The sequence below is a fragment of the Dreissena polymorpha genome, chromosome 1, assembly GCF_020536995.1.
Source record: "Dreissena polymorpha isolate Duluth1 chromosome 1, UMN_Dpol_1.0, whole genome shotgun sequence".
In the NCBI taxonomy this organism is placed as follows: Eukaryota; Metazoa; Mollusca; class Bivalvia; order Myida; family Dreissenidae; genus Dreissena; species Dreissena polymorpha.
This window is the reverse complement of record NC_068355.1, coordinates 144,103,642-144,175,730: the sequence shown is the minus strand read 5'-3', so window position 1 is coordinate 144,175,730 and position 72,089 is coordinate 144,103,642. Positions and strand designations below refer to the sequence as shown.

At 33.5% G+C, this 72,089-nt stretch overlaps 1 protein-coding gene and 1 non-coding gene across 2 annotated transcripts; both read left to right on the top strand.

Moving 5' to 3' along the window:
• Positions 1-42,363: 42,363 nt before the first annotated feature.
• LOC127853790 (uncharacterized) lies at positions 42,364-59,573 on the top strand. Its single transcript, XM_052388564.1, has 2 exons — positions 42,364-42,581; positions 58,026-59,573. Exons 1-2 carry the CDS (start codon positions 42,491-42,493, stop codon positions 59,267-59,269), a joined length of 1,335 nt encoding a protein of 444 aa, XP_052244524.1. The 5' UTR covers positions 42,364-42,490; the 3' UTR covers positions 59,270-59,573.
• A 5,469-nt stretch (positions 59,574-65,042) lies between these two features.
• On the top strand, positions 65,043-65,132 carry Trnaf-gaa (transfer RNA phenylalanine (anticodon GAA)). The gene is given in 2 exon segments: positions 65,043-65,079; positions 65,097-65,132. It is a non-coding gene; the product is annotated as a tRNA-Phe (tRNA).
• Positions 65,133-72,089: the final 6,957 nt, after the last annotated feature.

Here is a 72,089-nt window from a genome sequence, read left to right as displayed (position 1 = left end):
TTAAGCTGCAATCCGATCATTTGCTACTCCGGACAATAAACTCCTTTATCCGAATATTCGCCATCATACATATTCGATTATACTGTTTGCTTTAGTTTGGATGTAATTTTCTGGGCATTGCAGAAACGTGGTTTATGGATCGCATTCGACAGTGTCACGATGATTTGCCGAATTTTTATTATTCGACTACCACTGGGAAAACGACACGCTACAGCTGCATACAGCCTCGACTCTGGAAAGCAGGAAGAGCATTATAAGAAGTTCTGCGGGTCCAAATTAATCTGGTGTCGATTGTTCTGGCGGAAATTTTTATCGGGTGCCATCGGCCTGGTCGACAAATTTACGAGGTGTCCATTGTCCTTGCCTGCAAAAACTAGCAGATGCGCGGATTGACCGGATACCATCGTTTACACGTCTTATCTAAGCCACTAATGCTCACACAGCTGATGAGCTCGTGGGTATTTTATTGATAGTTGGCTGAATGCAGACAATATACGGATCAGAGTCTTTTAGCGCCTGGACATTTTCAGGCGTAGCGGCGGCATGATCGGAAAAACAAGTGCCGCGGCGAAATAAATTTTGATGTCCAGGCACCGCGGGGCAGCTGTGTTAAAACCGCCTGGGGAAATGCTTTATTATATATGCATATTCAGAAGGAAAAACTAAACTGGCAAGAACGTTTGCTTATTCAAAAAAGGAATAAGGTTGTTTTTCTGTTGCATATGAAACACAATAATATGCCCTATTATATCTACACGTACGTACTCATATGAATTCTTCTTATATGGCAACTTTAAAAAAGAGAAGAGGTTAAAATATATAACTATATGACTATAACTATATCACATGATGACTTGATTTTCAGACATCAATATAATTGTACATACATGAAAGACATCGTCGATTTCATTATTTCGTGTTGTGTTAAATAAAAACATGTATGCAAAAAATGATATTACATGAAAAGAGTCAAACGCTTCTGTGTGAAAAACAGGTTTAGAACATGCTTATTTAAGTAAATTTGAAAATAAGGAAGGTGCTGTTCAAATTGTTGATTACGCCGTTCAAGGTCTCCTTGATTTAATTGAATAGTTTACGACTCGGGAAATTCATTACTTGACTGTTATAGGACCGGATATTGAAACTTCTGCGTGTTTACAATCTCATAAATAGACTGATTTGCAGATTATAATCGATGCTTAAGATCGAAATTATGTCCCGATATTTTTATTGTCTAATATTGTTTAATTAATAACTAAAATAGGATATTGAACAGACCGCCATTTACGCTGATTTAAATGAAAGTGTTCACAGTTTGTTATATATTAAAAACAAGGAAGCACTGAATATATATTCTAACAACCCGGTACTATTTTGACACATTCGTCTTAATAATTACAATAACAAGGTTAAGTGAAAACCGCTGAATGACCTTTGTATCGAACGTCTCCCCTCCAGAATCAAGTCCAATTCGAAAACAATATACCACGTGACCTTTGTATCTAACATTACACCTCCAGAATCAAGTCCAATTTGCTACCACTACACCACGTGACCTTTGTATCAAACCTCTCACCTCCTGAATCATGTCGAATTCGCTATTAATACACCACGTGACCTTTTCTAAATTTCAATAGGTCAAATTGTAAACAAGTCCCTTTAACAACAGGTGCAGTACGTTAAGTGATTGAAAACTGCAATTTTATCGATCAATTGTTCAAATTATGTGTCTGTTTGTTTATATTACACTCATTTAATTTGTTTTATTTGTAAAATTATTCATATGATCAAAATGTACATACGCTTAGCAAGTCTTCAAAGTTAAACGGTTTGTGTTCAGTTTACATGTACCATGTGGTGCATTGGAATTTAAGTGTTAATATATACTTTTGTTTTTAAGTTAAACTGAGCAAAGCGTTCTCATTTGAGCTTTATTTATCTCCTTAGTCCGTTATTCATCATTCGTTTTGCGTCGTGTGACGTCAGCCGTCAACATTTATCTTATGTATCATATATGTGTGTCGTCAACATATATCTTGTGATCACTCTGGAGGAAAATTTTATTTGCCAAACCTTCATGAAACTTGGTCAGGAAATTTGTCCAAATCGAAGTGTGACGCAGTCTTCAAGTCACAAGGGGCTAAACTAGATCATCAGGGCAAACACAAACTGCGTGTAAACTGTGTAAATCATGAAACTCTGAAACAAGTGATGATACCATTTAAGTTGTCGATTGTTTGTTTGACATAATTGTAACAATTATCTCCCTTGTTCACGTTGTTTATGTTACTCACGTGATCACAAACCATATACCATTACTCATCGGAACTTCAAATTCATTAATATACTGTTAAGTAAATTATTTCCAAACACATTAACAATTATGTGCGCACGTTGACAAGCTCGTCGCTTTACCATCGAATTATGTTTGTTGCACCTAAAACTGTAGCTACAGCGACAGTTAAATTGGAAAGGTTACGCAGCGGTACATGGGGCTTATATTGTCTCCAACCGTTTTATGAACTCATAAGGACATGTAAACTAAGTAAAGCGGCATAATTGACATACGATTTTATATAGTAATTCCACATTTTGATTGCAAGTGTATTATCAAACATGAAAAGCAAAGCAGCTAGGTCATTTTGGTTCTATGGTGATATACTAGAAATGCACTAATCCATGCTTGTACGTTAATTGCATATATTCGAGTTTAAGGAAGTAAATAAATTAATGTATATCGACACTTCGAGTGCTCACAAATACTCAAAAAATCTGTATAATGGAAATGTTGGTAATTATGGTCTTAAAGACGATTACTTGGCTAGCATAAACGCAATTAACGTTTTCTAACAGCATATTGTCTAAAAGAATAAATAAAACAAACTATTGCCCTCCTCGTGGGCGGGCGGACAGTTACACGTACCGCATTCAAGAAATATTCCGACTCCATAAACCATTATTTAGGTAAGTGTTTTGAGTTTGAGGTTTAATTATTCAAACAATCCCCTTAATAAGCTTGAGTGTTTGCTGGAGGACTCCTGTGTATTTGACCAAACGTTATTAAGATTTACTTTCATGCAGTCTAAAATATGGAAATATGAAACTTGCATATTTGACAATTAACACTTTAATGACCAATCATCTTAACTATTGAAAGGATTTGGGCCAAAATCCAAAATTTAGTGTTCATAATCATTTTATTCGAATCAAAAGCAATTGAGTCACCGGAACACTGAACGAATCCATGCAGCTCTATATAGGTGGCTTGACCATATAAATAGCATTCAGAGGCGTGCATGCTTAAAGTCGTTTCTTTACACTGAACAAGTTTACCAATCATCGCACTGATTGAAAATACATGAATACTTAACAGTTAAACGTGTGTGGTTTCCTATAAAGACAGATACAAAGGTAGTTTTTGTTCTCGAAAATAAAATAGGTATTGCAACAAGGATAATCAAACATCAAAATCTCTTAACACAAAGCAAAAAAAAAAGCTTTAGAGTGAGAAACTTTAAAGAAAATAGCTATCCGCCGACACAGAGACCAAGCATGTAATAACCTTAGTTGCGTTTGCAATAAAATATGTCCATAAACAAATTATTAACAATCTAATTACTCAAAAAAATTGATTTTTTATCAACGAATTATTATAGCACGATCATCAATCATTTATCGAACTTTGTTTCAGAGATTGAGATAAGTCTAGAGTTTCTAATTTAGAAGATTGTAATAGTTCGATGCATTGATCAATTATACCACTTCTACATTAAGATCCTACATGATACGTGTAACTATTTGTGGCAAAAATGTCAAATGTATACAATTTAAAACTTACGTATCGGTAATTATGATGCACATAGTTCATTATTATTTTGTATTATATTGTTTATTTTCGATTCCTTAAAATATGTTTATATAAAAGATTTACCACCAATAGACAAAACGTTTCGTGTTACGAAAAGTTGCGGAATGATTGTTTCATATACAATTCTAAACAGTTATTGCAAAATATCCATATCTCTATGTCAGCAAATCGAATTTGTATTAGTCTTTAAAATAGCAAAGATAAAAAGATAAATCCGGTTTAGGACAATTTGATTACCTACAATTAAACGTACAATTAAAATCACCGAGTATTTCTGTTTTAGACAGATTCATATTCGGTTTATTTTAATTTATAAATGGTATATGAATATTACGTCTGTATATTATTTTTGGCATACATATGTTATACAATACGATGAATATGGTGTGAATGTACATTTTCAAAGTCGTTTTAAGCTATTATGTATGGCACGACGAAGTCCATCAGCATTTGTGTTAAACGCCAACGTGCGTTCGATTTTTGGTGTTAGCTATATTTACTCAAGAGTATATTGCAGTAGTAAATAATCATGACCTGACACTTGATCAAGTAAAACCAAAGTGCGAACCCTTGCAAGATTTCATATAGGTTAACCCCGTATCAAGTTTCACTTCAAGTTGAAGATTTTAAGCTTATGCCGTTGTTATTTTTGCAACGAACTAGTAGCATTAACGTAAACACAATCTCAACAAAAAAAACGGAACACATGTATCGGAGATCATCGGGTTCAATGATATATTTATGTTGCAAGTAATACCTAATGTATTTTACCTAAGGCGAACATATAATTGGTTTCGTAGATCACTGGACTGGTTTTATTATATTCTGTATCAGTGGGACACAGAGCAATGGCATAATATATCAGGAAAAACAATATCTATGATTTGCGGGGAGCAGGTTTGTACAATCCTCTAACCATAAACACGCGAAGAGTGTCTGACAACGAAATCACAAAAAGTATTCATGTACATTGTTAAAAGTCGTAAAAATATAACTGAATACTGCATGTTGAATAAGTAAAGTTTAATTAGTAAAATTGGAAATAACCTAACAACATCAAAACGGTGAATATGTCTCACCCTCATCGTATTTACGTAAATTTTAAAATTTGATGCTTAATTAACAACAAATTATGTGTTAAATGACACTTGCATTATGACAATTGCCATTATTCATGGACACACTTAATTGGGGAAGCGATATAAACATATGATAGAAATTGTAGCGTTCATTGATATAAAATTTGATACACTTATTGAACCACTGATGAAAAAAATGTGTTTAATTCGTGTTCATGTAAAGTAAAATAAAATTACTATATGTGTATATACTCATGTACATTCGTTCAAAGTTGTATTATAATTATTTATTTTATTTTTATGATACGATACAAAATAATAATAATAATAATAATAATAATAATAATAATAATAATAATAATAAAAGTAATAATAAAAATAAAAAGTTTAATAATAATAAGTTTAATAATAATAATAATAAGTATTATACTAATAATAATAATAATAATAATAATAATAATAATAATAATAATAATAATAATAATAATAATAGTTATTATTATTAAACCATTTTAAAATACTGTCAAACATAGGCATTTAGCACTCATATGTTTATAATTATATGCAAAATATACATATTCAATTATTGTATCGTCAAAGATTTTTACCCCTTCTCTGTCTGGCGTTGATGATATAATAATTAAATTTAACGAAACGGACATATATTTTTTTTTACCCCTTCTCTGTCTGGCGTTAATAATATCATAATTTAATTTAACGAAACGGACATATTTTACATGTCAGTTTATTAAATAGTTGAACTATTGGAAATTATCTGAATTACCTTTTACATAAAGCTGCGCTAGTAGTTGAAAGGAACAATTCATACATAATATACATTAATGCAGCAACTAACTCGCCTGGGTGGGCGAGCAAACGTTTCAGGAAATATGAACTGGCAGATCGTGGGTAATATTTGTAGGTGTTTACCATGTTTTCCAAAATAAACTAATAGTTTAATAAATCATCAAATCAGTGAGAAAATATAAGCAGATGAATGGGACAAGAATGCAATATGAACGGTTTCTTTTTGAACTAATAAGTTTAAAGCAAAACTCACAAAGTATCATTTGTTCTTGCTGCTAAAATGTATGCACACAATTTATTAAAACATAACTTAGACAAAATTACACTCTAATTTTTCTTGTAATGTTAATATCCTTAAAGGTGGGTTCCCACTGCCGATCCGATCAACTCGATCATCCCGATCACCGACATTGGCCGACCAAACCCGACCAAGCTCAACTAAAAAGGGTATAAACGACTTCTTCTCGACCTCTTGTCGATAACACACGACCCCCACACGACTCATTCACGACGTCCACTCAACCATCTTTCCGATTTCCGCTCGATCATCTCGACCTGTACGCGAGCCCTTTACGATCTCAGCTCGACCAAGTGGAACTTAGCCCTATCGCCAACAGATCGTCACACGACCAGATCGTGATGGTCGTACTACAGTCGTACAAAGCGATCTAAAATAACTCGGGTAGAGGTCGAGCGGATCGGGTACAGAGCTCGTGTATTGTCGAATAGCAATCGGGAAGTTATCATGTACGGTCGAGTAGCTGTCGGGTAGCAGTCTAGTAAATCTGTACATCAAATCGAATAGAGGTCGAGTGGATCGTGTTGCGATCTAAAATAACTCGGGTAGAGGTCGAGCGAATCGGGTACAGATCGTGTAAAAGATTTCAATCCGATCGCCACACTATTGCTTCACGATCAACTCGATCTTCTACTCGACTAATATACGACCACTTCCCGAGCGCTTATCGATCCATTTCCGTAGTTTTTCGTCAATGGGACGCCGCCATGATGACAATGCATCTCAAAATTATCTGCATATCTGTACAAGGATATTCTCAGTTTAAATGAATTATGCTATAACTAAGCATGATTTATTGGTATCACTAGACACATAATTCGTACATCCTCGCACCTGTGTGCGACGCGACACACATGTCCCCAAAAGTTCTATCACGTCTTAACTTTGGGTTAACGGACTAGTGCACAGTTAATTAACATATTGTTTATAGACCATTTATAATTGTATCAGTTCATTTAATCAATTATATTATATGCAACCGATTTTTTTTTGGCAGTTTCTATGCCATGCTGCATACAGAACAAATCCGCTTTTTTACAACGATTAAGTTTTGTTTATTGGTGTGACGAGAGAAAATATCAAAAGCTAAGGGACATATTACGATAATAATTTCAATAACACATGTAATTATTTTCGGATGTTTTATTTACGCAACCCGCAAACATATACTTTTAATAGCAGTCTTCCTAATTGTAATTGCGGCGAGACAAAAATTAAATAAGCAAACACGAAATAAAACAACAACAACAATATGATATCAACCGATTGCGTGCTTCTTATAATAACGTCTGGGTCAATATTATCTTAAATCTATATTTAATAAGCTAAGCACGCTTTCTACATTTTCAAGCGATTAATTGAACTTATTCGACATACTAGAGAGCGCTTGTGCGTAGTGGATGAACGACAAATCTTGTTGGCCACATAATACAAGTGACATTGCTCGCAAAACGACATGCGTCGTACTGGAAAGGTCAGTTTAGTATTTCTGCGATTAAGGTGCGCGACCCATGCTACCATAACAATTTACATAAGGTGTTAACAACAAGATTGTTGTTTGATAATACAAAACAATTGTGCTCTGGCGACAGCATAATGTAAAAAAAATGCCCATAAAAATATTTCGAAAACGCATGGTTGAACTTGGTTCATTTGCGAACGTAAATTAACAAAAATTTGAATTTATATTGTATATAAAAATGCATGGCATATGAATAGTGGACACAAACAAGTCTTTATTATAAAGATATCGTTGACTAGTTCGAGAATGGATCACGAAGGGTAAAAATGTATATTGTCATTATGCTATTTGTTTATTTAATATCTCAATAATTGCATCTAATACTTACATCATTAATTTATGAGCCGGTGTGTGGGGAAACTTGGTATAACGTACATGTATGTGCATAAAGTGTCGTTCCAGATTAGTATAAAAAAGACTTCATTAAACGAAAAACTTCTCAAAAGCGGACAGTGTCGCCTCGGCGGACTGCACAATCGGTGACGAAACTTTACCATCATGCAATTTTTTCGTGTTTTTTTTATTAATACTGTGCTCACAAAAACACATTTAAATGGGTTTTATAAGCTTTTATTACACTTTTATAATAGTGTTTCAATCTTTGATTATTGATAACCGACATAGTTATAGAGTCTACAGAGGTGTGTTTTATTTAACCAACAATAATTTGGGATGTTTCTCTAACAGTCTACAACACTTACACAATAACTCCAGAAAATATAACATTTTAGTCAAGTTAACCACGTCTTTTGAAAGATTATCAGAGTGAATCGTTTTGACACATGGATGTTTAAAGGGTAATGTATGGAGTTTCGAGTGTGACATTTGTATGTGATGCCCAAGTGGTTACTCCACAAACAAAAATGTAGCTGTAGCTGTATTGTATGGAACGCCTCGTCTGTCTCCTGTTGACTCTTGATATATCGGAGGCTTCATTGAAATGATGTGGGTTTAAATCATATGATATGAGTTTATAACAGTCTGATGTGTGCTTGCCATAGTATGCTGTGTGTTTGTGATGGTATGCTGTGTGTTTGTGATGGTATGCTGTGTGTTTGTGATGATATGCTGTGTATTTGTGATGATATGCTGTGTGTTTGTCATAGTCTGCTGTGTGTCTGCTATTGTTTGTTGTGTGTTCTTCATGGTATGCTATGTGTTCGTGATGGTACGCTGTGTGTTTGTGATGGTATGCTGTGAGTTTCATTGACATGATGTGGGTTTAAATAAATTGATATGTGCTTATAATAGTATGATTCGTGCTTGCCGTACTATGGTGTGTGTATGTGAGTGTATGCTGTGTGTTTGTCATGGTATGCTAGTTGTTTGTCATGGTATGCTGTTTGTTTGTCATTTATGCTGTGTGATTGTCATGGTATGCTGCGTGTTTGTCATGGAATGCTGTGTTTTTATCATGGTATGCTGTATGTTTGTCATGGTATGCTGTGTGTTTGTCATGATATGCTGTGTGTTTGGTGTATTATCCTGCGGGTTTATCTAACATGATGTCCTTCATTCGCTATGATGTAAGTTGGCGTTATTTTCATTCGGAACACTCGGTTATTGTCAAAGATCTAATGGTTACGTCATATGAATGTCCGTCGGTCCGTATGTCCGTATTTCCGTCCATCCGTGCGTCTGTCTGTATGTCTGTGTGTCTGTCTGTTTTCTGTCTATCTGTTTGTGTGTCCGTCAGTTCGTCGGCCCGTCCGTCCGTCCATTTGTCCGTCCGTCTGTCTGTCTGTCTGTTTGTATGTTTGTGTGTCCGTCCGTTCGTCGGTCCGTCTGTCCGTCCGTCTGTCTGTCTGTCTGTTTGTTCGTGTGTCCGTCCGTTCGTTAGTCCGTCTGTCCGTCCGTCCGTCTGTCCGTCCGTCCGTCTGTCCGTCCTTCCGTCCGTACGTCCGTATGTCTGTCTGTCTGTCTGTCTGTCTGTCTGTCTGTCCGCCCGTCCTTCCGTCCCTCCTTCAGTCCATGGGTCCTGATTGCCGTATGTCAGTCCTAATGTCCGTATATCCGACAAACGGACAGACGGTAAGAAAGACAGACGGATATACGGACGCAGGGACGAACGGACGGACATGCAGATGGAAAGACAGATGCACGGACAGTCGGAAATAAGGACACACGGACGGACACACGAACAAATGGGCATACGGACATAATGACAGACAGAAAAACATACAAAAAACAGACAGACAGACAAACAGACGAGACTCACGGACAGACGGACAAAAGGAAATAAGGACACAAGGACGGACCGACACACGGGCGGTAATGCGGACGGACGGAGGAACAGAGAGAAAGACAGACACACCGACAAACAGACACACAGACAGATAAACAGAAAGAAAAACAGACAAAGAGAGAGGCGCACGGACATACGGAAATACGGACGCACGGACCGCTGGACATACGTATGACGAAACCATTAGATCTTTGATAAAAACCGAGTGTTCCGAATGAAAATAATATCAACTTACATCATAGCGAATGAAAAGGACATCATGTTAGATAAACCCGCAGGATAGTACAACAAACACACATCATACCATGATAAACACAGAGCATACCATGATAAACACACAGCATTCCATGACCAACACACAACATACCATGACGAAAATACAGCATACCATTACAAACACCTAGCATACCATGACAAAAGAAAGCATACCATGACAAACACCTAGCATACCATGACAAACACACAGCATACAATCACATACACACACCATATTACGGCAAGCATGCATCATACTATTATAAGCAAATATCATTTTATTTAAACCCACATCATGTCAATGAAACTCACAGAATACCATCACAAACACACAGCGTACCATCACAACACACATAGCATGCCATGACAAACACACAACATACCATGACAGACACACAGCAGACTATGACAAACACACAGCATATCATCACACACACACACAGCATATCATCACAAACCCACATAATACCATCACAAACACACAGCATACGATGGCAAGCACACAGCATACTATTATAAACACATACCATTTCAATGAAACCTCCAATATATCAATAGTCAACAGGAGACAGACGAGGCGTTCCATAGTACTGCAGTGTTCGGGATGTAGCACTAAAAATTAATTAATTAAAATATTTACTATTGTTTTATGAAGAAGGAAATATCATAATGAGCATGATCTGTTAGCATGTATGAAATTTCTAGGCCACTGTCATCACTCCACAGACAACAAAAAATCGTAAAATGTATGATCTTATATTTAAAATCGATTTTTGTAATTAAAACCACACACCTTATTTGGCATAGTAAATTTAAGTATAAATTAGAAACATATTTTATCTATGTCAATGCGAATATATCTGGTGGCTACAAGGTAGAAATCCGTCTGTTTTGCTCTTAAAAATCTAAAAATACTCGCATTTGTCGAAATGAATGGACGTGTACGTCTAGAAATCCTACTTTCGGTTTTAAAAGCGGTACCGTTTGAAAAATAATAATTTAGTTGCTAACTTGGCTATAGATTTAATTTTATATATGCCAATTAGAATATATCTAGTGGTTACAAGGTAGATATCCGTCTTTTTGCTCTTTAAAACTAAAAAACTATCACGTTTGTCGAAATTAATGGACGTAAACGTGTAAAAATCCTACTTTTGGTTTTAAAAGCGGTACCGGTTGAAAAATAATAAATTACTTGCTATTTAGGCTATATATTTAATGACAATGTTGCACACTTTCAAATTGTATATATATATATGCATTGATTAACATGTATTTCATTTCAAAGTCAGAGGCAAGGCGAGTGGCTTTAACATTCTACTCCTTTTTACTTGATAGACAATAAGATTTCGTGTTCATTTTTTAATGGAAAGTTTTCGAATTTAATATTTGAATATATTAACAATAACAATGTGTATCTACGTTTACAATGTTAAGTGTGTATGCTTCGTTTTTGTTTATATTATTTCGTCACATTTCTTGTTGATTATTCAAACGATAAAATATTTTTATTTTTCTATCCGTAGATAATGCCAGAATGTTTTTTATTGAATAAGTCATTTATATCTATGCAAGTAATGACGTAAAGATGGTACACTGTAACGTATGATATTTATAAATTATACTCAAACCTGAATGTGTATATCTAGTGCAATGTGTTCGATAAAGAACTATTTTAGTTCCTCCTATTTTTGAAAAGTCAATTGTTCACATTTTATTTAGTACACATCACATCACGTTAAGCCTGTAAAGCTGATAAACGTTTATCAGTGCCACATTGGGGTTTTAACGTGGGAATTATAACATGTGTGCATTAATTACGCCTTTATATAAAAATAGCGTTATTAAGTTTTTAAGCACCCGTGGAGATGATAATTGTGGATGACGTAAATGTGTGTGGATGAGATATTGAAACAGTCCCAACTGCAAATACCATTGCATTTGTTTTAAAATATTGATGTATAAAATTGATATGTAAACAAAGGTCTCATTCAGAGGTTTATAAAATGCATGCAATAAATCACACTGGTAGAAATACGATATTCAACAAGCAGTGCGTGTTGGCTTAACAAAATTATTTTGATAGTTTATGAAATTAGATCCTTCTTAAAATAATTTTGAAACGACACAAACTGACATATGAGTTGAAGTGTGAAGTTTGTGTTTGCTTTATATAAATATGGTAAAATTACCGATTAAACCAGATATGACATATCAATACAGGACCTGTCGCATATTATTGTTTGCGAGAAGTGGTAGTGTGGATAGTTAATATACATTAAACAGGGGTCGGGCTTTAAATCAATGTAAACATGATCCGAGCTTACAATCAATTAACGGGACTCCCTCCCTTTTTCCGGTCAATACATGGGCATATATAAAAGGAAAAAAGTAGGTAAATAAACCGATGTTTTCTTGCCCCGCTTGCTCACTGACCTATAATAATACATAGCATACACTTGTACTTCATTTCATAATAACGTATATAAATTAACATAATTTAATCATAGAGCTAGTCTAGCAAGAGAAAAACAACGCATCCGGCTCGTGAAGTACGCATTGATTTCATTGCAAACTTGTTTCACTTGTATACAAATGAAGGGAGTTGAACTCTTCTTTATTACATACTATAAAAACAAAATATAATCATTAAAAGAGGAACATGTTTAAATTTAGAAAAGAAAATACGAAACCAGCTTTTCTTACGGCACTTCAATTTGATTTTCTCACAAAAAATGCTAAATCCCGAAATATCTATGGTTGCATTTTTATTGCACACCGTACACGATTTTTTTCTACATCGTCGCATTGTCATGAAGTTTCGATTGATGATGTAAGAATGTCTTTAAATGGCGAAGAAATCTATGTCGATACTTCGTCGTACAAAAAAAACATGCCGATGCATATATGTGTGTAATGGAGGTCAGTACCACATATATGACAACTGCTTACTAGCGTGTCTACCACAAAGGTTCCTCGTACGCATCTCATTTCTACTACGACTTCACGCCACGGTCATATGAATACTGCTTAACGATCTGGATGGTTTGAGTCGATGGTTTTCAATTGAGTTCAGACGTTACAAATACATTATACCAGTAAAACATTGACATGTGAAAAATAAACTCTCTTGTGCGAGAAAACGATCCATTAAATATGAACTGGCAGTTTATAGACACTTGTTTAAACGTGTTTTTCATATTGTTTGAAAGTTTTTTACATCATACAATTAATGACAACATAGACGGAGATGGATGGACAATTAGATTTAATATAACGTCAAAAAAGGGTTTCGCTTTTAAAACTATATCAAAAGAGCAGAACCTTACATCCTAATTGTCATTGGTGTTTGCAGTTTAAAATGTGTAAGCTAACTTTGATGAAACATATTTCTTACGTGTGTATAATTTTACACTTATGTTTCAAGTATTTTAAATGACTATTATGTATATGTTTATCTTAATTTACTCAAAAAGACTAAATGTGTGTTTAAATTCATTAAACAGTTTGAACAATACAAAACCTGAATAACGCCTCCATCCGCACATGTGATAGTATTGGCAGAAAATACGCTCTCGTCATAAAATCTTAATCTCAGGAACTAATAGGCCTTAGTGATTCTCGAGGGCGAGCAAACGTTTTGTGAAATATGACTTTGCAACTCGTAGGCGACGGTTTAATAGTGTTTGGCGTATTTTCTCTAAATTGTAATGGTATAAATTCTCCTAAAATCAATTCCAATGTATTGGAAGATAAATGGAACAATAGAAATTATATCATGTCATACAAAAGTGTTTCCTTTATAAACTAAAAATGAATATTAAATCCTTACTAGCAAATCAGTATGGACTTTTGCTTCTATAAACATAACGTTTGTAATATTAAAACATTTTTATATTAGTTTCGCTTATATCCAACATGAATATTTCGTAAAGTTCATGGTGCATTAAGTCACTAGCATTTGACCGCAGTGTGAGATATGTAGATTTCTCTCCATTTGATTCCGCCTTATTTACAATGCATCTCAGATTTATGCGCTCATCTTGACACGGACAGAATATGTTCAATTGAGTAATGTTATGGACACGCGTGATATATTGGTACCACGAGAAATATATATGCTTTAATCGGGGACGATTCGATACGATACATGCGCCTCCAACCGTTTTTATTTCTTCTCTAATCAAGGCTCATGTTTCGAAACTATTAATTATTCAGCTTCAAAGATGTCAAAATAAGACCCCACAAAATAACGAAATGCGTTCTCTGAGAAAAAGGCGTGAACTGAGAAGAAGACGAGAAAAAGAACAATCAAAGCTGGGAGTTGGGTTCACAAAAATATGTTATCAAATAGCACGAGTCATTTGAGAATCAAAATGTATCACACAATACATGCTTTTTGCATGTTACACAAGAAATGATTTACATTAGCTAAACAATTTAAAACCAATGTGAACCAAGCACAATCCCAACGATAAAAATCAATAATGACACTCTTCTTTTCAAAAGTCTGGGTAAATTCTTACAAAATACTAACGAAAACATTATAATCGGGGGTGACTTAAATACTGTTTTAGACACAATTTAGACATAGCCGAACCGATATATACAAACATTGTCGTTATAAAATATATACAATTATAGACGAAAATAATTTAATCGATGTTTGGAGAATGCATAACCCTAATAAATGTCAATTTACGTGGCACTACAACGGTAAACCGCCAATTTTAGCAGACTTGACTTTTGTCATATCACATATACATCATGTAATATAACAAAAAGCTGTCATATTCAAACAGGATGTAAAACAGATCAATCAAGTGTTATATTAAAAATGAATTTCATATAACAGAAACGGGGACCTGGTTACATTAAAATAAACAACGGCCTTTTGTTTAAAACAGAATATAAATCGATGATTAAAAAACATCGCAAGAAGTTTAAAACATCAGTAAGCATTCAAACGCAAATACTTAATGGGAATTGGGAAAAAGAAATATTAGAATTGTAACTATAAAATTTGCTAGTCAAAAGAAAAAGGAGATAATCAACAAGAAAAAGAACTAATTCAAGAAATAGAAGCTCTTGAACAAGACCTGATATGTAAAGATAATATAGACACAGAAGAATTATCAAACAAACACGTGTTATTGGATAATTTAAGAGACAAAAACATTAACGGTATATTACTGCGATCAAAAGCTATATAGGTCCAAATTAATGAAAAGTGCATTTTTTCGCAAACCTAGAAAAAAAGAAACGCAGAGACAAAAACCATTAAACCATTAAATGTATAAAAGTAAATGACACACATTTATAACAAATCAATAACAAATCAATAAGAAATATTAACAGAGGAAGTGAATCAATCCATTCATTTATCAAAAACCGCATAATAAAACATCAAATATTGATTTCTTTAACACACCGATAAAACGCCTTAGTGGAAACAATAAAAATATATGTGAAGGTATCTTAGCCGAAGAAGAATATTATGGTGCCTTAAAAGAAATGAAAAATGACAAGAGCACTGGCTCAGATGGATACACCGTAGAATTTTATAAAACCTTTTGGAATGACATTAAAAAAACTTTCATCAAATCAATAAACTATTCATTTATACACGGACATCTAACTGACTTTAAAAAACAAAGCATTATACCATTAATCCCTAAGCCTAACAAGGATACGACTATTTTAACAAATAGGCGACTAATATCACTACTTAATGTACACTATAAAATAGCTTCAAAAGCCATCGCTAATAGAAAAAAATATCTCTTAAATAATAGCACCATCACAAACAGGTTTCATGAAAGGGAGATATATTGGGGAGAATGTCAGACTAATTTTTGAAATTATCGAATACCTTGAAAATAAACTAATTTCCGGTCTTTTATTTTATTAAGATTTTGAAAAGGCATATGATACTTTAAATCATGAATTTATGTTCAAATGTTTTAAACATTTTAATTTCGGCGATGATCTTATTCGTTGGGTAAAGTACACATCTTTCATTTTAAGAAAACAACTGTTCCAAAACCATTAATCATAATTATGATTAAATAGATTATGATGCTTGCTTTTTCTATTATTGATAACATAATTTTCGTTAAAAAAAATTCTAGTCATCATCCACTTGTCGTTACTTTTATGTGCGTGGCTTTTACGAAAAGTTTAAAATTGAATGCTGTGAGCGTATTTTTGTACATGTAGTGTATAGATCTTCTCTATCACAACATAAGTCGTATTAATGCAAACATTAAGTAACAAAATCGTTATATGGTTATATCGTTTAAGCGAGTTTGCAATCGTTTATCAGAAGCCTGTCGGCAAAATGTTCTACATCGTAACTAGTTGCGGTAAGTTATTCTACAATTGCTTCACGAGTGATTAAGAAACAATGCGAACAAGCTCGGACGGACGCACTAATGCTTACCAGACTCTTTAGGATTAAGTACGGAAATAGAACATGAACAGAAGATTTCAAACGTCGCCGAGTTATCATCAATAGTATGTTATACGATATATATATATATATATATATATATATATATATATATATATATATATATATATATATATATATATATATATATATTTATGTATTTATATATACGTGTTAAAATACTGCGTATTTCGCATACACATATTAATTGATTTTCCCAAAGCGATACACGCTGTGAATACTCATTCAATTTTGAGCAATCATTCGAAAACAACATTTACAATAACCCATTTAGTGTCTGTATGGTAGTCAGTCGGAATATATGAATATATTAAATTTAATGTGTTTATTGGTTTGAATATTTATATAATTTATATTTTCAACACATTATGTTCATTTGCATTATTTTGCTTATATTTACATTAAAAGTTTTGTCCTTTAAAACTTGCTTAAATAGCTTACCCTGCTTTGTAACTGTTGCATGAAATGCATTATCCATAAATAGTAAAATACAAAAAAATATACGCATTGTATTGAAAAAGCAAAAATCTGTATGTTCATAAAGATATTAATGAATGTATCCGATGGCGGAAGCAAATACGTGAACTATGTAACAGTCACAACAAAAGAATAACTGTAGCAGTTGTTAAATATAAACAATCTTAAAAGAATGTGAAGGTCAGTAATCTATCAACTGAAAACCCGCACATATCACAAATTACATTCGGTCTCTTATTTCTGGTATTCTCAATGTCTAGTTCGTCCGATATATGACAACATAGTACGTTAAGGCATCAACTACTCATGAAATGACACTTAAAACATATTCGAACTGCGATAATCCATTTGATGAAAACACCACATGGACGTAATTGCGTACCCCAGCTGTGACTACTGGCGTATATGTCATAATATCAGACAGACAGACTGTTTTATTGACGTAAACTTTCACAAATAGTTAGTCATATATCAACATATCCTTATGTCAACGTTAACATAATTGCATTTAACTAAATATGATCTTGATCGCGCAAGGTTTATCACATACATAATAATACACTTTGAGTTATTTTACACAAATAACAAAATATGCAACTGTTATAAAGAGTTTTGTTCGACTAATAAATGATTAGTCATTTTTTGAATATATATATATATATGATGGATGTAATGAATTTAATTATTAAAATTGTACATAGAATTTAGAGGATGAAACCATAAACATAGTACAAGAGTTCACAAAAATGACAGAGGATGAAAACCATAAACAAATACAGTTATAATAACGTTAAACAAGAGGAGTTGGTAAGAAAAAACAACAACAACACAACACTTACAGAGGAAGGGGAATAGATCAATTCATATTTTGACAACTTTGTCCAGGATGAGTTATATTGGATCATGTGATAAGGCTCTACAAATATACTTGCTCAGGTTTTTCATTTGCTTTTTGTTTGACGTACCCATTGATTCAACAAATTTAAACATACTTGGTGTTCTATAGTAGGATGCTTTGATACTCTTTTCGCAGTGAATTGAAGGCTGGGCATATCATAATGAATATTGTTATGTCTACCTGTTTCAATTGCTAATTTATGGGACGAAAGTCGTAATTTTGAAAGGCAAAGTCGCAATTTCCTCGGCAAATAATCAAGATAAGGCTCGAATTCCAGCGTGCATTTTAATAATGTGTAGGTAACTAATGAGCTGCTATTATTAATTGAGTTGTACCAAGATTGTTTAAAAACATCTACAACAGTGGTCTTAATAACGATATGGAAGGTATCGAGATTGACAGAAGAGGGATTGAGCCAAACGTATGAAAACCCAAAATATTTCAGTAGTTTCTTCACATTTAAGGCCCAATTACTTTTACAAGTTTTCATACTTTTGAATCGTTCATACAATTTAGATATAATGATGTTATTTGATTTGATGAGTTTACACCAGAACTTTATTATACGAACTTTTATGTTTATGTAGAGTTAGATTCCTTCCTTGTTCGCCATATACTCCCATATTGCTGCTAGAAGATTTGATACCTAGGAGCAATTTACAAAATTTTAGATGTATTCGTTCTTAATTAATAAACTTGTCGAAACCCCAAATTTCGCACCCATAATTCAAAGTTGCACCAACGAATGCGTCAAAAAGTTGGAAAGAAATTATTGGTCTAATATCTAGATTTTTTAGATTATGCATTAAAACATTTGGGGCTTTGAGAACTTTTCCAGCGAGAGACTCAGCGTTAAGAGAAAACGAACCCGTTTAATTAAATACTGTTCCTAAATAGTTGAAGTCATCTACGATATCTAAATTTTCATCTTTAAATGACCACTTTTCATTATGAAAAGACGGTCCTCTTCTTCTAAAAGTCATTACCTTAGTTTTACTTCAAGACCCCAGAGATCAAAATATTCACTTAAGTGATTAATACTTTGTTGTAGGTCAGTTACAGACTTGCCGTAAATAAACCATATCATCAGCAAAAAGCATAAGTATGAATATCAAGTCATAATATGACAGTCCAGAATTGATGTATTTTTCTAAAAAATAGTTCATGGTCATCCAAAAATAAAGAAAATAGTATGGGCGATAATACCTCTCCCTGCTTGAGTCCAATCGCACAATTAAAGAAATCCAAGTATGAATTACACTTGTTTACGCAGCATTTAACTTTGGAATACATGTATTTCATGATTGTTAAACATTTACCGTTAATACATTCGTTGTAAAGCTAGATAGACGGAATCCAATGTACGTTTCATATCGACAAAACAACAATACAATCGTCCGTTAGTATTCACGATATTTTGAACAATAGCATTAAGTACAAATATTGCGTCACTAGTTGAGCGGTCTTTTCGGATGCCGAATTGTGCGTCACTTTAAGTGTCATTACTTTCAATCCAAATATTTAATCGACTATAAAGAATGCTCGTAAAAAGTTTAGACAGACAGCTCACTAGAGTTATGCCCCTATAATTACGCACGTCGTCCGGGTCATTCTTCTTAAAAACAGACACAATGAAACCTTTGGACCAATCTGTAGGCAATGACCTGAATTCAATATAGCATTAAATATCTTTAACAGATGTTGTGATAGTATATCAAAACTTTCGATGAAATATTCGTTTATCAAATAGTCAACGCCACACGATTTGTTGCGTTTGAGCCGATGAACTGCCTTCTCTACCCCTTCTATAGTAATTGGACAATCTAGCTCTTCAAATCTGCCGTTATTAGTGTTAAAATCATACAAATTGCAAAATTGTTCCGCTTTGGGTATTATTTACGCTTTTTAAATCGTTCTGGAGAGAGGGAAAATAATCATAAAAATTATCAACGGACAATGAGTCACTAATGTTTTTATTTTTGCTAAAAAGCTTCCAAAAATCTCTAGGCTTCGAGTGTTTAAGACTTACGATTTCTTTTAATCTTTTGTTTTTATATTTTTACGCTTCAATTTAACAGTACGTTTGTATATTGTTTTCTTATTTTTCATAATCAGTCTATCGCTATCTGATCTGCTTTTATTGTATTCCGCTAGAGATTTGAAATAGGCGGATTTTGCTAGGCGACACTCGTTATCAAACCATTTTACTCTTTTAAAGGTCGTATTTTTTAAGAGAAGATTGTCCACTTTAAACAGTGTTAGCAAATAAAGCCTCACCAGATTCGCTGAGTACTTTTGAGAATCTCGCCACGCAATATTCAATACTATCAACGTTATTACAATCGATATCATCGATAATACTGTTTAATATATGTAAATTTGAGATTATTTTTGTCGAAATTCGTCACGATTCTGATCCAAAAAGATAATGCGTGTTGTACTAGATTCACTAACACTTCTCGATATTGCAGTATTACACTTTATATTAAATAGTAGTGGACGATGATCTGACCATATTGAGTAAGAGTCAACATTAAAACGTGTTATAAGATTAAAGTTTTCTTCACGTAGTAACAAGTAGTCAATGACACTAGAACCACGTGAATTCATGCACGTAAAAGCTCCAAACTATCATTGTTGAATCTCGATTCGATTGAACATTAAAATAAGGTGTACGCCTCGACATGATACAATCTGCACAGCTTACATATGCTATCGGCACGTATGATTCTACGAGAGACTTATGTTCTTAAATAAGGAACGTCAAGAAGAGGAATACAACTCACATACTTAAAGAAAGGTTTACATTTAACTTAAGCAAACTACGTCTTTTGAACGATTTGCAAGGTCGGTCCGGACGCTGTGTTTCAGTATGACTTATGTCTTGTTTTAATGTTACGGTGCGAACATGCAGATATACTTTGTTTTATAATGACACTGTACTGTATTTATAAATGTTAGTCTTCTCGAAAATGCTTAGCATTTTAAAGAGAACAACATGCATCATCACATGATAGTTCACAATAGTGTACCCACACAAATGTTTCGATCACGGGAACATTTGTACCAGAAACCAATTTATGTTTTAAATAAGCTTGATACAAAAATGATTTAATATTTTACCTTCATTCACGGAGTTAAAATTATACTGTAGTATACCAGGTACACATTTATTGCTAATTTTAAAATATTTTATATGTACAGATTATGTAAGTTAATATATGATTATTTTTTTCTTAAATGAATTTTTATTGACGTTGTCTAAGCCATTTTCATGTATGAAATCGATAATACAGATGATACTTTTGTTTATCCTACAATGCTCGCAATACTCGCAATTTAAAATTGATACATTTAATACACTTATTTCTTTATGTTAAATATGAAAAGCGCGAGTAGAAACCATTCGTCTGCTTTTAATAATACGGAAGCGCGGTCTTCTTAGCAGTCAATTATATTAAATACATTTTTGTCAATTAATTTATTTTACTTTCTTTACAAGTTATAGCGACACTGATAACAATTCAAAGAAAGCATACAACATCGATTGTAAAGGTGTTTATTTTGTTAACAAATGTATTGTTTTTCTCTTTCGTCCTATTAATATGACTGGATCATTCAAACGATCATAAACATTGGTTTAGTGTCCAAAGATAATGCCAGGAGGTTTCTATTTTAGGACATTGTAGGAGTTAGATGGAATGATTACTGGCAATATATAACTCTGAAAGCAATGACGAAAAGATGCCTCACGGTTACGTTGTTTATATGCACGACAATACTAAATCCAACAATAGTATACACAGTACACTGTATAAATACTACAATAGTTCAGTTCCTTCTATATTTATGAAATCCTATGTTTAAAAGAAAATCAGATACACACAATAAAAGAATAGAAAATAGTATAAATATATAAAGATAACATTGATACTTATTTCTAAGATCCCAAAACGTATTACGGCGATACAATTTCGGGTTAATCAGTGCAAGAATGCCGTAACTAAGCTTTTGGAGTATTACAGTTTTATGAAACCTTTTTTTAGCATCCTGTGCTAGTCTTTGGATAACAACAGTTCTATGATAATTGTATCTAGCATACCGTGGTGTTAATATGTTATTTCATTTTTGTGGCTAGGATCACAGGTGGTTAGCGTGTGGCTATGATATTAATTAGTAAAAACATCATTTTGAATGATAAATAATCATATTATAACTAAAAATTAACTTTTCTGAAAAAAAAATCACTATCAAATATATATATAACAAGGTATGCAACTCAAAATCAGCCCAAAACGGGGTGCATCGCTTTGAACAGTCATATCTTCATCAATTGGCAGCGATTTTCACGATCTCGGTCTTATTCAACGCAGAAATGAATTTCCTTTCTGGAAATGTATATGTCTTGCAATATTTGTACAAATGCTGGGTCAACTTTTAAGAAATAACACGATACACAACTCGCATGACCCAATTGACAGTGATCATGCAGTCTTTATGAATGAAATCTCCAGTTGCAAAGACACACCTCCGCATTGGACCAATGAAATCACTCGTATGTTTAAAATGTCAGTTAGTTGAAATGTATGTAAACAAAGGTTTCAAACGGCGCTGGACAGTTAGTCTTGATGCATAATGTAACGACAAGAACGGTTATAATGTTTTTTCATACGTTTTATTGAATTATGGTATCGAACTACATTAACTTTGTAGGGAAGTTGCCCTTTACTCCGTGAAGATTTCAGTCTTAAAGACAGCATGATCACTGTCAACTGGGTCATGCGAGTTGTGTATCGTGTTATTTCTTAAAAGTTGACCCAGCATTTGTACAAATATTGCAAGACATATACATTTCCAGAAAGGAAATTCATTTTTGCGTTAAATAAGACCGAGATCGTGAAAATCGCTGCACAATTGATGAAGATATGGCTGTTCAAAGCGATGCACCCCGTTTTGGGCTGATTTTGAGTTGCATACCTTGTTATATATATATTTGATAGTGAAAAAAAAATTTCAGAAAAGTTATTTTTTCGTAATAATATGATTAGTTATCATTCAAAATGATGTTTTCACTAATTAATATCATAGCCACACGCTAACCACCTGTGGCTAGGATGTTTACCATCCTAAATAAAATCAACAATTCATTTTATCTAAATTATTAATATATCAGATCATCATGGCAACGAAGTTATGCGTTGCATAGTCTTTAAATTACGGTCTTGATACACTAGTGGAAACATAATATTAAACAAGCCATGCGAAATCTTATCTCTTTTAGACCCATTCCCACTATATAGTTTATGACGTAAGATCCTAAATGAAATATAATTGAAATTGATAAATTTAAACACATTCCTTGATGTATAAATTATGCATAATACATGCCTTATTCAAATATATAGAGAACCATTGTTAAAATAAAATTATAACTATGCATTACACGAAATATATCCCAATATGACATACCGTGTTTCACATATTGTATGTGAGAAGAGGTAGTGTGGATGATTGATGTACATTAAATCATAGGGGCAAGCATTCATCACTTGTAAAACGATTTAACATAGACTAGCCACATGTGTGTTTACATGTTATATAATAAAAACAAGAAATGTCCTGTTGAAACATAACATTAGGCTATGAAATTAATATTAAGCTGGTTCGCCTTATATAATGTACACAATGAACAAGTTGCTCGGCAGCATAATTGCTATGACAATATCTATTACTCACAATACGTGTTATTGCAAAACCTGTTTTCATGCAACATAAATAAAGAATTGTACACAAGTATACAATTACTATCTTAACGAGACTGTGTTTGCCTCATTACCACGTTGCATGCAGCAGGTTGTCTAACAATATTTGAAAACTTAAGTTGTAGCTATTGCAGAAATTGAAATAACAATGCAACAACATTTGTTTTAAATAAAATGCCATCTAAAATCGGAAATAAATTATCTCACAGTAACATCATGTCGTTGCATAAATTATTGTCAAACATATATGTCGAATTTGGGATAAGTCAGCTATGTACGGACAAATAAAAAACGCGTTCTTTTCAGCGCATGTTTTTAAACTCTAAGACTATTGCGAATAATATTTTTTGAGTTTTGATGTATGTAGGTACATTGTTTAGATTTCAGAATAATGTGACTTAGTTGTGACTTAGTTGATTACTCCACTCGCTCAATGGACACGAAATTCTCAGAAATAGTGTAAGACATCGGAAGTTATATAAATGTTTCTGCTTAAGGGTCGAATATGATTTATTCATCGCGTTCACATACACATAAAATGGCTCAATTTCAGATTTCGAGCAATGCTTAAGATCACAGTTTACAAGTGCTCGGGTGTCTGCGATCTTTTGAGGTAGGACATTGAAGGGACAACTGTTGTTATGTGTACCTGTCAATGGTTTAATATACCAAATTTACCGCAATGCAACATAAATAGTATTTACAGATAAAATGTCTTCAAACTTTTTTAACAGGGTATCCTAGACAAAAGATAAATATTTGAGTGTGCTCGTGTGTTTGTGTGTGTTTGCGTGTGAGAGAGAGGGTTGATACAATATGCGTCGAAGTGGTGTGCGGTAATATATTAAATATTTAAGAAATATGAAACAAGAGGGCCTGAAAGGCCCAAAGTCGCTCATCTGAGATAACAAGATATTATTGGGAAAAATCTTCTGACCAAGTTTCATGAAGATCGGAAAATAAATGTGGCCTCTAGAGTGATAACAAGGTTTTACTATAGCTATATAAGGAAAAATGCCCCGCCCCCTAGCAGGCATGTTTTTCAACCAACCGGCATCATTTTTGAACTCGTCCAAGACATAACCGGAATGAATCTTCTGACCAAGTTAACAAGATTTTACTATAGCCACGTAAGGAAAAATGCCCCGCCACTTGGAAGCCATGTTTTTCAAGCAAACATAACTATTTTCACATTCATCCAAGATATTATTGAGATCAATCTTCTGACCGAATTTCATGAAGATTGGACAATAAATGTGGCCTCTAAAGTGTTAACAATGTTTTACTATAGCCATATAAAGCCATTTATGGAAAAATGCCCCGCCCCCTGGTGGCCATGTTATTAAAGCAACCAAATCCATTTTCAAACTCATCCAAGATATCATTGGGACAAATCTTCTGACCAAGTTTCATGATGATCGGAAAATAAATGTGACCTCTAGAGTGTTAACAAGGTTTTACTATAGCCATATAAGGAAAAATGCCCCGCCTCCGTGGTGGCCATGTTTTTCAACAAACCGGCATCATTTTTGAACTCCTCCAAGATATTATTGGGATGAATCTTCTGACCGAGTTTCATGAAGATCGGACTATAAATAAGGCCTCTAGAGTGTTAACAAGATTTTACTATAGCCATTTATAGCCATATAAGGAAAAATGCCCCGCCCCTTGACAGCCATGTTTTTCAAGCAAACGTAACCATTTTCGAACTCATCCAATATATCAATAAGACAAATCTTCTGACCAAATTTCATGAAGATTGGAAAATAAATGTGGCCTCTAGAGTGTTAACAAGGTTTTACTATAGCCATATAAGGAAAAATGACCCGCCCCCTGGCGGCCATGTTTTTTAACCAACCAGCGTCATTTTCTAACTCGTCCAAGATATTATTAGGATGAATTTTCTGACCAAGTTTCATGAAGATTGGACAATAAATGTGGCCTCTAGAGTGTTAACAAGATTTTACTATAGCCATATATAGCCATATAAGGAAAAATGCCCCGCCCCTTGGAAGCCATGTTTTTCAAGCAAAGGTTACCATTTTTGAACTCATCCAAGATATCATTGGGACAAATCTTCTTAGCAAGTTTTATGAAGATCGGAAAATAAATGTGGCCTCTAGAGTGTTAACAAGGTTTTACTAAAGCCATATCAGGAAATATATAGAAAACTGCCCCTCACCCTGGCGGTCATGTTTTTTCACCGATCTAGACCATTTTAGAACTCGTCCGAGATATCAATAAAACCAATGTTTTGACCAAGTTTCATGATGATTGGACAAAAAATGTGACTTCTAGAGTGTTCACAAGGTTTCTCTATAGCCATATAAGAAATACTGCCACGCCCCCTGGTGGCCATGTTTATCAACGGACCGGAACCATTTTTAAACTCAACCAACATATCATTTAGACAAACATTTTGACAAAGGTACATAAAGATTGGGCATCAAATGTGACTTCTACAATGTTCACAATGATTTTCTTTTTTTTTGACATAGTGACCTAGTTTTGACCCAGCATGACCCAGTTTCAAACTCAGTCAAGGTATCAATGGGAAAAATGTTCTGACCAAGTTTCATGAAGATCGGACAATAAGTTTGGCCTCTAGAGTGTTCACAAGGCAAAATGTTGACGCCGCACGACGGACGAGGGACGACTGACGACGGGCGACGGACAAAAGGCGATCACAAAAGCTCACCATGAGCACGTTATGCTCAGGTGAGCTAAAAAGAAAATATTTCACAGTCCTGAGGTAAATAAAATGTGTAAAGGAAATTGACCAATTTAAGCATATAGCAAATACAATTTGCAACATGTTTGTCCTTAAAAATTACCATTACAAATTAGTAACACCTCCATACATTAGAAATCCTATTAAACATGTGGTTAGTGGTAACATGAATCATGAACCATTTTGTAAATAGTTTCAATAAGTCTATATTCACGCCAAACCTCAATCTTACCAAAACGCTGACATATCACTTAAACGTGTTAAATTTATATATTGTAAAGACCGTTACACACAGTCAGACACACACTTATACAATTGCACATCGTATTCATACTCAAATATACACGTTATTTGCTGTCACGTGAATGAGAATAAGAACATAACATCATATACAATACAAGTCAATTAAATTAAAATACAAAATATCACAAAATATGTTAAGAATACGTTAGTGCTATCGAGGGGTGTCTAAAATATATTAAACATTATTATTTATGATCTTATTTTTTATAACTAGAGCTTCTTTTATATATTTACATGCATCGGAAATTACTAATATCTCACAAGAAAATAGTAAATTGTGGAATGTATACACAGTTGGGTTAATATATTTTTCTTAAATCAGACTAACATCGGCATATATATATGAAATTGTATTCGTCTTCTAAATCAGTTTCATTACAACATAAACGTTAACGTTCATTTCGTGGAATGTTGTTTTGGGCATATCTGCCAGTTTGATTTCTTAACGGTCGTGCAGGGACTCTTATTGTGACAAAAAATGCAGACGTTTAGGAAGTTAGTCTAAATGTTTTAAATATCCAAAAGGCGTTTTAAAATTTTCATACATATCTAAGACAGGAGTAGTATTCTGTTTACTATACCAATCCCGTTTAAAAATGTCAACACGTCTACATTTGATCCCTCTAACTTAACTATTTACTTACACAACGTTTGGATTTGCAAATACATAACCAAATCCATAATTATCTAATGACGGTTATTATAACGATTTATTTAGAACGGTGATTGTGAACGATTGTATACGATAAACACACAACCTACACAAAAATTCAATAAATATAGAGTATTTATTAATGTTTAAAAATCCATTTCCAACTTAATGGGCGTTTTACTGCCACTTTTGGATTCTTATATTGTGCATACACTCTTCTTTGAAGACTTTAATCTTCGAAAATGTAGTTATCCCCACGTTTTTCGGAGAAAAAGTGGGGATATTGTGGTGATGTGCGTCTGTCCGTCCGTCCGTCCTGGCCACCTGCTCCTCCTACACTATTAGCACAAGAACCTTGAAACTTACAAACATAGTAGCTATGAGCATATGTGCGACGGTGATAGTGACGGAATTTTGATCTGACCCCTGGGTCAAAAGTTATGGGGGTTGGGGCGGGGCTGGGTCAGAGATTTTCACTCATGTTTTTGTGTTATTTTACATTATTTCTTCATTTCTGCACCGATTTACTTCAAATTGATATTGAGCATCTCTTATGACAATACGGTCAATCTCAACTATGCATGGCCCCATTACCAATCCTGCGGCGTCCCGGTCACATAGGCCACGCCCACCAAAAATTGCCTTTTACTATAATTTCTTCATTTCTTCACCGATTCACTTCAAATTGATACTGAACCTCTCTTATGACAATACGGTCAATCTCAGCTATGCATGGCCCCATTACCAACCCTAGGGCACCCCGCCCACATAGGCCACGCCCACATAGGCCACGCTCACTCAAAATTGCCTTTTACTATAATTTCTTCATTTCTACACCGATTCACTTTAAATTGATACTGAACCTCTCTTAAGACAATACGGTCAATCTCAGCTATGATGGCCCCATTACCAACCCTGGGGCGTCCCGCCCACATAGGCCACGCCCACATAGGCCACGCCCACCCTAAATTGCCTTTTACTACAATTTCTTCATTTCTACACCGATTCACTTCAAATTGATACTGAACCTCTCTTATGACAATACAATTAATCTCAACTATGCATGGCCCCATTACCAACCCTGGGGCGCCCCGCCCACATAGGCCACGCCCACCCAAAATTGCCTTTTACTATAATTTCTTCATTTCTACACCGATTCACTTCAAATTGATACTGAACCTCTTTTATAACAATACGGTCAATCTCAACTATGTATGGCCCCATTACCAACCCTGGGGCGCCCCGCCCATAATAGGCCACACCCACCCAAAATTGTCTTTTACTATAATTTCTTCATTTCTACACCGATTCACTCCTAATTGATACTGAACTGCTCTTATGACAATACGGTCAATCTAAACTATGCATGACCCCATTACCAACCCTTGGGCGCCCCTGGGTCAAACATGCGGCGTGGGGATACGCGTCGGCCTCTGCCGCGCCATTTCTAGTTTTGTTTAATTTTAGTTCCATTTTCCGAATACGATATTCGAATTGAACAAAAACATCATGTTCGTTCCGTTAAGCAGTCTTACATATTAAGGTTAATCTTCGTCTCTTTCGAATTATGGTACAAAAGACTTCCTTACATAATACTTTATATGGATTTTGATTTCGTTTGGTATAGCAATTGTCAATTTTGTGTTTCATTTATGAATCTGCTAACAACTGACATGTTTACTTCGAATTTACGATAAACTATAATATTAACAACATGCATAGCATGTACGCATTTTATTAAGTAAAATCTCCGACAAACACTGCTGAGAGTTAAACACATATCCGTCAAATAAACTGTATTACGCTTATGAAAATCAATCTCCACGCAGAGTTGTCGTTCCTTGCACTCACATACAATCTCTGCCAACACAAGAAAATCCAACCAGATTGGGTAGGATGTAAAAAAAAATTGTTAAAGTATTATATTATAAAAAGTAGTATCATTTTCTTTTATATTTTGAGTATATTGTATTAGTTTAGGTCAAAAGTTAAAAAAATAATTACCTAAATTTAAAAAGTAATAATAACGAAGAGAAAAAAAATCAATTTCTTATGTGTTTGTAAACATGTAGTTTAACTCGGAAATAACGAAAGCTTTTCTTGAATTTGACCCGTCCATTATGCCAAAAGCGAAACAGATTGAGTGTTTAGAACATTTTTTATCAGGGAAAGACATAATTACCAACCTTCCTGTAGGTTATGGGAAGATTATGATATATCAAATATTGCCAAAGTTGTTATCGATTGTGAAAGAAGATAGATCTACACTGCAAAAAGCGACAATATTAGTCCTCTCTCCTTTAACACTCATTCAAAATGAACACTAAAAACAATGAAACTCTAAAAACGCATGATGTAAAGGGTTGTCGGCTCTTAAGGCCCCAAGCTCTTTCGGCCCCGTTTTATTCAGGCTTATTCGGCCCCAATTTCAGGCTCATTCGGCCCAACTACCAGGTTGTTTTGGCCCCAGTTTTATTTTGAATAAAACATTGCAAATATGTTGGTCGATACTTTTTAAAACTTTGGATTATTGTTTATTACAGTATTATATTACATACACTGTATCTTTATTGAAGATTCTTCCATTTAAAAAAAAGATTCTCTAGTCTTTTGCTTCAGGTATGTCGTCGTCAAAATGAGGCGTTATTATAATTAAAATTGTTTTGAGGCGTTAATAAAGACTACACCCACGATTCTTTGACGGCTTTGAAAATAAAACAAACTATAAATTTATCGTAAATGCCTACAACTTGTTCGCAAATTTCGTCATAAATTACGTTACAAAATAAGGGAAGCTTTACATAACATAATTAATTTATTAATTGACACAAATGAACGAATCTGTTATTATTTCATAGACAATAATCAATTTATTTTTATAAGCACATAATATATTTGATTCAGCTATGCTGGTTCCCGTCAAATCTCTGCACGGAGGTTGTATGAAAATGCCTGATCAGTCAACAATCGGTTCGATAACTATACATTATTATTGAAGGTAAATCAAACATAAACTTATGCACTCAGGATAAAGGCCAAACACACGAGTAATTGTGTAACAATGGTGCTGTGAATTTTGCAATTTTGCAGTTGGCTTTTATCAGGTTTTAACCACGCTGACGGATAAATTAGTGTTTATACGATCGCGTACATATATACAGGAAGTGAAACTATAGTTGCATGATCTGGATAGAAAATGACAATGAGATCCTTTATTCATGGCAAGAGACAAATAGTCCAGCAATAAAAGAGTATTATAAAAACAAACATATTAAAGCCTAGTGCTAGGTAAAAAGCTAATGCATAAGCGTAAAATATATATTCCAAGTTATCCTCTGCAGTTTGCACAGTCTTAACAGGAACGGAACTTCATCACCTTGTGAATTGTTCGTTCAGAGGAAGTCTCTTCTAAATGAAAATGCAGTCTTGGTGGAAAATGTCGTCCCAGACGAGACTTTACGCACGTAAACATTTTCTCATAAACAGTTCAAAACACAGTTACTCCGACAATTTTCCTAAACTCCTAAAAATCATTTTGCATGAATATGTATGGAATATCTGTTGGCAAAGGCGTAATAGTAAATTATTTCTTATTCAGTATGTTGTGCTAATAATTCCCTGCATTGTGAAATTTAAAGTTGCATGTATGAATGGACCACATCAGCATGTGCAGCCACATAGCCTGGTCACAAGCTTCCCTGTCTGCTTTTGAGACAACGAAACCTTGCGTGACTTTACAGCGGACAGCGTAGCTCCTACGCGGGCTTTATATAGTATAAGACCCATTTCAGATGATGGGAGTAAATATATCTTCCCAAAATGATTATTATTATCCATGTTATTAGTTATTATTTTATTTCAAGAACATGTGCACTTATTTATATCGATAAGCGGGTTTTCTCGTATAGAAATCAAGAACTGCTGTTTGTTAATTTTGCTATCGCTCGACGCTAGAAATAGCTTATCGGGAGATGTAATCCGATAAAAAAAAGCTTCAAATAAGGTCATTAAGTACATGAACAATTATTTTAAAAAGGAATTTTTAACTTACTCATCAAGATGACTAATTTGTTATCTAGCTCATTTTATAACATGTTTTTAATATTGATCACAACTAAACGTACATTCGCACATAATAATAAGTAAGGTGCGAATTTTTCCAAGCCATAATTAATATATTATTATAGTTATGCTGTATATTAAATTTTCAATATAATGCGTGTGAACCTGACATCAACAATAAGGATTGCTGTTATATTGACTACCGGCAGGCATATGACGTCATCAATCGATGTCAATTATGGAGTAAAATGATTATTGTGGGCATTGATGGGCAACTGTTAACACTTATTTGGTCAATGTACGATGAAGTAAAATTACAAGTCAAACACATAGGTAACTTATTCGACTTACTCAGTAGTAACGTCGGCCTATTTCAGGGGGAGATAACGTCGCCCATATTGTTATCTCTCTTTATTAACGACATTGAATTCGATCTGCAAAATGGAATAAACCCCGGAATTACACTAGATAAAATATTGATATATCTATAATTATTCGCTCACAACGCAGCTGTATTTTTTGGAACCCATTGGGTTTTCAAGAATAATTAAACAATTTAGAAACCTACTGCGATAAGTGGAATTTAACGGATAACATTGAAAAAACTAAGTTCATGGTATTCCGAAAAGGTATTACTATTAGTACAACATTGAAATGGACATATAAAGATCAATAACTAGAATATTTTAGCAATTTAAATTACACTTGAATTGTCATGTCAAGCGGTGGATCATTTGTTCTCGCAACAAATACAATGTATGGTTAAGATCTAAAAGCGATGCATTCTTTGTTCACACTAACAAAAGATATGAACGTACCTAAAAATGTCATGTTAATTGTATCTAACGCATATGTATCATCAATTTTAAACTATAACTGTGAGGTTTGGGGATTTATCAAATCGTACAATATTTAAATCGTAAATTTTGTAAAGAAAATTAAATGTGAAGATGTCAACAAACTCATGATCGCTATATGCCGAAGTTGGTCGATTCCCCTTGTATTTTTACAGAAATGTCAGGATCGTTAAATGCTTTTCGAAATATTATACTGATAAGCAGGGTAATTGTGTTCTAAAACACATTGTTCTAGCACAGAGATTAGAAATTGAACGAAAAAGTAACACAAAAAATTGGTCATCATAAGTACGGGACATTCTTAACCAAACCGGTTTTAACGATGTATGGCTATTCCCCGAATCAGTGAACTCTAATCAATTAATCCCGTTACTTAAAAACAGATTACGAGACCAGTATAACACTAACTGGAATACTAGTGAAACATCATCTAGTTCAATGATTTTATATAAGTAATTAAAACCCGTATTCGAAAGCTCGGCTTATCTTGTTGAAAATAAAACATAAACATAGGCACATTATTACTAATTTACGTTTGCCGTCTCACAAATCATTTATTAAAACGAGTAGACACCAGACTTTGTTAGATTTCAACGTAAATGTGTTTAATGCAACCAAAATTATATCGAGGATGAATATCACTTTGTTCTTAATTTCCTTACTATGCCGATGTTAGGAATTCATTAATTCTAAAGTATTATAGATCTCGCCCAAATATGTTCAAGTTAATCGAACTACTTAATGGTTCATGGAAAAATGTATTAAGATGACTAGCCATGTTTTGTTTTGTATGAGGCTTTGAAATGTGAGAAATTGTCTTATATATGCAGTATACATTATATATCTTTCACAAGGCTAATAAGCTTTGGATTATGTAATACTTGTTGCAACCATTAACAAAGTGTTTACATTATGTGGTCACTAAGTATTTACCTCTTTCATGTGACATTTTCATTAAAACATGTATTGTATTCCTTTTTTAATCGATTTTTCTTCGAAATGATGTATGTTTTGTATATAATCTGTTCTGATTAATTCCTTGTAGTTTTGTTTTATTTCCTGTGGGTCGGACACGATCATCGTGTGTAATATTTTATATTAAAGTAATCACAGACAGAAATTAAGTTCGTTTATACAATGCATAGCATATCATATGCGTTCAAAGAATTAAATGGCAAAATGAAAATAAACAAAAAGTGTGTTTCTATCAAAGAATCATATATGAATGGAATAATTTACCTTACGAAGTAGAGTCTGAAAATTCATTAAATATTTTCAAAAACAGACTCGACAAACTGTGGGATAATGATGCTCGGTACATGTTCTAACCAGTGTTATATCTCAATGGAGGTATTGGATGTACCAAATATCACAATATCTTTTTTAATGAGAAAAGTATATTAAAAACTGTCTATTTAATACGTTCTCTGATTTTCTCATTAACATCCTATTTCACTTCATAGAACTCATAAATTACAAAAACAAAATTTGCATGATTTAATTGACACAAATTCTTCAATTCAATTAAAGGTTCCATTGTCTCTGGCAATGAACCCATTAATCATGTTTATATTGCTGTTTTTCAAACGAACACACACTATTATATTGACTCTTTTCTTTTTTATATAGATAAGTATATGCTTTAATTAGAACCGGTTAAAAGCTGATGATAAACGAACTTGAACAAATGATAAGAAGAAAGTGCATTAACCAAGCCTCAAGCCTCAGAAAGTCAAATTGCATGACGAATTTACATCATATCATATGCGCTGTTTGTACATATTTGATAATGAGACGCATGGTCGCTTTTTTATTTCGTCAACCAATATGATTTCACGGGTCAAAGTCGACTTATAGGAAGGAAACTTTGTAATTATACAAGTCATTTTGGTACAGACAAATCTATGTTTACTTTTATTTAACGTTCCTTCTTCACACGTAATTGAGACGAAATTATTTGCATCTGTCTCTCCGTTGATGATCCAATGTCAGCGCACTAATAATCAATTCGATAATTAGTGGCAGACGTCCGATGAAACAAATTACATAATGTATAAAAGTACTCATATATACTTAACGTTATCAATGTTTATACCCACATGCAGCTGGAATTTGTGTCTTTATATGCTTTGTTTTCGTCCGTATAACACACCATCACACGTTTGTTTTCATAAACGTTTGTGACAAAATACACATTAGGTTTAAACACGTGTAAGGCTTTGGGTGACACCGACTTGCGTATGCTTGTACATTATTCACATCAGTTATATGCCCGCAACATCAATATTTGTTGTTGTGTTTGATTTTCTGAGAGATATTTTTAAAGGCGTAAATTGGTTTTATCGCCTAAACTTTGTTATCATTTAGATATACTGTATTTCTCTCTATTTGAAGATTTGTTTTTTAAATATCGATACAAAAAAACAGAAAATGTATCTTACTTGATTATAAAGGACACGGAGACGACTAACACCTTGTTATTGAGCACGCTAGTTTGCGTTATTCATCAATGTCTGTCGAGTTAATGTAGTGCCCAATTACTCCTTGCAACTTGCTTGTCGTTTCAAATTGACCAATTCATTTTCATCGGTCAGCTGAAAAAGCCACGGGTTACATTCCAACCTCAAATTTATATGATCAAATTAAATTTAAGGCAGAGTTTCTGTGCGTTGCGTAATTATATATATCATCTCAAAGTTTGCATGCACACACAATGATTTATTCTTCTGACGACATAGTAAAATATATTTTGAATTTTCTTGGGACCTCTTAGGGGAATTTAAATAAAAGATTTCAATTTTCTTTGGTTTATAGTAGTCTTCACTGGCATGTTTTCATTTTTATTTGCTGTGCTGTTGTCCATGACAAATTGCACTACGTTAACGTTTTCGTGAAAATAGTCATGTAACAAGAATGTTTTTCATTCGAAATAATTTTAAGTAAAATGGGTATACCGTTTTTCGCTCAGTTATGTGTTCGATTTCTGCTTCTCTTCAAAGACATACATATGTTTTCTTATGTTACAAAGAAAAATTCGACACCGCTATACATATGTTCATCTGGACCAGAGCCTTAAATCACAAACGAAACCATATATTGAATAAACATCGAGGCTTATTTTGATCCTGTACGTGTCACTGTTCTCAACCAATAATTGTTATATCAGATAGTCTCCCGCGTCTTTTGTATGAGTATATATATCATTTAAGTCTAATTGCGAACGCGTTGTAATCTGCTTTTGTTTAATACGAAATATTAAATATTAAACAATAAAGCCGATCGTGACATAAATTAAAATAAAAAAATCATATTCAGCGAGTTTTTTTAAAGTGCAAGGCACACAGGAACAACTATAAATCGTGTATACAAGCATGTTGCAAAGTTACAACACTTCAAAATAGCTATTCAGTTACAGACGGAATCTAGAAGTTAACGCGCAAACTTGGCCAAACATACATACATAATATATCAAGATAACCAAATATTCAATTTTATGAACTCTTCCCCACACTATGTTTATAACTATTTAACAATATTTAATCTAATATCAAACAATGCACAAGCCTTAAATAATATTGATTTGATTTGTATATTGATTCAATTAATTCAATAACTATAAAGCTCAACAAACTAAGATACCATTTAGAAAGATCTTAACTATTGATTATAATCAAACTGTAAAAGCCCCAACATTTCGGAATATTAGTCATTCTGGTGCCTTCTTCATGTTATATTTTGTTCAAATATTATTAAATAAAACATTATAGACTTAAGGCAAACCACATGCAATTGATTTGCTCATAACATCACATTTTGGTTTCAAAGCTGCGTGCACAGTTGCTTTATGATTAGCTATTATAATGGCTAAATCAAAGTTTCCATACAATACATTTTCTGAAACATCATTATGTCACATAAAGACCGTTTTCGTTGTCTTTAAACATCATAGGTTTACGTCATGGATTCTGATTTACTTTTAACAAAAGTATACTTATATTGTTCATTTAATTGTATTTTATCTTGTTCTTTTCTATGGTTTCTTCAATATGATTTTGAATTATGCAAACTAGAAGACGTACATCAAGTTACTAACAAATTATTTCATGTCATGCCTAGTTATAGTATTATATGAGACAATAAATGAAGATCCATATAGAAGAAATATGTTGAAACACAAAAAAGCAACTGTACCCAATTGTATTTATAAATATGTGTTTACGAGTAGGGCAACTATGATATGTAGTAACAACATATGTATATTAATATCGGTAACGACGATGAAACGCGCAATGTATCTGACTTTGTCTTCTATTATTGATAAGATAAACACAAATGGCGAACTCACCGAGTGCTACATATTAATATCCGAGTCGTGCAAACGTTGATTGAACTCGGACAGCTTCCCTATTTAAAACACTAATGAACATTTAAAACAGAGAACACTTGCAAAAAAGAATTCCCAATTAGGAAAATGCGGATCTACTTCTACCTGTAAAGTTAACTTTACAATTATTATAATGCTTTTGTTTTATACGTAATATTTAAAAAGTTTTTCTATATTTGTAAATTATTCATAAATTTATACGTCATCATAATGTAAAGCAACGGATCAACATTTATAACGAAAATTAGCAGCGTAACATTTATTTGTTTCGACTGGGATTATTAAATCAATTCATAAAGTGGTAAACCACCGGGACTCTTATACATTCGTACATCATAGCTGTCAATAGTATTCATATTAATTCTGATTTCCATAAAAATGAGTTGACAGTTTTTTATTTAATATTGAATTGTACATTAACGGCAATGAAATTGACAGATTGAATACCCAAGTATAATGAAAAGCATGCATCAATTGTGTATATGAGTTCTATTAAATCTTTTGCTGGAGTGTTGTGACAACCGAGCCACTTATACATGCGTATATAATAGCTGGCAAATGTACTTAAGTGTTTTTCCCAGACGTTTTTAGCGTGGCGCTGCGCCATGCCCTTTTTTTGTAGCGCCACGCTGCCCCTTTCTAAGTCATTTAGCACCACGCTGCCCTTTCAAAGGCAGCCGCCCTGCCCTTTCATGACATGAGCACCCGCTGTTTTCCGCGCCCTTATTGATAACATCTTTGAATAGCCCTTTGTCCAAACTACTTTGCCGACTAGTATCAGAGTATGGCCCCAAGGCCGCGAAGATTCGCTCGGTTATGAATTAGTCATGCGTGAATAACCCCGTGTCAATATTTATCGATAATTTCAGTTACTTATACAAAGTACACTAAATGGTCGGTAATGTGTACTCGTCCACGATAAAATCGTGGACAGTTACTTCGGAGACTTCTATTGAAAACCTTGATTGTCCTCGTTGAAAATGTGCATTTCATGCATAATACTGTAATATCAAAACATTTATTTTAGATTTAGATAATTAATAATCGACAGAATTACTGTAACGTTTTCTAATTAAACGAAATGCGAATCGCGTATAAGGCGGACATATTATACGAGTTTACGTTACTATGCGCACCTGTCGCTTATCATTTTAACAAGATGGCGGACAATACAGCAAATAAATTGTGACTCTCGGCAAAAATAGCAAATAACGATCGAATTAACGACGGAGATCACACATTTAGAAGGGATTAATGAAATGCATGAGATAACGAACGATGCGTTAAACGTTAAACACAACGACAGCATATTTATTAGTAATTTGTTCAGTTGATGTATGTCACGGAAACGAGTGTTTGAAAATTGTTAGCGTTCAGTTTACTCATTTTACTCGCAAAACTTCTTACAAGATTATCGTAAGAAAATGGAATAAGACAAACTTGGTTTCATTTATATGTTAGTGGATCTGTGTATAATCAGATTCATATGCATATATTGCTTTATTATGTTTGTCATTCTGTACAGTTTACTGCAACAGCATCCAACTTAAATGAAGACATAGCATGGTAAATGTATTAAAATTAATTAAAGTAAGTAAAATACACCAATTACCATTAAATGTGATTGTTTATATTTTTATGTTTCTCTCAAAACCACTTATTCACGGAACGTTTTTGCCCTTTTTACCTAAACTGCGCGTTAAAATGCCCTTTTTTAAAGTAATGCGCCATGCCCCTTTTACCTCCTGGGAAAAACACTATACAGTACTTATATAAATATTGACATCAAACAAAAATGACAAGTATTTGGTTTACATGTATACTTATGCTACATCTTTTATGAATATAAGTTCTTACTTTAATCAAGAGCCGATAGTTATAATATAATAGTATATGAATGATTATGCCATTTACCGTCATCGCATATTTTGTAGAGACAAAACCAAGACAACCATTGGGTAACTTTTATTATAAAATATTACATTGTATTTGTATACAAGAGTTCAGCTATATTCGAAGGATAAAAACTTTGAAATTATATTATTCGAAGACTTCGTACAAAATACAATAACATCATCCACCTCAAATTATTATTATTATTATTTATTATCTATTTTTTATTAGTGTTATTTATCAAAAAGACAGGATTTAATTGGAATCAAGTAGAAGTCTTTGTAATGAATTATATTATTGTGTCGTCGTTCTGGGTAATTGTGTCGTGGTTAAGAGTTACGCGATAATTACAGTTACGAATATGATTGTTGTATTGTGATTGCCAACGCCTGTTTTCTACATCCAGTGTGTGTAATTGCCTTCACACAGAACCAATTTGTAATTTAAAGTGCCATAACATGGCACAAATGTTTAAAAAGAATAATGTGCATCTTACTAGTCTACATTAGTATATATAACATGAACACATAGTTATATAAATGTTATGATATTTATGTGAGCCACAGATTAAATCTCTTTAATAGACTTATAACACCAATTTTGGACTATGGCAGTGATGTGTGGGGCTTTGTTAAATGTCCGCTGAGTGTGTTCAAAATTATTTTTTAAACAAACCTCGTTGTAAAAAGATGTACACATAATGACTTTGTATATTGCGAACTTGGTTGTCCTATTGTTCAACCTGCCAGATATATTAAAATTATTAAATATTGGATTAAGTTGATAAGCCTCAGAAAACAATTTTACTAAAACAAGTTTATTTAATATTGGTTAATGATTGCAAGATTCTTCCTGATACAATCAACTGGTGTTAATTACTTAAGTTTTTCAAAATTAAGGTGCTCGTCACAAAGATTGTTTAAAGAAAGTGAAAGACGGACCAACCTTCTCCCGTTCCTATAGGCGAATTAAAGTGTAATGTGTAATGTATTAGAAGATGAATTTCACTTTGTTTTATAGTGGAGCATGCATTCAAAATTAAGATCTCAGTATATGTCATTGTATCACAGACGCCGACCCTACATACACACATTTATTGTATTGCTAACAACTGAAAATTAAACGTTGCCACACAAACTATGTTGTTACATGTGCAAATCATTTTAAATATGGGTATAAATACATATGCATGTGTCAAACGGTCGCTTTAAATTTACCGACAAAACTGTATTTGAATGTTGTTGATTTTTGTGTTGTTGCTTAGATGAGTTTTTATCATTATATTTTAAATAAAGGGTATGTTAAAGTATCATGCCTGTTCCTAAATACTTCTACGACAACACGGCTGTATTTACTTAGTTTAATAATAAACTAATTTCCTTTGTTAGCACTGAATGTTTGCGTTGTCCCATTGGATTTTGACCGTCTGGATGTATTGTTCAGTAAACTTGAAACTTGAACGTTATTATTTTATTTTATTTATGCATTATTAGATTGTGCATTTGGTATGGCGTAGATAAAAGTTGAAAAGAAGGAAATATTCGTCGATCTTGGTGGCTTGTATAATCAAAAAGATTGACACTACCTTATTGCTTCAAATCTTCCTGGGGTTAGAATTACAGCTGAATTTTAGATAAAGAAATTTTAAGGAAATAGGTGTTGTTAAGAACATGAAATGAATATATAAAAGCAATAGAAATAAATAACACCTTTTAAAGACTATTTCATTCAATTAGCATGGTTTTTATCGTCTGATAACGAAGTTTTAAGCTTGTACCAGATGCGTTGTTTCAGTTATTACATGTACTGTAAGTCGATGTGTGTCATCAATGAGTCTTTATTATAGCTTTGTGTTTTATGAAACCATTTGCTTGTACAGTTTTAATAAATAGTGAATCTGAAACGTTGATGGCTTATCGAAGAATATTATGAAAAAAATGTATGAGGTGTTGATGAAATGATTACGTTAATCGTTGCGTCGTTTCCCTTTTTGAACAGATAACAGTACATGTTTACAATTAAAAAGAGTTGTACTTGTTAAGTAGTATTGAAGCAGTTCACAAGAAAGTATTAAAGTAAACTAAGTACTCAATCAAAATATAGCTTCAAAAGTAATAGTGATATTAACTGTATGAGTCTTAAACAAATAGATTAAGTGCAATTAATTGTGAAAAAGATGTAATTAAATTATATTTATTTACTTTTGGAATTTTTAAATAATGGTGCCAATTTGAGAAGACAATCTATTTACACAGTACATGAAATATTTTATAACTCTAATTAAAGGCAAATAATAAGAATGGTTACAAACATAGGTTTGGTTTTAATTAAATGTATGCCGGCATGTGCGAAATTAATTAATGTCGGTCGTTTGTTGGCGTTAATACAAGACGGTCTGTAAATATCAAAACTCTTAAACATGTTTTTAATTTCATTTTAACTACGTTGACTCATGTTCCTTACAATTGACGTCGCGATACAATTAACCACGTTGTCCAATTATCGCGATGTAATATTTTCCGTCTGTTCCAGAATACGAACAACATATGATCCATATTATTAACATTATTGGAAGTTTCACAGTCTAAACTGTTAAGTAAATACAATGTACCAAAGAAATGACTGGTCACGATTTCCACCAATACAATAACGAAACGATTTATACAACGCATAATTGAAAAATATACCTAACAAAACAAATGCGATAGGTCAAAGGGTAGAAAATGGTAACGTTGGACATATTGTTATTAGTAAAATACGTTTGTCCTATGAAGTAACGAAGATGTCATTGTTGATATGGCTAAATACAAGGTTTTACAATAACAGCCTGTATCGATCTCTTTCGTATCTGGTTAGCAAGTTGTCAAGTTTTTTACTATTTTCTTTTTTACTTAGTACATATTACATGAGCATCTCGTATATTGGTAACAATAAATTACAATAAAATTAATGTACTTATACGCGGAATAATAAGTATTTGATTAGTAAATGAAAACATACAACTATGTTTTTTGTGTGCTAATTCCAAAAGTAAGAAGTATATATTCGTCATCAATACTACCATTGTATAAGATACAGATGAGCTTAATATCACGATGTTTGTTATGCCGCCGAAGTGTCAAATCGCTAATTATAGTAGGCATACTGGTGACGGCTGATCTAAAATATTCATTACCCCTAGCCTGTGCTTTTTCATCATCTTCGTTTCGGAGATATGAACAAAGCTTGCAAATCGTATTAACGTGGGCGGAAACATTGACATGGACTGCTTACATGTGCGTTACCGTAAACATAGATAGTAGACGCTTATTCGTTTTCATGCCGAGTTATTTCCCCGACATTGTGTACACACCGGTCTAACTGACCTGTGTACTAACGCGAAAGGAATTGTGGGTAGCACTTCTTTTACGAGTGAAAAGTGAAAGCGAAAGTAAGTGAGGTAATCGTGCTTCTGATAATCGTTATCAGTCTTAATAGAGATTCAAAATCACATTTAAACATAATTAAATAACATTTCTTTAAACAATATTTCGTTCTTAACACTCAATAAAAAGCGATTTTCATTCATTATTACCATTTTCATTCCTACGCAGAACTTCTTTGGCGGAAGCATAATTCCCCAAACCAGGGGAATGTGATGCGTCTTAGTATAGAGGTGACAATAGCGTAGTGACGTCACTATCTATGCATAGAATGATTTCCCCGAGTGAACCAATACCGATCCAGAGCGCATCGGGCTAAGCCTGCCGCCTATAACAACGACCACTTTGTTCTTCTGATTAGTGTAACGCTAGGCTCTCAAAGATAAACCCATTCTTTATTTTAATTTCCTGTATCAGTAAATTTCAATTTGTGCTTCAGATTTCATTGCAATATTTATATGAAGGTGGAAACATTTTGTTCTAGCAAACAATACATATAAACAATGTTTTTTTGTGCAATTTCGGAACTTAAAATGAAACGCATTTTTATCTTGGTGATAACGAACGCGTTAATTTGGAACCTATTTCTCTTAGGTAAGGTATATTAATGTTGTGATTATGTAATTAATGATATATTACATTATATATAATATATATTATCTTTTTAGTTTGTAACACTAATATAATGCTCTGTATCATAAACATTTATACAACATCATAAAACTGTCGAGTGGTAAAAAGCTCGTTGGGAATATACACATTAGTGAATGTTGTTTTAAGATTATTATATAATCTCTTAAAACGTAATTGTATCTGTGAAATTAATTTGATTGTTTGTCGATTGTAGTCACACAGTTTAATTTTGCTAGATATACAAGAAATTTTTATTTCGAATCGGTCCATTTTTAGTATCTCATAAATACAATTATACAAACCTTTATGCAAATGATACACAATTTATGTTTATTCCAAAAGAGTTTAATAAAGCTTAAAATATACATTGGGCTATACAAATCCACAAAATATCTTTATAGCGCCAAATGAAATAAATGGTTCCAACGGTGCTTTGTTCACACGGTCACCCATGCCTAGCACTTGGTTTATCGCATGTAGACATTTATATTAAAGGGGCCTTTTCACGTTTTGGTAAATTGACAAAATAAAAAAAAAAGTTGTTTCAGATTCGCAAATTTTTCGATTATTGTATGATATTTGTGAGGAAACAGTTATTCTGAACATTCGCCATGCGCTGAAAAAAAAGCCATTTTTGTATGCACCTTTTGACGATTTAAAAACCTGAAAATTATAAAGCGTTTCAACGCAAAATGATTGAATAATCTGGAGAGTTCTGTTGTTGTTATATTTTATGAAACTACGAGGATTAATTATATAATGTAAAATACATCATACATTGTATGAGCACGGATGGCAGAGTGGTCAATGTGGTTGACTTTTACTCCAGGACTTCAGGGGTCAGTGGTTCGAGCCCTTTTGAGGGTAACATTTTTCCTTTATAAATTTTATTCTAGATTTTTTTCTGGAGCTTTTTAGATCTAATGTTTAGATTTATCAATATAAAGTATTTAATGACAACCTTCAATACATGTCAAAGTCTGTGAAAAGGCCCCTTAAAAATGTGAATGGTCAATTAATAAAAAGTATAACAAACATAAAAATTATTTTCGAGCTTTCGCTGAATGATCATAAATTGGTCCCTGAGACAATTTTAAATATATGGGGACACTGCATAAAAATTAGCATTTTTTAAACTGATGCATTCATCAACACAATATAGTATTGTTTACTTATCCGTAAACAATTATCAAAATTGAAAATATTTACTCCTGTTTTCTAAGTTCATAGACTATATTTGGGGAACTGTAGGTGCTATCAAAGCTGACCCATTAAAAAAACATTCAACATCCCATATCATATAGTATGCTTTTCCTCAACTGTAAAACCACACAGATATTGTACGGTGGTTGAAGGCCTATCAACATTTTTTTTGATTTCTTGATGACGTTCTACGTTTATCGGTTAGGAACAATTCATCTTGAAATTTATTAAAGGTTTTTGCATGGTTTTTTATGAAACAATATGTTGTACACGTATTCGATATGAAGGCGAATGGTCAACTTTGACTCAATGACAGTTCACAGGTCATATGCCAAATGTAAGTGTCGATATGTAAAACAAAATATTGTGTCGTTTATTGTTTTTCTCTATGTTTACTTTTAAGTGTCATATTATCACAAATTCTCACCAATAAAGTGATATACGATCGGACACATGATTTTCGTTCACGTATGAAGTATCCGTTGCTGTATTTTCGCTTTTCGTACAATTCAATCGTGGTGAAGAAAATCCTTTTTTTAAAGGCTAAATGTTTTGAAACATTCTTCTTTTGTTAGCCGTTTCTGATCCAAAACGGTTGTTAAAAGACCGATTTGGTTCCAATTTATTCCGCTCGGCAACAGCAACCAAAAAATCATGCAAAAGGTAATTTACATGGACTAAAATGATTTCCAATTGACCGTGACCATGGGGAATACTTCGGCGTTTAAGTTTGCAAATATCTCATTCAACCACAATGCAATTATCAATATTTTATAAAAAAAAAGACTTTATCAAACTTTGTTAGTGTACCATTGGTTCATGATTTTGTCAGCTGTGTTTGTACCTCCAGGCAAGATTAGGCTTTCCAAAGAAATAAGTTGAGAACTGGATAGCAACCATAAATACATTCAAAAAAGAGTTTGCTTATAAATAATAAATGCTTACATAATGCCAATATTTTATTATCCAAAAAGATATATGAATAAGCGGGGATTGTCAACGGTTAATTATAAATGAATTGCGCACAACGATTAATTATTATTGAGTTTATATTTTTTCCCAGTGCTTGTATCATATATTAAAATTTAGAAAATAATGTTTAGATAAATTTAACCAACTGTGTTTTAGATTTCAGTCAGCCTTCTAACAATCGATTGCTTTTGACTGTTATTTCTAGCCATTCAATTATTCATGTAAACATGTAGACATGTAAACATGGTATAGAAACAGTACATCTACTGGGCTGTGAAAACAAGGTAGATGTGAAACTTGAATTAATTTTTCTCCGTATAGATTGAGTTTGTATGTAATGTCAATGGAAAGATTCATGTTTACGTTTGTGTGAAAATAAGTAAATAAAAATAATTTAGGAAGGTTATACAGCACAAAATCACATTATTAGTTGCGAGCAAGTTTTGCCAGCCAGTTTTGATCATGACCCGAAACCTGATCACTGCCTGCATACGCGCCGAGAAATAATTCGCGTTGTTGTTTCAGTTCTTGAACTACAATCAGTTACAAATCGAAACATAATATGAATATCGTGTAAACTGAACTAATTTTGAAAAGATGGTTTTTATAAAAAGTCGAAGCACAAATTTTTAGCTATACGTGTCGCGGAAGAGAAGTATATGAATGCTTAAAAAATCCACTTCGTGCTATGTCAGGCAAGTGGTATTTTTGCGCTGCACAGTTCATTCCAAATCTGAGGCTATTAATAGACGACTGCTGAATAACAATGTGATGTCAAGATTGTGAGGTCATGCGTCTCTTGAGTAACCTCTTTGATAGCGCTTGACTGATTTCTGGTAGTACAGTGGGAGGGGGGATCTGATATGGCTGGGAAATGTTCGGAGGTTCGCAATAGACAGATCCCTGAATTAGTTTGCGTGTAGGAAATGGCTTGATTTAAATAATAGCGGTTGATACGGTGTGTGCTTTTGAAATGATTATAAACACACACACAGCCGATTCCTTTTCTGATCAACGGGAGAAAAACGGAAAAGCTCAATACCATTTTACAAAGCAATCATATGTCGAGGTCATTTAAGTTAAAACGGAAAAACAGCTTCGCCGAAAAAACGCACGAGTGTTCTATACCGATTTTAAGGTTAACGACTGGTTGACACCGTGTGAACAAGTAATGCATCAACAACAAAGTAAGGGTAAACAGCGCTGTCTTTATAACTACCCAATTCGTGAGTAAAAACTACTGCTCGCAGATTTATTTTTTATTTATTTTCATCAATTTTCTTATTGTATATTTTGAATTGTATATGGTGTCAAAACAAGTTTTGTAAAGGGAATTTCCACCATGAAATTATATTCTTAGTGTGATAGGTATTCGATATTTCAACAATTTTCATTTAATATGATGGTGATTGCAAAATTTATGTTATATTAACTGGTTTTCATTTTACCATGTTCATCATATTTTTTATGCTTTTAGAACGTCAAAACAGAGACATGTTGTTGTTATTGTGTATACGTTTAACTTATAACATAAATATGAGGATAAACAGTGCAAACACATTTCGACCTGTGCTATGTATGAATTTGAATGGTTTGTGTTCATTTTAAACTTGCGATTTAAAAAGCTATAACAGTTTTGAAAAATGAGTTGCGTCTAAGATTATGCAATAGCGAACGACGGCAGTGCCTTTAGCGCCTTGATTCACCAAAGTCGCCGGTTGACAGAAATGTAAAAACATGTCATAGCATCAACTTTAAGCTGCTATACTTAGGTACGATTTTAATATGTGACCCAGGTTCATTCCGTTAAAAACATCTGATATAATGAGCTTAACATTACACAGTTCGTTAATGAAGGCTGAGGTAGATGCAAATGCTTAGATTAATATTACAAAGTACGTTAATGAAGGCTGAGATAGATGCAAATGCTTAGATAAAACCTGACAGTCTATGTACGCAAATATCGCTTTTTAATTTCCTCTGGACATGACGCAGGCACGTCCAGCTGGAGAGAAATTATTGTTGCATTGTAGGCTTCTATTAAATGAAAACAAAACCCTGTGTCTATTGACAATGCGCGTCCAGCGTTGTCAAGAGCAGAATACGCCAGTGCAATGAGTGGGCACGTCGCATGTGAAGATACTGTGGTCAGTTAAAACTACTACGAAAACAATTGCTGAGAAATTCATATGCGGCGTTTCAATCACGTAGTGGTTTGTTCCTACTCTCGAGTTGTTAACAAAGACATTCTAGTCATCATACTAAAAGTATGATGTGCAACCAACATTGATTTTGAACTTGAGAAGAGGTCTGTTTAAATTATTAGGGAAAATGCATGCATGTTAAATCAATATTCGTTTAAATTCTCCTTTACCACAGCTGCATTGCTGCCAAGAAATCAACAATGTATGTGCGTTACACACGATTAAGTCTGAGTTTGTTTACACATGCTTGATTAAATATTTTCTGTAATAAACATTCTTGTTTTGATGATGCTCATCACTAACAAAACGAATGAGTACAATATTACCATTCCCTGGATTTTTTCACAAAAGACGATAGAAAAAACAAACTTAGTAATTCTCTATTTATTGTAATAAAATATTTCAGTGCAAGTGAAATTTTATCAAAAACGATAAGCGCTATATAAGCCATAGAGAAGTTTTCACAATCTCGATCCGGTTTCTGTTTATTATTTAAATATCGCGAATTTGGTACATTCGTTTGATGACTTATATTTATCATTTAAGATGTTATGTATTCGTTAATTCAAATATGTTATGTATAAGAGAAAATATCACATTAAACATGAACGATATGTGACTTATATTCAACAATGCACCCGAATACAAAATTCGTTGAAAAACTTTGAAACACGTTTGAAATTAAATCGTTATAATCGTAGTAAAAAAAGAATTCATTGCAGATATATTAATAATTGCTGATGTTTATATTAAGTTTTAAGTAATAATAAACATAACTGTGTCTAATAATTACCAGTCTGTTAATCAACAACTAGTTGCTATAGTTGTTATACCATAGTTACTAATGAACATTGTCATTTTTAAGCAACTAATTAAACATGACTGGGTTTCTCAAAGTTGTAATTGCCAGAGTTCAAGAGTTCGTGTAAGACATGCATGTCATGAAACATTATTAAATACTTAGTAGATCACAAAGACTAATCATTTAACGCTGTTGCCAAATACTCAGATCAAGTGCAGTGTCACGCAATATCAAAGATGTAAGGTTCGGCCTTTCAAAGGCTACTTGTATATCCAAGGAAAGGCGCGTCATGCGCAAATTGCATAAAAAATTGAACACAATTTAACAACATGTAGTAGTAACACAAAACTATGCGCAATTAAGAGCGTCTTAAACGGTTGAAACACCTGCATAAATGTACACCTATTTTCAAGACAAACTGACTTTAAAAGATTTGTATTTCTTGATCCACAATCAGTATATTCTATCTACATGTTACGTTACAGTTTAAATAATCATGCTTTATAGAATACAATAAATACATATGATAAATATTTCAAATTTACCTTTACACTTTACGCCTTATTTAAATCTTTGCAATGGACCTACTAAACGGCTAATTTTATAACAAATTAAAACAAAAAAAATCAATATGTATATTTTAGACAACAAGAAATAATTCGTCGATAATTAATATGAAGACCATATTTAAATTATCGAGAAAAAGGTAGGCAAACCGTGTTTCTATCAATGAGGTAGTTAATAAATATTGACAGGAATAACATCTTTTCAAGGCGCGTTGCCTTTATTCAAATAATACCAGTTTGTGAGTAAAATAACACACTTTTTACTTGATATGTAAGGCTTACAAAAGCTTTTTTTAATTTCCATAATAAGTGTTTATTAGTTGCATGTTTATTGCAAAAATAAAGACTTATATTAAAATAGAAAAAATTTCAAATCATTTCAGACGAAAAGTATCAGAAAAGTGTACGTGTTTTTTTCTGTGCATACATCCATATATATGGAGGGTACACGTTTACGCAATAAACTTATCTAATAACGCAATGATATTGCCCGGAACGCAAACAATAATTGGCAATTGCGTCACATGGATGAAGCAAAATTTCCATTTTCCGAGTTAACATTAACTAAACCATGCCCATGTAAATTGAAGACTTCTAAACCTGAATCCCAATACATAAAGTAGCACTGCTTTTTCTAATTATGCGATCTTTAGTTAAATTTTCACATATTAATTGAATACAATTACAACGGTTCTATTCATAGTGTTTACAGTTTTAATAACCTAGGCAAAGCTGCCCCTGCCAAGATGTCTTTAATTCTAAACGCAGTATAATTCTCTTTTCAAAGAAATGTGATTTCATTATTTGTTCAGGATGCTCTTTTTCATCGACGTTCGACTTATCACATTAAAGGATTAACAGTGTCACAGTTATAGGGCGATAATTTTGTATCACGACTAGATTGTTAAAGCAAACATCTATTCGATCTTTAAAAAAAAATAGTTTGCAAATTTTGTTGCAGGACTAAATTATTTCACATAGTATATTGTCGTGTACGAAATACCATGCGCATAATTTATTAACCACATATAAATATCCGCATAAAGAAATTTGAAGGAATATTGTGCCTTTTATAAACTTGAAATATGTTGTATGCATTATAGACAGGAAAATGTCGATTTAAGGAAAGTATTTCTTGCAGCCCGGAACGATCCTTTAATCGTAAGTTGCAGTATAAACAAAAAACAGAATCAATGCAATGTACATTTGGAGAATATGCTTTGAGCACGTTGGCTTTTAGGACGTTTTAATTGGAATTGTTTTTGAGTGGTATTTGGTTGATGATGAGTTTGCCATAGAAGAATTTTTCTTTTAAACATAACTGGTATGCATTGTTGCTTCTCACAAATCTTTTATTCTCATTACATATTAAATATAGGATAACTCGCCCTTGAGTCGCTTTTGCCCTTGAGTCGGACATTTTGATCTGTGTAGATTTCAAAGATCAGTGTTGTTTTGCACGATTCTTGACGTAAGAAATTACACTTTACCCTTCAGAATCAAAATAAATAAAAATTTCGAAATGAACTGTTATCAAATATTCTACCACGGCACGTAACTTGTTTTCTATATACAAGAAGGAAAACTACCGTGGGTTATTAATTTATTTACACCCGATATACCAACGGAGATAAGTATGACGTCACTTTGATTGTCCGCGCACTGTTTATGAATGAAGTCGACGTCATTTGATTGTCATTGTTAGGATTACGTCACGGTTTCGCGGAAAAGTGGAGTACATTCGGTTGATATAATTCACATTTATAACCTTTAAATCGCGGATAACTAATTCATGAAATCGTGTTAGAATCAAAATAAGTAGCCCTCGTGGTTTAAAACCTACGCATCGGAACTCCATACCGTTGGTTATTACCTCAGTATCTAACGGTTACCTGTCGATTATTTCTTAATTATCTCACGCTGACTTTGGATTCGTTACAGTATTAGTAACTTCTGGTGACGGAAAATTCAGGATTTTAAATAATCGATTATCTTTATACCATCGGAATTTTGGTCAGATACGTTTCACAGCATTCACAAATGACTTTTTATTGAAAACATAAACTTACTCTAATAAAAGGGGATTTTCAGTGAGTCGCTCTATTGCTTAGGTTTTACAGTAAAAACTGAATAATATCTCAATTGGCCCTTGAGGCGAACGCAATTCGCCCTTATGGCGAACATGAGTTTATGTACTGGCAGAAGCATACGGATGAGAATTAAACACATATTCATTTTAATTTACATGACTCAATCTATAAAGAATCCCATGGCTAAAAAACAACAAGAATCGCATAAAAAAATGTTTAATCTGTGTATGTCTGTACTTTTATTTGTCACCCCCATTGCTACACATGGTACCGTTGCTGTAAAGGTCAGAAAGACACTTAAAGTGACCAATATAAAGAAGTGAAACTCCAGCTGCTGGAGTAGTATTGAATTATTATTATAAACAATTAGTAGGTCCTTGATTTAAGGCAAGTGACCGATTGCCCAAACAGTACAAAACAGCACAATACAAAACAACATAAACACAAATGAGAATAAAGCTGGGGTCACCGCCTTGGAACGGTCAATGCAAAGCATTTTGGGTTTAAACCGGTTTAGGAGCGCTCAACCTCACACTTGGCCCAGCAATATTCATGATACATTTAAGTGTAAATAAAATTTAACCCCATAGCATTGTTACTCAAATTAAACAATAATAAAAGGGAATTAAAACGCATTCAATTTAATTCCCATTTAATTACTCAACGGTATTGAAGATACCAGAGCAACAGAGTTACAACTTTTTGAGGAACGATGCAATGAAACTATGAACAAGTGTCAACTACATTCCTTCTTTATAGAAAAAGATTTAAAAATATAGCATAATGAAGTTTATATGTCAGATCATCATCGCACAAATACAGGAAGAGGCAGCAATAATGGGTGTAAAAGTTCCATATTACATTGCTTGGTTGTTTATGTACTGCTAAAAAATAAATCAAACAAGAAACGCCTGTCACGGAGAAAATAAAAATAAAATTATAAACTCAATGACCTATGCATGTAGATTACATTTGGGAAAGTTGGTCGTATGACGTCACAAAAAGCAATGTACCCAGGAACAGAGAAAGAGTTATGACGTAATTGACAAGCGAAGACACAATGACGTGAACAAAACCAGGGGCAGTACTGTAACCTTTGTGTAAAGTAAAAATAAAAATATTAATAGGGCGGTACTGCAAAATTGAACTACTAATAAAACAAGTTAAGGTGATTAAATATTAAGAATCAAATGTATAAAAATGGTAATTCCATTTAAGCGACATTATTGGAATCAAACAGTATATAGGTGTTTTGACAACGGACGACAGAAATGATCTGATGTAAGATGTGAGTCTAAATGTAGTTTTCATGCAGATTTGTTCAAACGACACAAAGACACAATTATGCTCAAATGTGAAAAATGCCCATAATATCATTAATGATTCCAAATTTTAAGAGAAGAAAGATATAGTGAATCAAAAACCAACAAGCACGTGTTTTTTTAAGTACATCAGCACCATATCCTTTTGATAAAAACGAGTAAATTAAATTGTAAAGTTTAATATGAACATTTTCTTTTACATATTTTAATTTGCGGACATGCTTCAAAACATCTCCATAAAATGATCAATGGGAAATTCCATTATTTAAATGTCATGTTAAAGAAACATTATATTTTGAAATTTAATCACCATACTTTGAGTGAAATCTAGCGAATTTGCTTCTTAGGCTATGATACAACAAGCCTTGTTTTAGCAATTTCTTTGTTAACATTAGATTACGGTCATTAAAATCTTTAATTCATGAACATGCTCTTGCATAATGTACCAACTGCGAAATGTAAATACCATAGGAAGGACCTTTAGGGATGTTGCCATCTAGGAACGGAAAATTCACAATTTCAAAGTTAAAGTCGTCCCGTTTATCGTATAAACTAGTTTTAATCATATTATTATTAATAGTTAGATGTAAGTCTAAATACGCAGCGTCTTTATTGGATTGAGACGATCTATTTAAGACTAGTTCGTTTGGGTAGATTTTGTGAATATATTGTTCAAATAATGGATTATCTCAATTAAGTATGTCATCAATATACCTACTAGTAAGGTTAAAACATTGAATTAAATCTACTTGTTTAGTTTTAGATAATTCTAACAAAAATTCGCTTTCATAACAATATAAAAAAATATCATCTATAAGTGGCGCACAATTAGTACCCATAGGGACGCCAATAATTTGTTTAAATATTTTACCATTAAAAGTCAAGACCAGTCCAAATGATGTAATTATCTAATATCTTATTAGTAAAACGGCTGTTTTAGTGTTTAAAGCTAGATATGAACACTTCTCTCTAGCAAATGTTTTTTCAATCAAAGAAACAAGTTTGGATTTTATTAAAGCGTGAGGAAGCGTTGTATATAGTGTAGAAAAATTATAAGTGCTTACTTGTGACACCTTATATTTTTTTCTTTTCAATTTTATCAATAACTTCTAAGGAGTTTTTTATTGACCAAAATATTTTAATATTACTATTTTCATGAACTTTATTACAATATTTAGCTATATGATATCTAATAGCACTCAATGCAGATGTAAGATACACTGATAATTGCTTGGTGGTACAAGACACTGAATTAGCGATAAAACGACTTTTATATGGCGTTTTATGTAATTTAGGTATCCAGTAAAGTGATGGCAATTTCTTGTCAGTAATCTTGACTATTACATTTATTTTTTTGCATTCGGCAATATGGTCGGCAATAATTTCATTAGGTTGCTTATTGTAATCACAATATGATGTAGTTTGTAAAAGTTCTTGTGAAATAGTTTGAGCATAAAACACTCGTCATATTATTATAACATTATTAGCAGCCTTATCAGCAGGAACTATGAAGTCATTTTTCCTCTTTTTATAACTTATTCTCGTCAACAAGTTGACTAAAGTATAAACTTATAAAATCAACTCAGGACTGTTGCTGTGCACTTTGCATTTTTATAAATATATTGAATAGATTACCAAATAAATGCTAAATACAAATCTGCGTCCGTGTTTAGGGCGATTGTGTCCGACTCATGGGCGAATTCAGTGGGGATTGTTTATCAACTATCCCGGCTTTGATCACACAGCCTTTTATTATAGACGTTATATATTAACCCGTTGGACTCAAGGGCGAGCTGCCCTATAATTTTCAATTTATAATTCAAATGGTGAAAATATGTAATCTACAATGTTATATTATGCAAAATAAATGCCTGGCACCTTTGTGCGTTTACATTTTACTTAAATAGTAATTTGTTTTTGACTTACATTTTTCAAGTTATTGTTTAGTTTATTGACGTCACATAATTCTTGAAATATAATTAAGCTACCATAAAAGGTGTCGCGCGTTAAACGTCGTATGTGTCTTTTTATGATCATGGAAGTTATATTTTAAGAGTCCAATCAAAGACTTCCAATTTAGCATTTAACTTCTGACGGCGATTAGTTATGGTCTGCTATTTAACTTTCAATATGAGCTCTGCCAGAGTTCCTTTTGCGTGTCTTTTCTGACGTATTTAATCAAATCAGCATTACAAGGATGAATGGAATTCAAGATTGCAATTACTTAATATCATTTGACTGCCGTTGGTTCGTTGCTACTGCTTCAGACAATAACAAGATACCAATCTGTATCAACCACGCAAAAAGTAATTAAGCAATTAAATTGTATTGTATTTTCCGTACGGTTCTTTTTAGAAGAGTCCCGCTGACAGCTTGTCAGTTTTTCCTAAAGTGGTGGTACGGATCTGTTCAATAAGTTTCCTGTGATTTGATATGTTCCTGGCAATGACAAGCTTCTTGAACACTGCCAATTAAAAAAGAAACAAAATACACCGTAAATTCAAGACTTTAGCGATTACCTTGTTTTCTTAATTAAGAACTGTCTCTTTTACGATTATTTTCAAGACTATATATTTCTTTTTTAACTGCGTACTTTTTGTTTGTAATAATTCCACCATAATTTCTTCTTTTTAATTACAGGCATCGGCTATGCGAGAGAAAAAATAGAAACGATTTATCAAACTTATGAAGAATATGTCTAAATTGTATTCATATCATAACAAATGTGTCTGTCACGTTTGATATTAAAATCGCTAATTACGGACGAGCCTTTAAAGAATGACAATTACTTTTAATTCTGATGCATTAAACAATATATGTATCTTTCTATTTAACATCGTATAAAACACATAGAAAAAATGCTTTGTAAAACAAATGGGTCGTCATTTACAGACTTTGCTCACATGTGTATTTATATAGCAGGCTATTGATTTATAAGACGTCTATTGCGTATGTATGCATATTGTACATAAGAATTGGGGAAAAAAATACTGTTATACTAGGCGAAAGCGTACTCTGTATTTATCAAAGGGATCTTTTCACGGTTTGGTAAATTGACAAAATTAAAAAAAAAGTTGTTTCAGATTCGCAAATTTTCGTTTTAGTTATGATATTTGTGAGGAAACAGTATTACTGATCATTTACCATAGTCCAATATAGCCATTATATGTATCTTTTGACGATTTGAAAACCTAAAAATTATAAAGCGTTGCAACGCGAAACTATTGAATAATTTGGAGAGTTCTGTTGTTGTTTAAATTTACGAAACTACGAAGATTGCTTATATAAGGTATAAAATACTTAACCTGTGTATACCCGGCGGAATAGCCGAGAGAGCTAATGTGTTTTTACTTCAGACTAACTCCAGGACTCCGGGGATCACTGGTTCGAGCCCTGTTACCGGCTACTTTTTTTTCCTTTTTTTAATTGTATTCTTGATTTTTTACTGGAGCTTTTAAGATCACATGTTAACATTTATCAATATAAAGCATTTAATGACAAACTTCAAAATATGCCAAAATCTGTGAAAAGGCCCCTTTAAAAGTTGAGGTTGTCAGTAGCTTGTGCTGTCATCATTGATTTAATTCTTATTAACATATTGTTTACTGATACTTTCTGATATACAGCTTTAGGGAGACGTAATTTAAAGGGGCCTTTTCACAGATTTTGGCATTTTTTAACTTATTCATTAAATGCTTTATATCGATAAATGTAAACATTGGATCGTAAAAGCTCCAGTAAAAAATCAAGAATAAAATTAAAAAAAGGAAAAGAACATTGCCCGGACCAGGTTTCGAACCAGTGACCCCTGGAGTCCTGCCAGAGTCCTGAAGTAAAAACGCTTTAGCCTACTGAGCTATTCCGCCGAGTACATGTACTTGAAGTATTTTATACCTTATATAAGCAATCTTCGTAGTTTCACAAAATTTAACGACAAAAACAGAACTTTCCAAATTATTCAATCGTTTCGCGTTGCAACGCTTTATAATTTTTAGGTTTTAAAATCGTCAAAAGATGCATATAATGGCTATATTAGACCATGGTAAATGTTCAGTATTACTGTTTCCTCACAAATATCATAACTAAAACGAAAATTTGCGAATCTGAAACAACTTTTTTCAATTTTGTCAATTTACCAAAGCGTGAAAAGATCCCTTTAAAGCTTCTATGAAACCCTATTTACCACTACTACTTTTATATATTGACATATTTAAAATATACATGTAATATTATAGCTTTAAATTAGATTGTTTGGCTACCGTAATATTTGAATGCACATACTCTCAATTTCAAATGGAAAATAAAATGAGTTTATATATAATAAATAAATATATAGGGTTCTTGATGATCGCTTTATTGGTATGAATAAAGCTATCATCAAGAACCTCTTTGAGTCCAACACCATATTGATCCAATCATTGTGTATAGCTTGCTATTGACTTTACAGATACCGGTATTTATTTCAGTCTGTGGCAACGTTGTTTCGAGTAAAAAAAAACTTTGCAGTGTTCCTTAAAATAAAGTCCAATTAATCACCAGTTTTCCCACAAACACGTTGTAATGGAATAAAATTAGGTTTCAACTCACTACACCAACTGTGCCCAGATAATAATCGGTCCGACGAAAGGATTCCTGCCATGTATGGATTGCGATTAAAAACGAAGGCTTTCGGTTCAGTGAAACCTCACACCGAGCCTAAGAAACTAGTTTGTGAAAAAGATGCAAACACATGAATGCCTGTATAACCAGACATGCTCGATTACGTATTACATGGGAGCGAAATGATTATGGCGCGTGAGACGTATGTTGGAAGTCGTTGGGAAGCGTATCGCAATGAATATGGGCTCTACCGCTTTGCATTTTCAATAGGTTAATTACAATATTTTTTCTTCATAGCACGACATGTAGCAATCTTCACATAACATGTAAGCCGATGTGGCTATCCGATGTTATACTTAAATGACTGATCGACTATGGCCAAAATGATCATTGAAGACTTGACATGTGTATTTGTGACGAAAGAAGATTGCAATTTTACATCTTGCTGTTACAATTTGTATTTTATATGATGATAAATTAATGAACCCCGCCCTACATCATTTGTGTCATTTCAGCGAAAAAAAACATAACGAACAAGTCTAGCATATTTAATTTCAACTGGATGCGGTTTTATAAAAGTATAGAACTTTATTTTAAATACATTACAAGCTTTTATCAATATTCCGATTTACTTTAAATAGAAAACGTATTCATGAAATTTACGTAAATAAATATGGAACATGAAAACGAAAGCTATTGATGAAAATTGCATATGATAGTTTAATAAAACTTGCACATTTTCATGAAGAGGGTCGGGATATATTATTTTGCCAAACTTTAAATGTGTAGTATAATGGTGCCCATCGCAAAACAAAACATGAACTCAACAGAATTAGTATCACTTTTAAAATAACAATTTTCGTCTCTCGGTTAATATCATAGTACGTTTTTCATATCCGAGAATTCCATTTAGGAAAAACGATAACAAGGAAAAACGATAACAGCACACATGAGCTTGTTATACATAATCTGTAATAATTCTCGACGGCTGTGTTTTGTCGATAGCATAATTAATATTCAGATTGTTAGTAATGTGAATGTTGATTCGCATTAGCTATGTTCTTTTCAACTTCCGTTTTGGCGACAGGCAAGTGCTAATTACGACAAACTTGGTTAAGGAGATATCTAACGTGGCATATTCGACTAAACCGCAGTAATATCCGCATCTATATTGGGAAGTCCAATCCCAATAGATACACATGTCTCCTTTCATTCTTTGGAACCACTGTTTAGTGATTTGTACGGCTCATACAAGACCCCAATGAAACAAAAAATTAAAAAGAGCATGTAAAGTAAACAATAACGCATCTTCAAATATGCAAGGACGGTAATAATTAGTCAATGCTTTTAAAGCTAGGAGGCATATAACCGGCTACAGTCTGGTCTAAGGCAACCCTGTCCGCTATAGGGTCAAGCAAGGTTTCGTGTTGTCGTTACCGAACATGGTAGCTCCTGACCAGGCAGCGCGAATGCTTATGCACAATGTTGCATAAGACCCATTTTCGCAAGACGCGACTTACATAATATTGTTAAATACATCACCTATAAAAATGTGTTAATACGTGTGTTCTTTCAATACTGTTTAAATATGCTCAACCTACAGATATAACATCCATTAAATTATTTAAAAATGATCTTCCTTTGCAGACGTTTTCCATGCCGCTTCCATTGAAACCACTGGCGTTCAAACTTCAAACAGCGATGCAAAGATCAATGACTATCCAGTTCCGTATACAAACATTCACAAGAGAAGCAGTACCGCATTTAAAAGACTTCCGGGGTGGACAGTGTATTATGGAAAACGATCATATGACTCATCACCTATTGATGCAATGGACGAAGTGCGAGAAAATACTGAGCGTGAAATGAACGTTTTTAATGAAAAGACCAACTCAAAAGAATCGGAGGAAAATGAAATGGGTTTTGCAGATCTTGATACACATCCAAAGATGGACCACGAAATTATGAATTCAGACATAAAAGGTAATCTAAAACGTCTTCAAAATTGGTCGACTACGTATGGGAAAGATGACTTGTCTGAGGAAGCAGATTTTCAACATGGAGATGACACTACACAAACTGTCGAGAGACAATTGTGGCCATACAATATCAAGGGCGATTCAACTTCGCAAGCTGTTAATAAAATAGCGTCGCAGTCAGAGGCGACATACGGTGAACAAGAATCAACGGATGAAAATAACGAAAACAGCGGCAATCAATGGGGAATAACATATGGGAAGCGACTTGCAGGATGGGGTGCGACCTATGGAAAGAGAGCGCCGGGCTGGGGTGCAACATACGGCAAAAGAGCCCCCGGATGGGGCGCTACCTACGGAAAGAAGACCTCTGGATGGGGTGCAACTTATGGCAAACGTGTACCAGGGTGGCGAGCAACATACGGCAAAAGAGCCCCCGGTTGGAGCGCTACATACGGCAAAAGAGACCCCGGTTGGGGCGCTACATACGGCAAAAGAGCCCCCGGTTGGGGAGCTACCTACGGCAAAAGAGCCCCCGGTTGGGGCGCTACCTACGGCAAAAGAGCCCCCGGTTGGGGCGCTACCTACGGCAAAAGAGCTCCCGCATGGGATGCAACGTACGGCAAAAGAGCCCCCGGTTGGGGTGCTACCTACGGCAAAAGAGCCCCCGGTTGGGGCGCTACCTACGGCAAAAGGGTGCCTGGATGGCGCGCTACCTATGGCAAGCGTTCTAAAGCCTGGAATGCTTTCAATGGCAAACGAACGCCAGGATGGTATGCGACGTATGGAAAAAGATACATGGAATACAAAGGCATGGAACCAATCAATCTTAATGACGCAAACGGAGAGAGTCAAGAGGAGAACATGCAAACTTTGAAACGAACACAGGGCTGGAGTGCTTTGTATGGGAGATGAAACATACAATCAATAATAAACGCATAGAAATATGAAGTCGGGTGAAGTGTGTTACTGAGGTATTACTCATCAAATAATTACAAATTAAATATCATTTATATTCATAATAACACTTTTATAACGTTTTCAAACTGCATTATTTATAAATATTGACAGCAGATACACTTGCATATTATTTCAAAGGGAATTTACAACAAAAAACTCTATACAATTCTAATATAATATTGTACGTTTGTTAGAAATTGTATATGCAACATTGACTTCTGTTATTTCGCTAGATAATTGATGTATGATATTCCTTTTAAAGAACGCTGTAAAAATACAGCAACATATTTAGAACATTCCAATTAAAGATGATTTTTGCAACGTTGTTTTCCTAACTTAAACGGGCTTTTTATTGTTTCAAACATTAATTCTTAGACACACATGTCATTCTGAGGAGGTCCAAAGTTCGCCATCTGGGTAGAAAAAACGACTCCCCAGATGAGGAAACAAAAAACGTTGCGGTCTGAATCAGGAATGAAACTAATAAGCACAAGATTGACCCATACTAACAATACATTCTTAGACACGTACAATAAATTCCTAGATAGAAGCAATGGTTACATATCACAATACCAAAATTTGTGGCGTGCATTTTGCTTGTGGTTAAGAAAAAAGGATGAAAATATTATTAATAAAACTCCGATTTTTAGTGAAAGGTCAAAACATAAATAATTTTTAGTAAAATTATTAATGTTGCATAAATTGATCTTTGAAATCCATATAAAAAAATAAACACAATCTTAATTTAATGTTATATAGCATGACTTTACACATAGTGGAAAAATTAGGCGTGTTAAGTTTTATAAGAACTTCTGGAAAAAAAAATCAGTCTGTTGTAAAAAAACAACCACACCCTGGCGAGAAGTTAAATATTTGTGTGGAATATTTTGTTATTGCAAATGAATGACCAAACAAAAAATCACCTCGAATGGTATATGGTAAAATCTACCGCTTATTTCGGAGAGAATATACACTATTAGGAAATGTAAAGTATGAATAACATAAGGTCAAGTACAATCAAAATTAATAGTGTTATAATGTGTGTGTGTGTGTTTCAATTGTTTGATTAACTTAAGCGCGTACATATCGCTTTACATAAATATTGCCTTCTATATACTTCGTACAATACACTAGATTATAGAAGAAAACAAACCATTCTCCCTGTGGACTCGTTACCCATGATCACACATATACATCTGTGTCTTAATTTAATTATTAATATCGTTGTTCCGACTTTTCCCCTGTAATGTTTTTTGAAAACGTAGAATGATATGTTATTAACGCAGTTAGTTTCTTGTGTTGTTTTCATTGTTTTCAGCGTATTATTTAGAATTTTAAAGCTTAAGTTGACAAAATATGCATTAACATTGCAATACTTTGCCTTTTGAATACAAACACTCAATATATTTACTCAATAAACTTAAGCGTGATCAAACTATATAGTGTGTACCTATAGGCAACTAGTTTATACATTTGCGTTAATATATTTGCTGACAACAAAGCACGTTTTATTGCCAACCATTTCAAAAGTATAAATGCATTTCGAAATTTACAACGACACTTTGCATCAGGAAATACTATAATTACGTGTCTGTGCCTTCATTTTAAACCAGTTTCATTTACCATGCGATCTAGGCGTGTGGGAATTAAGTTCTTAAAGATAACATCCAGGAAACGTTTTGGTCTAATGATTGCAATTACGTGATATTACCATAGATTGAAATTGAAACGTTAACCCATTTTATGTCTATACGAAATAAATACCAATTTCATATCTATCAGAAATGAGTGAATAGTATCTCGGCTCTTTATGAATGTCACATTTTGTTAAAATACTGAAAGAAATATATATGGACGGACAGTGTGCATCTGTATATTTTAAATTGAAGGCTTCTTCAAAATACAGTTTCGATAAGAACTCATTGCAACTTATTTTAAAAAAAATGCGTATTTCAATCGCAAACGTAGTTATGAATATGGTATATGCAAGTGAATTACATTTCTACATGTACACATGGATAGCGTTCACGTTCTCGTGTTTTTTCTACCCAGCATTTTTTTCACAATTAAGTTAAATCTTAAATGTTTAATCAACAAAATCACGTTGCAATATAATCATTTGCCACCAGATTCACAACATTAAATGTATGGGAAACACCTTGCATCGAAACAAATACTTATTTTGGGATTGAGTTGAATTAAGAAGAGTACACTGGTCAACAGACAGACAGACAGTTTGTTTTGACTTGTACAATGTACATCGTCAACAACACATAAGGAAAACAGTACGATGTCAGCAACGCTAAGTATTTATTACTTGACCTACCCAATCAGCACGATAAAAAAACAATTCGAAATGATGGACGTACTCTTTTACCTACATAAATAAGTGTTTGACGTCGGTAGGTTTCACAATCGCAGCCACATTGACACTTGAAGTATTCATACTGTAATAGGTATGCAATATTATTTCGCGACACTATAGAAGGCATTTTTATTTAAAAACTGGCAAAAAGCAGTGGTGAACATCAAAAGCAAGTTAATTTACGATGATGTTGCAATCATATTATACGAATATGCAGTAGTCTATTAAAAGTTCAATTGAAGGTCTTAGTCTTTCGCTTGCCAACTGATCTGTAAATTGGCCAAACGAGTTTAAGGTGAAGGAACGTATTATTGCAAACAAGTTGCAGCAATACAAAAACTTTTTCCCTTGATAAAATCCGACACAGAATGTTCAAAGCAAATTTTAATATTTAACATGGCATGCATATATTAAGCAAGGAAGTTAAAGTTTCTGAATGTTGGTACACGTTGCCAATCAAATGTTGACGTTAGATCAAAGAACAAATCGGACAAAATTGACATAAAGTTGAACAACTTGTTAATGAGCTTCACATGCGTACTTTGTACGATGTTCAATAATCTTAATTCTACATGATTTTCAACCTCAATATTACCCAGTGTACTTTTCTAAATGGAGTATTACTCAATAATATCCAGTGTACCTTTCTATATGAAGTATAAAACAAAAATAGCCAGTGTACACTTCTTAATGGAGTATTAATCAATAATATCCAATGTACACTTCTAAATGGAGTATTGATCAATAAAATCCAGTGTACACTTCTAAATGGAGTATTAATCAATAAAATCCAGTGTACACTTCTAATTGAAGTATTAATCAATAATGTCTAGTGTTCACTTCTAAATAGAGTATTAATCAATAATATCCAGTGTACACCTCCAAATGGGGTATTAATCAATGATATCCAGTGTGCACTTGTAAATAGCGTATTAATCAATGTACACTTCTTAATAGAGTATTAATCAATGTACACTTCTTAATGGAGTATTAATCAATAATATCCAGTATACACTTCTAAATAGAGTATTGCATCATGCCACAACATGTTAATTTCCTGTATATTGCACACCAAAGACATAGGTAATTACAGGATGCTTACACATAAAAAGTAAAACAGGAAGTGTCAGCTACCGAATCTTACTACATGATAGAACAGAGTATTACCATTGAGATCTATTTGGGAAGCTATAATAATTTACAACTCAATGATGTCATATTTTAGTTCGTTTAATGATAAAAGCGGTAGTTTGATTTTAAAACAATTTTTTTTTCCATGTATCTGCATATTTCATCATCTATACAATATCAAATGGCCACGTTAGCATTAAGTTTTTTTAATGTTTTAATCATTTGACCTCTTGTGAAAACAAATGCGCATTTATCTCTCATTGTTTGTCGTGTGTAATCCAACTGTCGTGCTATTATTACATGTTCTTCTATGTCTATTATTGCAGTACTTAGTTTGGTTATTCTAAGGCTTTCTTTGTTTCGAGCGGTCGCGTAGAAATGTTACATCCCGTCGAGTCTACCTTCATTGCACCAAGTTCACAATCGGATTGGAACTGAAACATACCAAGACTGACCAGCTTCAAGTACTTTGGTGAAAACCTTTCCAACGATGGTACCAGTCCGAAGAAGAATTTCAATTGCGACAGCAGCGATTATCAGCGATTATCAGCGATTATCAGACTGAGCAAGTTATATATACTGAAAAGCCGTTCTATCAGCTTCCCTAACAAGTAGAGGCTGTTCAAGTCCATCGTAGTCTTCATCATACTTTACGGCTGTGAGACCCGGACACATAACGCAGGATACAGCCATTTGAACACACATGTATCCGAAGACTGCTCCGCATTTCCTCTATGACTGCATCACGTGTTGGCGAACAAGAGCGGCTGAGCCCCTTCTGGCGACCGTCGAAGGACGAAATCTGGCTTGGTTGGACACGTCACCAGGCATGACTCTCTGTGCAAGACTGTTCTCAAGGGCATGCTAGATTGAGGTCGACGTCGAAGCCGTAAGAAAAAAAGCTGAAGGGACAAAGTACAAGAGTGGACATCCTTTCCCATAGATAAATTATCATCAGCAGCACACGAGAGACCTGTCTGGAAGAGGATTTCTGTATCGTCGCCCCTCATTTCCCCATTGATGATGAAGCTGCTGCTGATGATGATGACCATGATGATGATCATGATGATGATCATGATGTTGATGGGGCGACTACAGTAGTATTTCAGTCTATGAATATTATATTTAATACCCAGATTCCATCGCATATATTGATTTTAATTAATATGTTTGAACATCCAATTCAGCGCTTTGAAAACGACTTTCTATTAAGATACCTTATTTAAAGCGTGAATTGAACCCAACGTGTCGTGCTCCTCACTGAAAGGTTAAATTATGTTGCAGGGTATACCGAGTAGCATTAAACAATAGCATATAGAATAGAACCCATTGTTAGCTAGATTAAAAAGTGATGAAAGAAAGTGATATTCAATCCCACGCAAGAGACATTATGTCTGAAATTGAATATCCTTTGCCTGCATATTCCGAGCGATGAGCAGCGGGATCATAAAACGAATGTAAGCATGATTGGTTCATTCTTTCTACATCGGAGAATACATGAACAAAATAGACAACGAAGAGTCGCCTAAGGAAATAACATAGGCCAATATGATCTATCAAATAAATAAAGCATCTTTTGCAACATATAGGGATGTCAATTTATTGGTGGGATGTACCTTTTAAAGTTTTAGGTGCATGCTTATTTACCTGACTCAACGACGATAAAACATTGACAATGTATTATGCTATACATAAAAATGTACAGATAATTATTGGCGTCGCTCTGGAGAGCGGCGACTAGTATGTAATGCATTCTGTTTTCGCTTATGGGAGGAGAAGTTATTTTACGGATCAATGAATATATATTTTTGTTTTAAGGATATCTTGCATAGTGGTGCTTTTTTGTGTAAATTAGTGTAAATAAGTACTGCATTTGTGCCTAATACATTTATTACAACATTAATTGCCAATAATGCAAAGCTAATTGTTTTAATTAATAACTGATCCACAACTGATCACAGGGGAAAGATCACAGGGACTGGGCAAATACGCGAAACGTTCTGGTTTTGTATAAAAACAAAACATAATCAAAATATATTAATTTTGTGTTTTTTCTAAATTGCTTATTTAGTGGAGAATCAATGTAGTACGATATTTTACGACCTATCGCGCAAGCAAGTTTATTGGAAGGCGTAGTGGTACGAAAACGTAAAATGTATTAGTTTATTAACAGACATATAATAACGATCGCTATACACAACTTCACCAAATAGCAGTACATAAATGATGTCAGCCGGAATAGCTCAGTTGGGAGAGCGTTAGACTGAAGTTTTTTACACAACAATCATCTAAAGGCCCCCGGTTCAATCCCGGGTTCCGGCACGAACGGAACAGTTCGGCGGCTGACATTTTTTTTCAGTCAGGTTAATAAATATAATAAAGCTTTATTTTATGTAGACATTTTAAAATCCATTTTACTACAATTGGACATTTTTATTAAAATTAATGGAAGCCGCGTGGTGACAATGTTAATTAAAATTTCTTACATCACTTATATATCTTATAAAAAATACACGTGTTTTTATATTAACAAATAAATGCAAACAACACATCTATTATCCATGTATTTTTATGGTTTTCTATCATAGGCCCTAAGTACTATCCCTACCACATATAAAGCGCGAAGCGCGACACGTATTATTGATTGTAACAATGAGTTGCGATAAAGGAAGCAGCCGCTTATCAAGGAGGAGCTGTGTCCCAGCAACCCGTTTCCCTAGAGTCAAGCACTCCTCGGAGGTTTTTTTGTAAGAACCACATATAGAGCGCGAAGCGCGACACGTATTACTATCCAGGTGGTATGGGCCCTTTAGCATTATCCGACCATTACGTCCATAGGTATCTTCCTTAGAAGTTGAGAAATTTTTAAATCGTTGTTCGAAGTCCAAAATTTTCATCCGATTGTTCCCAAACTTGCACAGGTTTTTTTTTATCAATGAAGACCCAACCCAAACTCTATATGAGCAATATCGGACCATAAGTCCAGAATTATGTCTCTTTGAATTTAAAAATAAAAGTGAAAAACTGCTTGGTTAGGTGATTATGTCAACATTTTTCATCAGATTCTTTCCAAACTTACAGTGTCTTCATATCAATGAGCATTTTTACCTCCTTTAAAATAAGAAACATCGGGACAATAAGTCCAGAATTTTTTTCTATTAAATTTGACAAAATAAACAATTTCCACTTGTTTTAAAGATTTCACAACTTTCGTCTGAATCTTTCCAAACTTGTTAAGATTTTTTTATATCAGTTTTACTCGAATCCTATTGAAAATGATGAATATCGGAGCAATAAATCTATTATGATCTTTTACTGAATTTCAAAGTATTGTGAAATGCAGCTTTCTTCTGCAATTTACAGTTTTCATTCAATTTTTTTTTCAAACTTTTACAGTGTTTTCATATCAATGAGTACCCAGCCTCTATCGTAAATGAGCAACGATAAAATAAGTTCAGAATCATCTCCCTTTGAAGTTGAGAAAAATATGAAATTACGATTACAAGATGAAGCAGATTTTTTAAAACCTACACAGTTCTGTTCCATTAATAAAAACTGCACACGGATGCCAGTAAAAAAGGGAAACCAATGTAAATAAAATGAACTATGAAATATTTGGGGGTTAAAACACAAAATCATAGATAATGGTTATTTGGGGGTTATAATACAACATCATAAATAATGGTTATTTGGGGGTTATACCACAAAAGTATAGATAATGGTTATACCAGTATCTTTTTCTATTTTGTTTAAAATAATCGGCCAATATATTTATATTTACAGTAGAAAAAAAATCGTTCCATGTCACTTCATAGAGTGCCTTTTACACTGAAATTCCCGACGCCCTTTGATGCTTTGCATCAATACTTATCTTGTAATTTATAACTAATGAAAGTATATACGTCTACAAAGTAGAATTATTGGTTTATTGTTATCTGGATCTGTGATTTATGTTTGTGTCTTCTTTTAAATTCTGAAGAATTATTCTGATATATCGTTGTGAAATAAATTACCTTTCACAATTATGATTTAAAAAAATGATATATGAGCGTCGTGAGACCATGTGATCGTATGAGACCTTAAATAATGTCTACAAGACTTTGATGTTTGACGTATAATTGATTTATTTATTTGTATTTAAAACTAATTAAACGTGAAAATTTATACAAGGAACTTACAGTTATGTATGTTTATTGTATCCGATATACCGTATGCTTGTTGTCTGGAAATGATTACGAGCGAGCATGTATTGTTTATGAAGAGCGTCTTTCAATTTTCCCCATACGCAAATTATATTTAAATATTGATCTATGTTTTGACATTTAATACTAATATGCCCGTGTTTATGTGGTGAAAGATATCGCTGAAATTCTTCTTTAAAGAACTAAACTAAACCAAAAATTGGTGAACGTTAACATAGGCTTCTGAAATACCTATGACAATATGCACGTTGACGTTATTTTAAATTCTACTAATAAAATAACGCTATTTAAAAGTTCTTTTTATCCCATCATCAGACGTGCATTGTAAAAATAAACCACTGTGGAATAAATTTTCCTCTATTTCAGCAGTGCTGAAATATAGCTATCACGCGCGGCGAAGAATGTTCATATTAATCGGAATCAACTATAAAGTTATCATTTTTAGTAAAATCGAATCAGATTCAACAAAACAAACAATTTGATACCAAGATGAAATATATTTTTAGCACATAATGCAACTCAAAAAGCAAATAAACATTATTTACAAATATTAAGTGCGCGTACTCGTGACGCCATTATCAACACGTCATACGACACAATGCATGTTGTTTCACGCTAAAGATGCAGTTGTTTAGTGTCTTTTTTTTCATCATTTCTTAAAAATCGGGGACGTAGAGGTATGATAAACAGAAAAACAGGTTAGTTACTGATCTTTTTGTAATGTATTAGGCTCAACACGATTAAAATAATGAAACAGTGTTTGCTTAAAATATCTTTGGGATTTTCCGTCTAGTTCGATTTTCCTATTCTATTTTTAAAGAAATAATTTACGACTAAGAAAATTGATGGGATAAATCGAATACTAGGTCGGTGCCGAATAAAGCAAAGTTTATCTTGCTCGGTACGAAAATCTGAACCACTCGCCAAAGCTCGTGGTTCAGATTTTCTAAGCCTCTCAAAATAAACTTTGCTTTATTCGGCACCGACCTAGTATTCTCTATATTCCGAACACACTATAACAAAAATATTTCATAACTTGCAATATTGCTATCAAATTCCTGTATTTATGGATCGTTGGTGTTATTCAGTAACGAAGATCTATCAATTGATCTATCAATTCATAGTAAGGAATGCAGGTGTAATGGTTGTTTTTCTTAGTTAATGTCAACACGAATCAGTGAAACTCATAACATCAATATAACATCAATATAAATAGTTGTAAGAAGTATGCTCTTCGTTTCAAATACATCGCATATACGTGACAACTATTGAATAAAACAGCGGGATGAAAGTTGGCTTTCTTTTTATTCAAAAAATAACATTAAATGTCCACTTTGAGATGAGTTAATCTGGACGTCAGTATTGCGTGACGATGAAGTGCTCAGACCAAGGTTGCGTCTTAGTGTGACTAAATACGGAAAATGTTCACAATCTATAAGCGTCAGTATTGCGTGACAATGAAGTGCTCAGACTAAGGCTGCGTCTTAGTGTGGCTAAATACGGAAAATGTTCACAATCTATAAGCATCACATAATCTTAATGTGTTTGACTCCACGATAATTTTATTTTTACTGGAATTCTAGTAATTTGGATTGATACAAAATCGTGGCTCGTTGTGTAGAGCTGAAATGAAGTTCTATAAGAGACGTGTATTGGCACTCACTTCGAAACAAACAAGAAGTGTTACTAAATGAGATATATTCCACCTGCAAACCGCTCTGACACAGATGAAGAGCTTTCCAAAAACAAAGAAAATGTATTAACTGACTATATGACCGCAGTATTACGACATGGTGTAAGGAAAAAATGCGCATCAAATGTCAAAGGTATTGAGCAAACTGAAACGATTGCCTTGAGCCGGACAGCAACAGTGATCTGTATTTACCGTCTAGCCAGTTACTTCTTTCGTATTTCTCTTTTATTCGAAAAACAAAACTTTATTAGAAAGCACATTCTTTAAAAACAATTACGTATTGCTTGTATTCTCCATATAACATGAATATATAATTTCAAGATTTACTATAATTTTTAATGTATTTGCTCACATTTAATTGAAGTAAATGAATTATACAACTGAAAATTGATAACTTCAACAAGTATGCTGAAGTCCAGAATAGTAAAGTTTAAGCGATCTGTGTTTTACAACTTTCTTAAATACTTTGTTTTTATATATTAAATGGGTTAATTTATATATTAATGCTAATATTAGATCTTATATATAAACATAAGATCGCACAAACTGGAGCATGACATCATTGATACATGCTTGCCCTTTGATTTGCACTTTAACTTTGAAAATCGCCCGATAAACATGCGACAAGCACTCGAATAGGCGTCTTCTTAGGCGGGCGAAATTCTGAGCTAATGGTAAGGTACAATCCTTTAAAAGTGGTGGAGAGAAAAGAAAAAGTAGATATATGCGAATTTGAATTACATGTATTCTTTAATCGGGCAGCGGGGTATGTACCCCGCATTAATATGTGCTTTTTAATAAAGAAAATTCGGAGTAATTGTTTTGGTTTTCAAAGTGGGTTTAGTTGTACCTTTGGGAATTCAGACGTACTCTCTAGAGTGCACGACCTACTAGTATAACCATCCCATCATTTTGTGATATTTATTATATGTGAAACACTGTGTCGTGCTTACGTCCTAACCTTAAGCCGCTTTCAACACTAAGTCGTGTTCTCGTTAAATATTAAGTGCAACAGCACAACCACGTTCTTTTATAAGATGCGAAACCAAAGAAAATCCGAAATAAAGCACTATTATAGTTCAACTGACTTAACATGTATGTACAAAGGTTATAACGAACCAAGATCTTAACAGGAGAATCCTTCAACTTCACAACCATGTTAATGAGTGACCATACCTTTAGCACTTATGTCTAAGGGAGATAACCCTCAAATTAAACATTCATAAAAATAGCTAGGAATCAAACGTTGTGTCACGGCCTGAACTTGGTCACGTTATGGGAGACGTTGTGTGGCTCGACATTAAAATAATTAAATAAGAATTTATACCCTGTGACAGTTGCTCGGTCATCAGTTTGTCTCTTAACTAAAGCAGGGAACGCTAAATTAGCAAAATATGTACACAGAAGTAGCATATTGAAAAGGTCATTTGTTCGAGTTTTTATCGCACCACTAATTTAGTTGCTATCTCCGTCGAAATGACGGTTAACTGCTAACACAAAAAATAATTTCCGAAATTTCAATAAAATAGTTTTGTCACATTAAAAATTACTTTATCAATGATTTGCTTTAACTTTTGCCGATATGTAATTATACGGCAACAGTTTATTACGGCGAATAAGATTTAAGTTTTTAAAACAAAGAATAGAAACTCAAATACATGTACGGTTTTGACAGCTGTTAATATCAGACAATCATTCTTTTCAAAGACATATAAAATATGTATTATACGTCTTTGTTCTTTATTATACCAAGCGCAGCACTGTCCTCGTGGTACAATGCGCAGAAATACAGCACACGCTGTCGAGCTTTTAGGGATATTATTCAAGTATAAATAGTATCAATCCTATGCCTGGAGCCGGCCTTCAGTATCTTATTTCCTTTGCAAAATTTATAACAGGCAATGAATGTCACATCCCATCAATATAAATGACAACCCCACAATAAATAAATGAATCTCACAAAGCGGATTTGATTTATATCTTTTAATCAATAATACCCTAAGCATTGATGATCGACTTGAAATGGATACGGGTGGCCATTGCTTTGAATTGCAAAACCGCGAACATTGTACGGGCACCAAAATACGGTAGTTGAACCAACATGGACATGGCCCCTTCTCGCTCACTTGATATCGGTTTTACTCCAGCTTTTGTGTAGTGTTTAAATTATGTAAATGCAATAAATGATTACCATCAAAATAGGTTAACAATAAGCCATGTATTGCCTATTGCACTAACCTGATACGTTTCAATGTTATAGGTAATACTTTTGTGATGTATATGGAAACTCAAGTATCTGAAGAATACACATCTATGTTATGATCGATTTGAAGGTTTTTAAAAGCGGGTGATTTTAACCAGGGTTCTCTAATCACTTTTCTCTAGATTCTTTTGGGCTGAGAATTTAAAGATTCTTTTGATCTGAAAATTGATCTTGTAAGTTCTTGCAAAAGATTTTTTAAATAATTAATCGTATAGTGATAACTGCCAGTAGTGTTCTACCATGGGCGGATCCAGGATTTCTGGTTATGGGGGGGCGGGATATTGAAAGATTTGCTGGGGGTCCAGGGGGCCGCTAGGGCCCCTGGTGGGTGCATGGCAAAGCCCTGCTAGGGGGTCCAAGGTCCCTTGGAAGGTCCACGATTGTAGTGATTTTTAAGGCTTTGGCAAACACTTCTCGAGCATGTCACGCCTTATGTACTTTCATCAAAGTACCTTCTTATAATGCCAAAAAGTGCATAGTTTATAGTTTAGGGGGTCCAGGGTGGCGAAGCTCCCCGGAAACTCCACGATTTTAGTGATTTTGAAGGCTTTGACAAGTTTAAATAGGTGATTTATATCTAGTTAAGTGTGAAACATCAAATGAATTGACTTTACTTTGGCGATTTTACAGGGGGGGGGGGGGCGTCATGTTTGCCCCTGTTGTTTGTTTGATTGAAACTTTCTTTTGACGCGTAACTTGAATACTAACCGTGTGTGTGTATATAAGTTAAACAAAATGATGCACGTTTTGTACATCAGTATAAAAATCCGGTCGTCGTTCGCGAGAATAATCCAAGACAACATAATGACAACAAAAGACGCAGAAGGTCCCCTAGGCAGTTTTAATTAACTGATAACAATTAAAATTATATTCTCATATGATAATAGTGTGACGGACCCATAGAAAAATATGCCAGATTTCAATTTCAAATTAAAATATCTGTGAAAATGAACAATTGACACATAATCAAAGACATGTATAAGATTGCATACTACCATGAAACAACTGGAAACTACTAAAATTGCAAGTAGTTTCTTCGTTAAAACCACACAACTTATTTGGCATAGTAAATTTAAGTATAAATAAGAAACATATTTTATCTATGCCAATTTTAATAAATC

Excerpts from the sequence above, each read along its gene's own strand:
- LOC127853790 (XM_052388564.1), top strand. The coding sequence starts at position 42,491 with ATGTTTTTTTGTGCAATTTCGGAACTTAAAATGAAACGCATTTTTATC. Across the intron at positions 42,582-58,025 it reads TTGGAACCTATTTCTCTTAG|ACGTTTTCCATGCCGCTTCC; the intron begins GTAAGGTATATT and ends CTTCCTTTGCAG.